At 40.5% G+C, this 72,089-nt stretch overlaps 3 protein-coding genes across 12 annotated transcripts in view; all 3 read right to left on the reverse strand.

Moving 5' to 3' along the window:
• Nucleotides 1-2,335: 2,335 nt before the first annotated feature.
• BMS1 (BMS1 ribosome biogenesis factor) lies at nt 2,336-37,920 on the reverse strand. 2 transcript variants are annotated; one of them, XM_036438030.2, is made up of 23 exons: nt 37,832-37,920; nt 35,909-36,112; nt 35,124-35,314; nt 33,782-33,861; nt 29,607-29,795; nt 28,853-28,995; nt 28,016-28,137; nt 27,563-27,756; nt 26,461-26,600; nt 22,507-23,261; nt 22,034-22,135; nt 21,140-21,294; nt 18,349-18,430; nt 14,128-14,201; nt 12,414-12,590; nt 9,615-9,803; nt 9,348-9,528; nt 9,115-9,173; nt 8,218-8,340; nt 7,110-7,257; nt 6,627-6,802; nt 3,894-4,055; nt 2,336-3,383 (listed from the first exon to the last, which is right to left on the reverse strand). In XM_036438030.2, exons 2-23 carry the CDS (start codon nt 36,082-36,084, stop codon nt 3,153-3,155), a joined length of 3,849 nt encoding a protein of 1,282 aa, XP_036293923.1. In that variant the 5' UTR covers nt 36,085-36,112; nt 37,832-37,920; the 3' UTR covers nt 2,336-3,152. The 2 variants fall into 2 exon arrangements, with proteins under 2 accessions (XP_036293923.1, XP_036293926.1); XM_036438033.2 differs by lacking the exon at nt 9,615-9,803.
• A 7,111-nt stretch (nt 37,921-45,031) lies between these two features.
• On the reverse strand, nt 45,032-60,444 carry ZNF248 (zinc finger protein 248). 8 transcript variants are annotated; one of them, XM_045581671.1, is made up of 7 exons: nt 60,370-60,437; nt 58,985-59,030; nt 58,746-58,846; nt 58,609-58,650; nt 52,089-52,215; nt 51,736-51,831; nt 45,032-47,009 (listed from the first exon to the last, which is right to left on the reverse strand). In XM_045581671.1, exons 4-7 carry the CDS (start codon nt 58,621-58,623, stop codon nt 45,517-45,519), a joined length of 1,731 nt encoding a protein of 576 aa, XP_045437627.1. In that variant the 5' UTR covers nt 58,624-58,650; nt 58,746-58,846; nt 58,985-59,030; nt 60,370-60,437; the 3' UTR covers nt 45,032-45,516. The 8 variants fall into 8 exon arrangements, with proteins under 8 accessions (XP_045437627.1, XP_045437625.1, XP_045437624.1 ...); XM_045581669.1 differs by lacking the exon at nt 58,985-59,030 and having other exon boundaries at nt 60,370-60,444; XM_045581668.1 differs by lacking the exons at nt 58,985-59,030; nt 60,370-60,437 and adding an exon at nt 59,707-59,819.
• A 2,522-nt stretch (nt 60,445-62,966) lies between these two features.
• ZNF25 (zinc finger protein 25) overlaps nt 62,967-72,089 on the reverse strand; it is a 13,246-nt gene continuing 4,123 nt past the window's right edge. The window contains exons 3-6 of one of the 2 annotated variants that reach the window (XM_036438042.2): nt 70,162-70,288; nt 69,770-69,865; nt 67,469-67,529; nt 62,967-66,053 (exon numbers count right to left, since the gene is read on the reverse strand). In XM_036438042.2, coding sequence (XP_036293935.1) covers nt 65,006-66,053; nt 67,469-67,529; nt 69,770-69,865; nt 70,162-70,288 — 1,332 coding nt within the window. In that variant the 3' untranslated portion in view covers nt 62,967-65,005. Of the gene's footprint in view, nt 66,054-67,468; nt 67,530-69,769; nt 69,866-70,161; nt 70,310-72,089 lie in introns of both variants that reach the window. The other variant, XM_045581674.1, reaches the window with a different exon arrangement.

The raw sequence follows: 72,089 nt of genomic DNA on the forward strand, positions 1-72,089 counted from the left end.
CAGTCTTTCTTTAGAAGGCTCTGGAGGAAGACCAGAGCATCTCAGGGGAGGTGGAGTAGCTAGCTGACAGGTGGAGGCAGACCTCAGAGAGCCTCAGTCCTTCCACAGATCTGCCCCCAGCTCTAAGCTGGAGAAAGCTGATGCTTATACACAGATTGGCCCCTCCCACACACATCTGGGCCCAATAAACTCAGCCACAAACAGCATGGTAGCTCCAGTTAGCCCAAAGCCTATTAAACACAATGTGTGACATCAACCTAACCAGAACCCCACTCAAGTGGACACAAAACTAACACAACCAGTGGTGGGATTCAGATCACAACCGAGCTCAACTCAACTAGTTAAACAAGTGGCACATCCAAAAGAGGATTCCAGACCCTGCTGAGAACTACACCTCGGGGCTGCACTTCATGCACATGACCGAGGTTTACCTCAGTCCCTTATAGCAACCAGCATGAAGGGTTAATTTCACCCACAAAAAGACCAACAGCATTCAAGATGCAACTACAACAAAAGGATATACATAACCCACAATATTCCTAGAGCACCAAGCTCATGTTATCTGGAAGATTGTGCAACAAGACACCTACATCATATAGCCATTATAACAAATTTGGAAGTCATAGCAGATCTACCTAATACAGAGACAAAATGGAGAGACAAAGAAATATGCCCCAAATTAAAGAACAAGATAAATGTCCAGAAAAATAATTAAGTGGAATGGAAGTAACCACAATATCAGATGCAGAGTTTAAAACAATGGCTATAAGAATGACCAAGATCCTTAGAGGAAGATGGATAACCAGTGAGAACTTAAAGAACCAGTTCAAAATGAAGAATACAATATCTGAAGTAAAGACTACAATAGAAGGAATCAACAGCAGGCAAAGGATTAAATAAGCGATTTAGAGGACAAGATAACAGTAAAGCATCAAAAAGAGAAAAGAATTTTTAAAAATGAGAAGTCTAAGGGATCTCTTAGACATCAAGCATACAACATCCACATCACGGGTATACCAGAAAAAGAAAGTGAGCAAGGGATCAAAAACGGAAGAAATGAAGACTGCAAACTTTCCCAACCTAGTGAGCGAAGAAGTCAGAAAAGTTTTAAAAAAACACACAACAGTCCCAAACAGGATGATCCTAAAGAGGCACACACCAAGACACATCATAATTAAAATGTCAAAGATTATAAAACCAAGAGATTCTTAAAAGCAGCAAGAGAAAGCAATTAGTTACCTACAAAGGATCTCCCAAAGCCTGTCAGCTGACTTATCAACAGAAGGGTTTGGCATGAAATATTTAGTGGTGAAAACCAAAGACCTACAACGAAGACTACTCTATCCAGTAAAACTAGCATTTAAAATTGAAGGTGACATAAGAGCTCCCTCCACCCAAAAAAAGCTAAAGAGTTCATTGCCAGGATTGCAAGAAATGTTAAAGGGCCGGCTTTAAGAAGAAACAAAGAAAAAATAGGTATAAAGAATAAAATGGTAATAACTACCTTTTAATGATAACCTTAATTATAAATAGATCAAATGCTCCAATCAAGACATAGGGTAGCTGAATGGTAAGAAAAAGTTGGTGTGGCAATGCTTATATCTGACAAAACAGACTTCAAAACAAAGGTCATAACAAGAGACAAAGTAAGGTCACTACATAATAGAAATGGGATTGATCTAATAAACACATGTGCACCCAACATAGGAGCACCTAAATACAGAAAGAAAATTTTGTTGAAAATCAAGGAAAAGATCAATAGTAATATAGTCATGGTAGGAGATTTTAACAGCCTACTGACATCAAAGCACAGAACTTCGAAACAAAAAAATCAACAAGGCAACAGCAACCTTAAATGGCACTCTGAATTGGATGGATTTAATTGATACAGAACATTTCATCCCAAAGCACAATATACATTACTCTCAAGTAACCAGCATGAAGGGTTAATTTCGCCCACAAAAAGACCAACAGCATTCAAGATGCAACTACAACAAAAGGATATACATAACCCACAATATTCCTGGAGCTCGAAGTTCACGTTATCTGGAAGATTGTGCCACGGGGTGCAACAAGACACCTACATCATATAGCCATTATAACAAGTTTGGAAGTCTTAAGTGCTCATGGAATATTCTCAAAGGCAGACCACATGTTAGGATACAAAATAAGTCTTAAATTCAAGAATACTGAAATCATATCAAGCATCTTCATGAACCACATGGTATAAAAATAGAAATCAACTACAAATGATTGAGGTCCTCAGAGTTTTGTATGGGTTGTAGTTATCAATTTTTACTACATAAGAAATTAGAGCTAAGAAAAATTTAATATTTTAAAAGAACAAAAAGTTTATTATATGGCAACATAAACAGCATATTCTTGTAAAAATATTTTTGAAAGCAAAAATTTGTAGGAAAGTAACAGTTATACATTTCTGCAAGTCTCTAAGTCTGGCTTCACAGAAGCTGTTGGATTCTCCCCCCTGTAGTTGGGTTGTTGCACTATTGCACATCCTGCGGCCTGCAGGAAACTCCGCTGTTCTGTACCATTCATCCTCCTCCATAACTTTACTTTAAAGTTAACTTCAAGTTAACTCCTGAAGGTGATAAAGTATCCACAATCATCAGGCATCCATCCCCAATGAAAACCATTAAGCCAAAACTAAATTCTAATAATTTTTTATGTGCAAAAAACTTAAATGTGAATCTACAAAAGCACCAATTATATTGCTTTCTTTTTTTAAAATATATTTTTATTTATTTCAGAGAGGAAGGGTAATGGAGAGATAGAAACATCAATGATGAGAATCACTGATTGGCTGCCTCCTGCATGCCCCTTACTGGGGATTGATCCCACAACCTGGGCATATGCCCTGACCAGAAATTGAACCCTGACCTCCTGATTCACAGGCTGACGCTCAGCCACTGAGCCGCACTATCTGGGCACAAATTATACTGCTTTAAATCTTGGCATAACCTAGATGTTGAGAATAAACAGGTACCCCATCAGCAGATTTCCATTTCTCTTCTCAAAGGCACAGAAGAATCCAGCAAAGGGGTCTTTCCTGGGCTCCAGTGCCCCACCTGTCACTGACAGGCGCTACAGCACGTGAAACCACCTGTCCCTGCAGAATAATGACAGTCTGGAGCTCATTTCAGCTGCTCCTTAGGCCCCTTCAGGCTGGACTTCTGATTTCTTTTTTCTTTCTGACCCTGAATTCGAAAGAGCTTCTTCCTGAGGTCCTTCTGCCGCTTCAGTTTCTCTTCCTCCTCCTTCTGCTTCGCTTTGAAGTGTTCTTTATTGTGCAGATGCCGCTGCTCCTTGGCCTTCTTCATCTTCTGACTGTGCACTGTACTCAGAGCATCCAGCAGCGCAAGGACCTGACAAGGACAAAGCCCAATGAGCATTGTGTGTTCTCACACTTACTGCGTGCCTGCCTTCTGAGGGCCACAGGTGTCAGCACTGACTACAAAACTGGGATCCACTCATGATACAAATGAACGCTAAGCTAGTGAAATTTATTCTGGACTAGGAAATTATAATTTGCATGAAAATATATGTAGGAGTCTATTTACTTAGCAAAATACTTTCATAATGACCTTCACCACAAGTGACTATCTTCATTAGTCACTCTTGGATACTATGTACAACCAATTAACACAGAGTGATTCGTCAGCTGTGTGCCAACTCTTCTCACCAAAATGCATGAGACAGAGCCGGGCTGAACAGAGGAGGGGAAATGGACTCTAGTTTTCCTCTAACTTCCAGTTCTTAGGGCCCTTATTCTTCCTGAGGAAAAGTGAGAACACAGTGGAAATGCCAAGTGTGTAACCGAAAGCAGTATTTTCACATCTAAGTACAACGTGCAGTAAGCCAGTCGTTAACAGTACCTTTCTTTCATGAGGCTCCCGGATGACGGCCGGTCTCCGCCTGTCCTTTGGTATCTTGCCTGCCTTTGCTTGGGTCTTAGGCTTGGTCTTAAAGGGCAGGGCCTTCTGTAAGGCTTTCGGAATGTGTAGTGAATTAAAATGTTTCTTTTGCCTCACAATCGGCTGAAAAACAAAGAAAAAAACAAAGGCTGATATAAATTATGATCTACATGCATTTAAAACTTGCATAAAATCTTCTCGATGGATTGTTGAATTTTTCCACAAGATTGGTAACACCAGAACCTGCTGACAATCAGAAATAAGGATTCAATCATACATCAAACATGGACTGCCTCAAAAGACATGCATAACTCTAGGCAAAACAGAGAAATATACAGAATATTTGCAATTCTTCCAAGAACTGAAATGTGCCTACTTCTACAATATGGACGATGGGAATCTTCACCGAGCAGATAAGAAGATTCAAAGTCTCCTCAAATGGAAAATTCTGGCCTTATCTGGGAAGCACTGAGGTGGTTTTTCTAGCCGAACAAGAATAATCTCGCTGTTCATCTTTACTATGAGCCTCTCTGGGCCTCAGGACATAGTTCTTCCTCAGAGCCAGTGTCCCCACCCGATTCTCACTGAGAGGTTGAACTTTGTTTTGTTTCTAATAGAAGGCCAGCTAGAAAACTGAGATTTAAATAACAAATGAAGGCAGTGTAAACTCTACATTCAAATTTTAAAGTAATCACAATTCTATGCTTAAATTCAGATGATTAAATTTGTTAACTGTCTCAGAACTAGTTAGTAAGTAGAGAGTTTTGCCCTATATCTTTAATATATATATATATATATACACACATACATATATATGTGTGTATATATATATGTATATATATAGGAACATCAATGATGAGAGAGAATCATTGATCGGTCGCCTCCTGTTTGCCCCCCACTGGGGATCGAGCCCACAATCCAGGCATGTGCCCTTGATTGGAATAGAACCTAGAACCCTTCAGTCTGCAGGCTGATCCTCTATCCACTGAGCCAAACCAGATAAGAGACCAGATCTTAAGAGAGAGAAAGAAAAAACATTTCATGTATAGAGAAAGGGCCAGCGCCTGGCTGGCAGGAATGCCCTCAGTTGCCCTACATCTTTACCAAGGTCAACATCAACTATATAAGCAGTATTTCTGCTATGTCCTTAAATTTATTATTAAAAATATCATCTATAATAATATTCAATATTCTGTTTTAAGAAACTAAAATACTTTAGAATGAAAGAAATAAGAGAAATCACCTTCTCAAAAAGAGTAAGCACCACAGACTGGACAAAAGATGCCAGGAGCTGAAGTGCAGCATATTCTAAAAGACATGAATGTCATACGGTTCAAAATCTTATGAGCTATTTTATAGAAAAAGTGATGACCAAGCGTGGCCGGCGTGGCTCAGATAGTTGAGTGTCAGCCTATGAACCAGGAGGTCACGGCATATGCCTGGTTGCAGGCTTGATCCCCAGTTGAGAACCTGCAGGAGGCAGCCAATCAGTGATTCTTTCTCATCAAAATCTTCTCTCTTCTTTTCTTTGAAATCAATAAAAACATATTTTAAAATTTTTTTAAAAAGAAAAAAAGAATAATGCCCGGGAATCTTCTGTCTCAGGCAGAGCGCAGACTGATACCTAGAATTACATCTTATTACAAAACAATTAAATATCCTGCATTAAAACAACTCTTTCAAATGTATTGTTAACCTGCAAAGAAAATAATGAACATTTTGAGACCAAAATTTAAATGAAAATGAGAATCCAGACAGGTATAAGAACTTAAAATAAAAGAAGTACTGACGAAGCCAGACTGGCAAGGATATGGACCAACCAGAACTCTGGCAGCTGTTAGCCGGAGCCTCACTGGGTCTGACTCCAATACTATAGGCATCATACCTGAAGCAGAACACATGCTGCACCATAATCTGGTGGCCCCACCCATGGGGACCTTGGCAACAAAAATGGGTGCTCGTACACACCAAGCAAGTAGTATGTATGTCCTCAGAACAGCAGTTATAACAGCCGAATAGTGGAATTAAAGTCCATCAGTAAATAAACTGACATCGTCATATGACAGAATTCTCCTAGATAATAACGACAAATGAATGTCTGCTATACACAAGAACACAGGTGAATTTCATAATACTTCTGGAAGAAGCCAGGCCAAATATATGCTCTATTTTATAAAACTAAAAACAGGCAGACCTAATGTACATGTAGGGGGTCAGAATCAGACAGTGAGTGCTCTGAGGCGGAGGAAGAGTGACTGGGAGAGGTCACGGAGGGTTTCAGTTGTGCTGGTAATTTATTGCTTCACCCAGGTGATGGCAAGCTGAGTGTGTTAAATCACTGAGTTACACACTTCTGATTTGTGTACTTTTCTGTATATATGTGAATATCTCAATAAAAACTTTCCCCTAAACCCACATTGCTTCAATAAGAATTAGCACATTATTTTTAGAAGTAATAGTGTATATGGTGGAAGAACAGTCCAAAAGAATTGACAATGAAAAGTTTTAAGTCTATTTTCCAAATCACAGAAGCAATTATTACCGCTGTGCAGTTTCTTCTACAATAGTCTATGAACATACAGCACATTCATTCAAACTTAATGTTAGACTCTCTACTTAAAAATTTAAAGCACAGGAAATGTTACATACAAAGCATCTGGACAACCCATCTACAGAGCACATGTATGACGGTACCTTATACAGAGAATCCTTGTTGGGCTTCAGTTTGACACGATGGGCGAGCCGGAGTTGACCAGTTGTCCGCATTCCTGACCAGGTATCTTTCTCACCAACTGGTTTCAACAAAGATGTTACTGGGTTATAGAAGGCTGGAATGGAGACAGGATACCAAGTTCTCATGAAGACAATATCTGGAAAGAGAGGACATTTACTTTAACATTTTCAGAAGGTTCATATCCTTAGGAGAAACAAAGAACAAAACGTTCATCCCAAACTTCCCACGCTGGTTGCACAGAATTTGAAGACAGATTTTTACCACGTCAATTAATCTTGAATATCACAGAACTTTTACCGGTGTGAACCACATGGCTCCAGATGCAGTGTGACTGGGCACGCTGCAAAGATGCTCCAACTAGGAGAGCTGGAGCTGATCCCAGCTAAGACCTGAACTGCAGTGTCTAACCCACACGAGACGGAAATCAATAGAAAGGCATTTACCGCTCATCAGCAACTTGTCCTCAAAGGTGGCCCGGAAAGCGCCTTCGGGAGCTCGGAGCGCTTTCTTGATCTGCCCCCTTATTCCACTGACAGTGCGAATCACAGCACCTTCAAATTTGGCCACTTCTAAGGCAGAATTAAACATTCCCTACAGGTACACATATATAAAAAATACATACACACAAAATCAGATACTTTACTTCTTAGTTCATAACTACATCCTTGGTTATAAAACATAGAACTCATTGAAGGATGATAAAGGTAATAATCAAACTATTCCCCCCCCTGAAGTGGAATTACTAGATTAAAAAGAATACAACTGCTTTATTTTCCCCCAAATAATATTAATTAAGACTCTATTGTGGGCTCATTCATTATCATGCTCATCACTGATAAGGAATAGAAGATATCTTGTTAATCTGAACTAGCCTGGACAGCCTCTGTTGTCTAGCTCATTTCCTATTACTTACTTAGGTGCGCACACTCGGCAAATAAAGAGCTAGATAAGTGCTATATTATAAGAACATTTTATAATCATCTTAGCTCTTTTAGTGGAAGCACCCCCTCAATGAAAATATGAATGTCATTCAAACCACCCTCCAATATTATATCACGTGAGTATCCATCTCTTATACCCTTGTCGACAAATTAAGAATGGCTTTGTCTATTTTTCTACTCATCTGTCTGATAAGTCTATGATTTTAATTTTAACCCAAACCAAAAAGGCAGGAAAGAAAGCCCAATGAAAGATTACACACATTAGCTTTATGACAGTCTCACTGGAAGTAATAGCCTCACTTACTAAATATCTCTATTGTACTTCACCTTAGCATTGCTGAGCATGTTTAAGCAACACAGAAACCAACAGAAAATAGTACACTAAAAATACCAAAGACCAAGTTAATTTAAATTCCTTTTCTGAAAACATTAGACCTACATTTTAGAAGTATTTCACTGATCCTTTAATAATACAAGGAGGAGGCAAAAGTAGATTTAGTTATAATACAAATAAATAATATAATACAAGAATAAACTGTACATTCACAACTGTAAACCTACTTTTGCCCAACCCTATAATATACATTTATAAATATGTAAATATACAGACCTTAATGAATGAAGTATTCTTGAAAATTTTATATGGAAAACCAGTTAACTTTAATTTCTTCACAATTTTTATGGATTTATCCAAATCAAGAACAATTCCTGTGGCAGCTATCCGGAAATCAGGCTAAAAATGAAACCCCCAAAATTAGAATACAGGAATATCAGCAAGAGAACAACTACAATTCTCTGTGATACAGTAAATTAGCAAAGTGCACTTCCCTTACAATGAGCTAAGAAAAAAAGAATTTCTGAACATGCAAAACAGTATTTTAACAAAATCAATCTGAAACTATAATGAACATAAGGCAAACTAATGTTGATGTCTTCAGTATTTTCCTGAATGAGGGTGATTTCTTAGTGACATAGTTTCACAACAAAGACTTGTCTGAGATAAAAAGGAACATGGAAGTTTGGTTATAATGTTTAAGAAATTAAATTTCAGACCTCAGGGTGCATTCCATCTGTTCACTATTCTGTTTTCTTTTCTGATAAATGGGGCCAATAAAACCCACTTTGATCGATCACATGGAGTTAGTGTGAACATATTTTTCTAACCCAACATTACAGGGTGTAGCCTTATGTCTAGCTAGTATCTGACATATCCCCAAAACCTAGTATAGTACTTAGCACATGGTGAATACTGCTTACATATTTTTAGAAAAACACGCCCCAAAAGTGCATAAAAATATAAAATGTCCCCAGTACCATTACAATTCTTCTACCTCCCTCTTCTTTACTCCCACAATCTACTTAAAAAGATGCAGGAAGATTAAAAACAAATGAATTTATTATACACACTAAAAATGAGCAATTTTCCACTTAAAGAATCATGTACACATTCCATATTTAAGATAGATTTCAAAAACTATATATAAAATAAAACATCCGAGATATTTACTGTTGTGCCATCGACAAACTGTACTGCCAAGAATCCAGTTCCTTGTGGAGTAATAGGACCTTGAATAAAACAGTAAAAAATATAGTGAACCACAAAATTTAGAATCTATTTTACATGCATATATATTCTGATCCAAAAGAAAGAGAATTGGGATTTCATAAAATGAAAACTATAATGATAAAGCTTACACGTTTAAATTAACCTAAAGGCCAATTATTCTAATCACATTTTACCCCAAAAGGCTGCTCCACAATGCATGTGCTGAGGGGTGTATTTTAGAAGCCTTTGTCTTCCATTGTGGTCTTCGATATAATACAGTGGGATGGTCTGAAACCTCCTCCACCCCACAGAAAAAATGATTGGGTCTCGGGACTTGAGAATTTTCTTATACCAACGATGTTTCTTCAGACGCATCTGAGGGGAGAAGAGATTTCAGTAAGTATTCAGTGAAAGTATGTCCCAAAAAACCTCACGATCATATCACACCAAAGGGTACCTACCTGTACATATCCAACACTGCCCTCACTATTGCCCAAACCACCCAAAATAATTGGGTAATGGGGGTCAAAGTTAAGCACGAATTCACAGGGGACATTCTCTATCTCAATTCGGACATACATCCCAGGTCGAAAACCCTCATATTGAACTCTGGCTTCATCATCCTGGTCTTCAAATTCTGCTCGGTTAAGCTGTATAAGAGAGGGGGGTACAACGCAGTAAGAAACCCACAATACTATCATCTTCGATAAACGTAATTAATATATAAGAAATGAGCTATTTCAAAAAAACAATCTATAAACAGATTTAGACTTTATCCTAATTAAAAATAGCATATATTCTATCTTCAGTTTGTTCAGGATATGTCCCAATAATTTTCTTCTCTGTTGTTCTAACTTAGAGCAAATGTCAGCAACTCAGAAAGGAGCCGCAATGGTGATCAGCAAACGCCCTCAATGTTCCCAGTACACACTTTCTCTTTTATTCTCCAAATAATTAGTTCACACTTTTTCTCCTTTCTTCAGTCGCCCAATATCCAACCGCTCACCCTCATTCTTAGCTGTTTCCTAATTCACTCAGAAGTTAAGCATTTACAAGAACCTCAACACTCAACCTCTACCAGGGTTTATACCCATGTCTAACCTTTCATTATCGGTCTACACTGTTCAATATGGTAGCCACAGATGGCTTTTCAAATGGAAATTATTGAAATTAAATAAAAAAATTTAAATTCAGTTCCTTGGTCACATTTCAAGTGGCCAGTGTCAATATGTGGCTAGTGGCTACAATACAATACAGCACAGTTCTACTGGGTGGTTATAGATTATACTAGAAGCCCAGTACATGAAATTTGTGCACAGGTGGGTTCCTAGGTCAGTGATCAGGGTGGATTAGGTTCCCTGCCTCCTCTTTCTCTCGCCACCCATGTCCATTGCCACCCAGCCCCAGTTCCCTGTTCCAGCCTGGGGCCTGGCCCCTAACAGGTGATCAGGACCTGTGGGGGTGCAGGGCGGCCTGGGAGGGGGCCTGCTGGCCTGCGGGAGGGGACCAGGAGGTTGGCACGATTGGGTGATATCTATATATAGATAATAATCTGTTCAATTTCACTTATACACTAGGTATCATCTACTCCTGGACTTCATTCCAATATCTTACCTATTATTTCTCTCATCTTAAAATTTCCCTTTGACTCCACAAACTAGAATCCCATTTTTCTGCTTCTTTCAGAAGAAAACTGGCTCAGAAGTTTTCTATAGTTGCAGTCTCCACTTCCTCCACTCCCATTCCCTTAAATTCCCTAAAACCGGACTTTAACCCACACTCGATAAAAATGTTTGCAGTCGCCGAAGCTGGTTTGGCTCAGTGGTAGAGCGTTGGTCCTTCTGCAGTAGCTTCCATCAGGCCTGGTATTCCCCTAGATTTCTTAGGTCTCCTGAGCACGGCTCCATCCCCACTGCTGCTCTTCCTCTGCCAGCCTTACAATGAACACCCAGTGTCAGTACTGGTCCTCTCCTCTTCTCTCTACTCTCACTCCCTCGTCATCCCATCCATCTCATGGCTGTAAGCAGCATCCAGCTCTAAGTCCCTGGCCCCAACCCCTCTCAGCTTGACACTTTCCTTGTCTGAAAGATAACTCAAACCTAACATCTTTCCTTCATCTCCCCAGACAAACCTATACCAACTAAAGCTTTTCTATCTTACTTATGAAAACTCAGTTCTTCCAGTAAGTCATCCTTATTTCCCCCCCACCCCCGAATTTCACATACAGGAAATCATGTTGGTCTACTTTTCAAACAAAGTATACCTGGAATTTGATTTTCTTTCACCTCCACCACCGCACACCTCCCCATCCCCCAGTGTGAGTTACTTTAATCTTAAACTCTTGCCAGGGCAACCCTCTGGTCACACACATGTATCCTCTGCTCAAATGGGCCCCATTTCACTGAGTACAATGGCCCATGAGGTTCTAGGTGAGTTAAACTGTAAATGCCTGAAGCAAAGCCGTCAGAACTAACTTTATATTTCTTAGTCATGGTCTGTATAAGGTCAGAAGACTGGAGACACTATGTTAATGACGAACCTGCAGATCCTTTTGACTAGATGAAGGTCTAGGTTGATCACATTTTCACAAATGATATACTAACTGGCATAAGGCACAGCATTCCAGTTTAGACAGACTCCTGTGCCCACTTGTCAAAGCACTCGCCATCAACTGCGCACACATCTTTGTGTCTTTCGGAGTGAGATCAGCATCCCAGGCAGGAGGGCTAGACTATCTCCCTTTCAGCATCCCACATGCCCTCTTTGTCTCCATGTCTGACCTTAACTCAAAATACTCCTGAACTCTGACCGCGGTGAGTTTCAGGCAACCCTTCCTGAAGACACTGGTGTGTGCATCCACCACACAGGCCAAGAATCACCTGCCCATTCAAATGATTTCGTTATGGTTCTAGGGAGCAGTAATATGAATGCTAAGGCAGAGCTGGCATTTAAATAAACACACTGCCTCAAATAACTACACAGTGAGAGCCCCAAAAGTGGCGGCAAGTGTCTCAGCCATTTCTGTTTCCTCACACTTAATTCTTGGAAAAAAAAATAGGAACTGGTATCTTCTGATTTCTTGCAGAAACAGAGGACTGCATAAATAAACACGAATGCACACACTCATCTTCACCTCAACCTTGGAGTCCAAACGAGAAGGCACAGAGGTAGATCAGGGAGCAGAGAGCTAAAGGAGTTAAGGATTCACAACACTGTATTACAGCCCTGAAATGAGGCTGATAGGGTCTGAGTTTTCTTACCTGTGCTTGTCTATGCATTTCTCCTTTAAGATCATCAAAGTACGTGCTTTCTCCTTCATCATACTCTGCATCAAACATCTCCTTCAATTTTCTCTTCTTATCCAAATGCTTTTTCTTGGCACTTTCCTCTGCAGAGGAGTCAATTTCTTCCTTAATTTCTTCCTCTACATCTTCAGTCTTAAATTTCCAGAGAGAAAATTTTTTAAAAGTTTGTGAAAATATTTTCTTTAGCTTTAAAGCAGACTTAAAAAGTTCTGATTTGCCAAAATCTAGGTTATGATCATCATGAAACAAAACACAGCCTTGAGCTCTAAATAACATGTATTGCTACAAGAGACATTTAGATCTGCATTACAATGAACTGCAATTCCTTAGTCTGTCTGGGAATGCCATATGTGAATAAAATAGCAGCAAGTGTCCCCACCCGGATAGTGTTATAAAAAATCCTAAACAGAGAATTGGTTTTTCTAAATGGCCTTTTTTTGGAGGCTTAGATATGAATATTTTCTTCTTTTTTCCCCTCTTTCTATTGAATTCATTGGAGTGACATTGATTAATGAAATTATGTAAGTTCTAAGTGTACACTTCTATAATACAAATTCTGTATAAATTTCGTATATTGTATTATGTGTTCACCATCCCAAGTCAACTCTCGATCAACATTTATCTCCCTTATACCTTCTTCTACCCACCCCCACCTGCTCAACGCACCCTCCCACCCGACCCCTTCCCTCTGGAAAATACCATACCATTGTCTGTGTCCATGAGGTTTTTTTTTTTTTTTTTAATCCCTTCACCTTTTTCACCCAGCCCCTGAATCTCCCCTTTGACAGCTGTCAGTGTATTCTTTATCTATGAGTCTGTTTCTATTGTTTACTTTGTCCATTAGATTCCATACGTGATTTAAGAACAGGAGAATGATGGCAAAAATAATGGTGGAGAGGAAGACAGTGACCTAAGAACTGAAACTTTCAATGACTGAAGAATCATAACATCAAGAAGAGGTAACAGGTGTCATTCCAAAAATCAATAATAACAAGTAGCCCAGTCTCAGTGTGGCTCAGTGGCTGGGCATCAACCCGTGAACCAGGTCAAGGTTCAATTCCTGGTCAGGGCATACAGCCAGGTTGCAGGCTCGATTCCCAGCAGGGGGCATGCAGGAGGCAGCTGATTTTTTATTCTCTCCCATCACTGGAGTTTCTTTTATGTCGTTGTTAATCCTCACCAGAGGGTATTTTTCCATTGATTTTTAGAGATTGGGAGGGATGAGGGGGGAGACACAGAGAGAGAAACATTGATGTGAGAAAGACACATTGATTGGTTGCCTCCTGAACGCCACCCAATCTGGGCCCAGGATCTGGCCTACAACCAAACTATGTGCCCTTGACCAGAATCAAACCCGGGACCCTTCAGTCCAGGGCCGATGCTCTAACCATTGAGCAAAATCAGGTAAGGCTCACTATTGATATTTCTCTCTCCCTCTCCCTTCTTTTCTCTGAAAATCAATAAAGACATTTCATATACAGAAAAAGAAAGAATAGCAAGTAAACCAATAACCTTTGATCAGCCCCACCCTCCATGTTTTCAGGAAGGAATCCATCCGGTCTCTATTTACACAGACAACAAGATTAGAATGTCTCAAATAGGCCTATTTCAGAATATACTGACCCCAGTTACAGGACCAGTGGCTGACAGCGGCCTGGCAAAGTCATACCTGAGTGTCCAGGCCTGATGCTCCCTTGTGCACGTCCCCTGTTTCCAAGTCTTCAAAGTCACCATACAGCTCCTCTGGGAAAAGAACATCCACATGACTCACCTCTGAGGAGGGTGCACATGACACTCTAGCACTACCAGCCCCAGGTGGACAGTGTGTTCTGCACCCCAAACTTTACTGTTACTATTCCTATCACTACGCAACCCAGAAGAAGGCAGGACCGTTAAACCTTATTACATCCATGTTCAGTTTAAGTAAACAAGCCCAATCTACATTTCTATACTTTCCTTCAATACCCCACACAGCCAAGAGCTATTTTTCCAGGAGAGGTAATTAAACTGTAGCAGAGATGTACACAGGTGGCATGAGTGGCCCTGCAGATGAGACCCTCAAAAATAAAAAATTTCAAGTGAATTGAAAAGCCATGGCTTCGATAACAAGCACAGGTGAGAAAGAATCTCACCAACAGCTCAACACAATGGTGACAAACCGAGGGAAAAATCTTAGATTATACAAGAGTAGTACCTAAAACAGTGCTGAGCCCACACGAAGAGCCCATTCATTCATTCATTCGTTTAATTATGAATATTACCCTTAAAAGAAATAGACAAGTTAAAAGTCCTCTGGGAGGCAACTTCAGAAGGTATTAAAACATCCTACAGCCGAAACCGGTTTGGCTCAATGGATAGAGCGTCGGCTTGGGGACTGAAAGGTCCCGGGTTCGATTCCAGTCAAGGGCATGTACCTTGGTTGCGGGCATATCCCCAGTAGGGGGTGTGCAAGAGGCAGCTGATCGATGACTCTCTCTCATTGATGTTTCTAACTCTCTATCTCTCTCCCTTCCTCTCTGTACAAAATCAATAAAATGTTTAAAATAAAAAAATAAAAAAAATAATTAAAACATCGTACATAATAAAAGGGTAATATGCAAACTGACCCTAAGAGAAGAACACCTGGGAATGATCCACTATGATGCCCACTGACCACCAGTGGGCAGATGCTGAATGCAGGAGCTGCCCCCTGGTGGTCAGTGCGCTCCGCTCAGCCCCAAGCTGAGCTAATGGCTGCAAGCGCAATGGTGGTAGCAGGAGTGTCTCCTGCCTCCTCTGCAGTGCTAAGGGTGTCTGACTGCGGCTTAGACCCGCTCCCTGAGGGAATGGGCCTAAGCTGGCAGGTGGACATCCCCTGAGGGGTCTGGGATTGCGAGAGGGCTCAGGCCGGGCTGAGGACCCCCCCTCCAGTGTACAAATTTCTGTGCACTGGGCCTCTAGTTTTCACATAAGAAAGAGCCAAAGAACCAAAGAGCCAAAGGAAATATAAGAGATGGAAATATTCTATTGTAATAAAAACAAAAAACAGGATATTTAGAAATAAAAAATGTACAAGATCTTTAATAAAGGCTTTACAAAGAGCACAAGGAATAACATTAGCTAACACTTTCAGGTGTTTTACATTCCAGACACGGCTCTAAGTACTTTACAGCTTAACTACATTTTTTTAACTTGACCCAGTGAAGAAGGTATTACTGATATTATCTACTGAACAAATAAAGAGTACATGTTTTTGGAAAGGAAGACTCAATATCATTAAGATGCCAATTCTCCCTTCAACACAATTACAATACAAATAGCCACCAAGAATTTCTAGGCTGGAAAAAAATGAGTATATATGTTTCTTTTTTCTTCTCAGCTATCTATAATAATAAAAATTTAATATGCTAATTAGACCAGACGTCCTTCTGGATGAAGTTATGGCTGCAAGGGAAGCCCGGGTCCTGGGTGCCAGAGGGTAGCCGGGGCCGGCAGCCAGGGGAAGGAAGGCCTACTCTTGCATGAATTTTGTGCCCCAGGCCTGTAGTGTATAAACAACCAACTACAGAAATAATAATGGAGTACAAACAATTGAAAATCTCAGGGAAAAAAACTGGAGAAACAAATAGAAATTATAGAACCGAAAAATACAATTAACAGAAAAGAAAAGAGCCCAGCCAGTGTGGCTCAGTGGTTGAGAGCTTGAACCAAGAGGTCACGGTTCGATTCCCCATCAGAAAGTATGCCTGAGTTGCAGGCTCAATTCCTAATCAATGATTCTCTTATCATTGATGTTTTGCGTGCTCTCTCTCTCTCTCTCTCTCAATCAATAAAAAATAAATATATTTTTAAATATATATATATATATATATATATATATATATATATATATATTATATTTTATTGATTTTGTACAGAGAAGGAGAGAGATAGAGAGTTAGAAACATCGATGAGAGAGAGTCATCGATCAGCTACCTCCTGCACACCCCCTACTGGGGATATGCCCACAACCAAGGCATGTGCCCCTGACCGGAATCAAACCCGAGACCTTTCAGTCCCCAAGCCGACGCTCTATCCATTGAGCCAAACCGGTTTCAGCTTTAAATATATTTTATTGATTTTACACATAGAGAAATTGAGAGGGACAGAGAGTTAGAAACATCGATGAGCGAGAAACATCGACCAGCTGCCTCTTGCACACCCCCCACTGGGGATGTGCCCGCAACCAAGGTACATGCCCTTGACTGGAATCGAACCCGGGACCTTTCAGTCCGCAGGCCGACCCTCTATCCACTGAGCCAAACCAGTCCCGGCCAATAAAAAATATTTTCAAAAACAGAGATCCAAGATGGCTGCCCCCAGGTGAACACCTAGCCGCAGCCGCACACAACAATTTCAATAAATTACAACTAAAGTATAAAACGAACATTGCCCAGAACTACAGGAAGGTTGACTGACTGGAAATTCTACAGTGAGAAGCAAGGAGAAAACCAGAAGGAGGCTCGAAGGAGCTGGAAAAGCCTAAGGAGGCGCCGGCAGCGAGCACTGAAGGACCTGCACAGGGCGGGGCTGACGGAAGCCAAAGCTGCAGGCTCCACCCTGAAAACCCGTCCCATCTGTAACTGCGAAATGCAACAACAAAATAGATCACAAACGAAAGAAATGGAGGACAAAAAGCGTCTGGATATAGAGTTCAAATCTACGCTTATAAGGTTTTTCAAGAATTTCCTAGAAAAGATGGATAAGGCCTATGAGGATATGAAAAGAGATCAACTAGAATTAATAAGGAGTCAACAAGAAATGATAAGGGATCAACAAGAAATAAAGAATACATTGTCTGAAATAAAAAATATTTTACAGAGTCCTAAAAACAGAAGGGAAGATCGCAAGAATCAAGTCAAAGATTTGGAACATATAGAGCCAGAAGACACTCCTCCACAGAAGCTAGAAGGCAAGAGAATCCAGAAAATTGAAGATAATGTAAGAAACCTCTGGGACAACTTCAAGCGAACCAACCTCAGAATTATGGGGGTCCCAGAAGATGAGAGAGAGCAAGATATCGAAAACATACTGAAAGAAATAGTGACAGAAAACTTCCCCCACCTGGTGAAAGAATTAGACTTGCAAGTCCAGGAAGCGCACAGAACTCCAAACAAAAGTAATCCAAAGAGGACCATACCGAGACACATCATTATTAAAATTCCAAGAGCAAAAGACAAAGAGAGAATATTAAAAGAAGCAAGAGCAAAGAAGGTAGTAACCTACAAAGGAGCACCTATACGATTGTCAGCTGACTTCTCAACAGAAACCATGCAGGCCAGAAGGGAATGGCAAGAAATATTCAAGGTGATGAATAGCAAAAACCTACAGCCAAAAATAATCTACCCAGCAAAGCTATCACTCAGAATCGAAGGCCAGATAAAGAGCTTCACCAATAAAAAAAAGCTAAAGGAGTTCATCACCGCCAAACCAGAATTATATGAATTGCTGAAGGGGGTTCTTTCAGAAGAGAAAGTAAACAAAGATAAAAATTATGAACAACAAATACGTAACTATCAACAAGTGAATCTAAAAACCAAGGAAATTTAAAAAATCTGATGAACAATATTAACTGTTGAATATAATAGAATCAGAGGTATGGAAGGGGAGTGAACTGACGATTCTTGGGGAAAAGGGGAGAGGGGGGCGTGGGAAGAGACTGAACATAAACTGTGCACCTATGGATGAGGACAATGGGGAGAGGGAAAAGGGCAGAGGGTGGGGTGGGAACCTGGTGGAGGAGAGCAATGGTGGTGGTGGTGGTGGGGGATAAGGAACATTTGTAATAATATGAACAATAAAAACCAAAAAAAAAAAATCAAAAATAAACAAAAATTTTTAATTAAAAAAAAGGATATATCCCTTTACTTACCATCTTCTGCTAAGATCTTGGCAGCATCTTTATCCTCTTCCCACTTCCCAGTCACAAAGCAATCTCTGATACTGTCCATCACCTTCACAGAAACATCAGCACTTATTAGATAGGGAAAGGCCTATTACCCACTGACCTAATAAACAAACAGACATTTACTAATTCAACAGATTTTCAAAGTTTACTAGTGTTCTTAAGGCAATGCAATTAAACAGCATTTTTAACTTACTATTTGCTACTACAGACTTATTGTGGTTGTTTGGCTTTCAACTAAATCATATTTTTGGTTATGAGTCATGTTTTTCATACACAACCTAATTCTCAAAAGTAGCCTTGAGGCTAGCATGATTACAATGCATGCAAAAGCAAGTCTATTCTTTTACTCATTCCTTCATGCCTACACTCACTCACTAAACATTTACGAACACATCTATTTTATGCCAACAAGTTCTGTAGGCAAGTTGTTCCCAGATGATCCTTATTTCATTAAGCTTAATAATAATTAACTTAGAGGAACAATAGACCAAACAAATTTAAAAAAAAAATTAGAACCTCCATGAAAAACACACAACTGACTAGGAACAGAAGGAAATGTCCTCAAAACAATAAAGGACATCCATGAAAAATTCACCACTAACATCATATTTAATGACGAAAGACTGAGAGCTTTCATCATCAGGAATAAAATCAGGAATAGGAAAGTCTATCTGCTCTCACTTCTATTCAACACTGTACTAGGCGTGCTAGCCACAGCAATTAAGCAATAAACTGACATAAAAGGCATCCAGTTTAGAAAGGAAAACTGTCTCTATTCACAGGTGATATAATCTGGTTTACAAAAAATCCTAAGGAATCCAGTGAAAAACTATCGAACTAATCAATCAAAGTTGTAAAATACTAGATTAATATAGAACAATAAATTACTTTTCTCTATATTAGGAATAAAAAATCCAAAAATGATAAGAAAACAGTTCCTTTTATAATAGCATCAAAAAGAATAAAATGCTGCGTATACATTCAACAAAAGTGCAAAGCTTATAATCTGATAACTACAAAACATTCTTGTAAGATATTTAAAATCCAAATAAATGGAAAGACATCCCATGTTAATGGATCAGAAAACTTAATATTGCTAAGATAGAAACACTTTCTAAAGTATAGATTCAGTGCAATCCCTGTCAGTATCCCAGCTGGTTCTTTATAGAAATGGAAAAGCTGATCTTAAAATACAGAAAACCCAAGAGATCCAGAATAGATCAAACAACTTAAAAAGAAAACAAAGCTGGAAGATTCACTTTTCAGTTTCAAAACTTAACTATGAAAGGACAGTAATCAAAACAGGATTGTGCTGACACAAGGAATGACATAGATCAATGAAATACAATTAAGAGCCCATATATAAGCCCACATATCTATGGTCAAGTGATTTATTTTGCCCAGGGTGCCAAGACAAGGCAATGGGAAAGAAACAGTCTTTTCAACAAATAGTATTAGGACAATTGATTTCCATATGCAAAAGAATAAGTCATATTCATCTCACATCAAGTACAAAAATTAAATAAAACTGAAAATTTAGTTTTTCTGTCCCACTAGACATATAAAGTCCTCAATAGCCACACTGGACAGTTCATATATAACTTATTTCCATCATCACAGAGTTCTATTGCTATTTCTCTGTACCACTTTATAGGAAACACAGAGGACAGAGGAGCCAGATAAACTGCACACAGGGTTACAATGGAATTCATAAAGTCCATAATATGAAAAACTACACACCAAATACTTGGTTTCTTAAACAAATTAAATGGAAGGCGAGGGAAAGATGGGCAGAGAAAAGGAAAGTATATTTAAAGTTTTAAAAAGCACAGTGAGTAGCTAGTCAGGGTCAATGGGGGGAAAAGGGGGATATATGTAATACTTTTTTAAAAAAGGCACAGTGAAAAACAACCCCCAAAAAACCTGGTAAAAGTAAACTATGGTGTTTATGATGCAACTTGGAGGACGAAATGAAGGAGATGATTACCACAGAGTCATGTTCCTTCTGCAAGGAACGGGGACCATGGCTAGGATGGGCACAGTGGTCACAAGAGTCCTTACCTGGTACCCACTCATTAAGTTAACAACTATTTTATGTGGGCTTCAAAAACCTGTATTAAATTTTACCATAAAAAATGGTTATGGTTAATACACTTCATCAAGTACATAAATGCTATTCAGTAAATTACAATAGCCAATGGGGTAATAAATGACTGGAGCACTCTGAGGAGTGACATTTTATGATCAAAAGAAGCCAGCTTGGGAAGAACATTCCAGAAGAGAAAACAGAGGGGAGTAAGCCTAGCAAGTCTGAGAACTGAATGAATTCCAGTGTAATCAGAGAGTGGTGAATAAGAAACAAAATTTACCAACAGCGTAATACATTTATGTGTTTGTAAACAGCAGAAATTGCAATTGCTGAGGGACACTAGTGCATTCAAATTATAAAACAAAATATTTTAAATGTATAAAATTTATGTGCAATGCTTCAAATTCAAATACTATCCATACTAAAAGCTGAGCATTTTCCTTTTCTCCATAACACAGGCACATGGTCTAAAAGTTAGACTCTAATCAAACCCAGAACATTTTACTGTTTAGGATGCATGAAATACACTCCAACATCTGGGAAAATATCCTGTTATCTTATAAAATAACAGGTAGGCAACATTAAAATCACATGATCTTCTTTTAGAACAATTTTCTCATAAATTATTATTCACATTTTCTATGTATTATTCACATTCAGTCTTACCTCCTCTAAATCCCAATCATGGGGCACCTCCAAGTGAAATCGGGAGCAGTCCAAAGAGTCAGCCTTGTACTTACACTCTCGGGCAGGCTGGCTGACACGAAACAACCCTCCAAGCTCCTCCCCGGCCTCATCTTCTTCTTCATTGTCCTCTGTCACTAACGAGACCACCAAGATGGAAAAGGGAGAACAAGTCAGCACGCAAGAGGACTTGGGCCTGAGGCTCCCTTTTTGTGGCAGGAACAGTGGCGCTCCTAAGCACATGAGTCAGAGAGAAGCCAGGGAACTGCTGCTTATCATGCCTGGAAGACTTCTATCTCCCTGCAGGCAGCAGCAGAGAGTCCACTGAGGAGGGAGAGTAACGGGGGTTGGAGCAGGGAAGGGATTTACAGGCCGAACTTTCAGTTATCACAGTTTATCTGGAGGAATGCTGAGTCCCTAGTCACTAAAAGAACTTAAGCAAAAGCTGACTTGGAAGCCAGTCCACAGCCACCTCCTGATTCGATGCTCCTAGCTCACATATACACTTTTGGCCTTGTTCTAATCACGTACTAACTAGGGACCACAATGTAAAGTTCAGCACTTTATGTTTTCTTGGTACTAAATTCTACCAAATAAGAAATTCTCATAGAAGACTTTGTATAGAGACAGAATGACACAATGAAGACTATTCTCATCAAAAGTTTTATGGCAAACCCAGAAAACTATTTCATAGGACCAATTTATGGTACTCATAAACTGAAGATTAAAAACATCTGACAAATGCAAACTATGACAGCAAGAAATACCTTATAGATATCACAAGTACCACTCAAACCTCCAACCAATTTCCTCACTGCCTTTCCAGAAATAGTCTAAGGAACAACGATGCTTCCAGATATGAACCAGAGCTTTTACCTGTCCCATAAATCAGCTTTTGGAGATTTGGCGTTGCTTGTTGCTGCCTCAGGAAGGCCTCAGCTGCCTTCCGGGAAAGGTCTTCCTTCCATTTGAGGGCACCTGGAAGGACCAATGCCAACATCAATTAAGGCTGTTTATCTGTTGTCTCTACTTCAAGCTCACTGCTCATTCACCCTGAAATCCTTTTTTGAAGTATAATATTTGAAGTTAAGAAATATCCAAAACAGCAGACTCCCAAATATAGACATTTTATTTGTAAAACTAGAAGCCCAATGCATGAAATTCATGCAACAGTAGGCCTTCCTTCCCCTGGCTGCCGGCACTGGCTTCCCTCCGGCACCCGGGCTTCCCTCACAGCCCCCGGCTGCATCCAGAGGTCGTCTGGGTTGATTAGCATACTATGCTTCTATTATTATAGAAGACAGTCAGTGCCAAGTTTAAAAGGGCAGTTAAGTTAAATTTAGGCATACCTGAAGTTTCTGTGGAATAATTACTTGCTTCCTTGTACTCTTCCTCCTCTTTGAGTAAGTCTTCTATATCACTGGTCTCATCAATTAAGCTCTCTGACGCCCGTTTCTGACCACTGACCGCTTGAGATGGCTTTGGAAACTTCTTCCTAACAAGCGCTTCGTCTTCTGAGTCCTTTTCCTCTGTGCTGAGAGAGGAGCTTCCTTCAGATTCATCTTCAGAGGCAAATGCCTCTTCAGCTGTGCAATGACCGGAATCTGAAGTAGTGAGGGCTGCTTTTTTCATTGTCTTCTCCAGATTCAAACGGTCACTCAGCCCATTACTGTGTAAAAGACCTGATTTACTGCCTTTTCCTATAGTCTTAGGTTCTAAATTATCCCTCTCTTCTGCATCGGAGCCCTCTTCTTCACTGCTTTCATCAGCTTCCTCTTCTTCTCCTTCATCCCCTGAGCTCCTCTCCAGGTCATCATCACTGTCAGCAAATGCTGGCAAGTCTATCTCACTGTCTTCTTCCATCTCAAGTCTCTGCCGTTTGGCACCTTTGTCAGCCATGTACACTTTACTGGTCACTTCAGCATCTTCTTCCTCTTCTGTTTCATCACTAGAGCTATTTTCCATCCTGTCACCTTCAGGCATTTCTTCATCGTCTTCAGGATCACTATCCCCAGACTCATCTTCCTCATCTCCAAAAATGGCTTTTCGACGTACTCGACCAGTTTTTAAATCCACCTGCTTTTCCTCTTTTGGCATCCACAGCCTGTATTAACAAGTAAAGCAAAATAATTCAACATGTAAAACAACCTGCTAATCTAGAAATGGCAAGTCAATAAATACACAAAGCAGAAAATACTGTCAAGGGACGGTTTTAAGTGACATAGCACAGAAAGGAATGATTTAATAAATACTATATTAGTAAGCAAACTCATACACAGTTCCCTAACACCTTAAAAAAAAAAAAAAAGACAAATTTTAGGGAAAAACTGTTCAAAATGGAAGCGAGTACTTAATAGATCTTTTAGAAGACCAACCACTCCAAGCTTTCACCAGATGAGCTTAGGAAATGGCTAGCTACAGGTCCCAGGCAGGGAAGTACAAAGTGGCCTGGCACACCCTGTGTGTCAACAGCCAGGAAGTGCTCAAAGAGCAAGAGAAATGTGCCCAAATGACACGACACAGACTAAAAGGACAACAGAGGCACAGAAAGAATGATGATGATAACAGGGTAATAAATGAAATTTTAAAAAAAGTCCATTTTTTTTTTAAGGGATAGAAATGAAAGCTCCTTGTTAAAGCATGCCAGCTAACAAATTAAGAATATTGCCATTTTGCCCTGGCCGAGTGGCTTGGTTGATTGGGGCATCATCCCATATACCAAAAGGTTGCAGGTTTGATCCCTGATGGGGAGGCAACTGATAGATTTTTTTGCACATCAATGTCTCTTTGTCTTTCACTCTCTCCCTCTCTCTCTCAATGAAAAAATATCTCAGATGAGGATTTAAAAAAAGAAAAAGAAAAAATATTGCCATTTTGAAATCACCAATGCAATACTTGATAAAGAGTCATCATCAACATGCTAAATCCAGCCCTGGCTGGTAGGCTCACTTGGGTGTCATCCATGCACTGGAAGGTTGCCAGTTCAATTCCCAGTCAAGGCACATGCTGGGGCTGCAGGGTCGGTCCCCAGTGGGGGTTGTGCTAAAGGCAGCCAATCGATGTTTTTTTCCTCTCTCTCATGCTCTCTTTCTCTCTCCCTAAAAATCAATTTTTAAAAATCTTAAAAAACCCTACTAAATTCACAAAATAAAAACTTATAAAGCTATTTAATGTAGCTTATATAAAATTGTGAAAAAAATATTAAAAATTGTACTAAGATAAATTGTATGTTAGATATACCAATAACAGTGATGATTATATAAAAAGACTATAGGAAAAAGAAATGCTCACAATATACACAGACATTTTATACAATCATGACTGTAACTACATTAGAGTGTCCATGTAGACAAGGATGACTAGAATACTTAAAAATGAAAATGGCTAATAACATTGACCGTAACAGGGATCTTTAATACTTGTTTTCTGCATCATGCTAGTTTATGTACAGTATTGCATTTAATAATCATAACTCCTATGAGATGATAAAATTGAGGCTTAGAGATGCTTTTCCCAAATAGAAGAACTATTGCACTTAACTTAGCTAGCTATACCATCTGCTAGCTAAGAGACAGATGACATTTTTTTTTTTCCATTTGTATTTATAATTAGAGGCCTGATGCACAAAATTCATGCAAGGGGCTTGGCCCTCGCAGCTACAGCGCCTTGTCTCAGACCTCACAACCCTGAAACACAGGCTTTGTCCAGAAGGTCATTCGGCTGTCTGGTCTAATTAGCATATTATGCTTTTATTATAGACTAGAGGCCCAGTGCACAAAATTTGTGCATGGGGGACATGGAAAGGGCGGTTGGTTGGTGTCCCTAGGCCCAGTCTGCACCCTCTTTCAATCCGGGACCCTCGGGGGATGTCCAACTGCTGGTTTAGGCTCTATCCCTGTGGTTCTAAACTGGCAATCAGACATCCCTTTCCCAATCCGGGACAGCTGGCTCCTAACTGCTCACCTGCCTGCCTGATCACCCCTAACTGCTTCTGCTCAGCCCCCACCACCACAGCTTGGTCCAGAAGGACATCTGGAATGACATCTAAAAGGTCATTCAGCTATCCAGTCTAATTAGCATATTATGCTTTTATTATTACAGACTAGGGGCCCAGTGCATGAAATTTGTGCACTGGGGAGGGGTCCCTTAGCCCAGCCTGCCCCCTCTCACATACTGGGAGCCCTCAAGGGATGTTCTGCTGATGGCTTAGGCCCGCTCCCAATGGGGAGCGGACCTAAGCCGCTGTCTGATGACTGGACTTATCAGGGAAAGGCGCCAGGCCCATCACCACACTGCTGTAGCCACTGCCAGTTACAGCAGCCACCATGGTATTTTCATCACCACAGACTCCAGTCCCTCCATATAAAAAAATAACTTCCTTTAGGCACTTTCAAGATGTGTCTTTCATGGGATATAATATTCCTTTATTTTTCTTTTTATCCTCACCTGAGGATATATTTCCATTGATTTTTTCCCCTTCCCTCTGATCTCAGACTCGGCCCCTTTTCAAGCCTAAGCCTCCAGGCAAGGCTTTAGGCTTGGGAAGGGGACTCCCCACCCCTCTAATAGCTGGCTGAGAGTGACCCGGGTGCCAAGGAGGCTCCCAGGACCCAGATATATATGCAAATTAACCGCTTTCTTTGTTGGGTTAATTTGCATACTCACTCTGATTGGCTGTGGGTGCAACAGAGTCAATTTACATGTCTCTCTATTATTAGGTAAAGATAAGCTATAAACTAGATAATCTCAATCTTCTTCAGAATGATTTGTATTGGGAGTCACAAATTACTACAATAAAACTAAAACTACGTACAAGGTATACAAATTCCCAACCCAGACTGAAAATAACTTGTATAAGCCACACATTAGTGGAAATCACCCCCAGGAGATACTACAATACAATGTAAGTAACACTTTCAGAGACAAAATGTGTGGATTCTGGACAGCCACGTGCATAAGCTCTCTGACTACTCGCTGCACTATTTTGACCACTGAAAGGAAGCTAAGTGGCTCAGGTCTCCTAAGAAGCAATCTATGAAAAATGTTTTGTGATAGCTGAGGAATATTCTGGGTCCGTTAAAAACAGAATTCTCCATATTGTTTTAAGAAATGCCATGTAAAAAAGAGTCATGTAATGTGACCTAGGGGAAGAGCCCTCAGAAACATATGCACATACAAAGCAAAGCAAAACAAAACGCCCTGGAATGAATCCCACCAAAATGTGTTATGACAGCAGTTATGGGTGATAGAATCTTCTGTAGTAACATTTTTTTAAATTAAAAATAGAAAAATAGCAAACTTACCCTTGATTATCTATATCCTCTGACCCCAGTGGTTTGGAATCAGAAAAAAGTGTCACTCTACTTGAAGCCATCTTGGCATCAATAGTGGAATGGGTGGAAATGAGACTCTGGACCAGTTCATGGGTGGGACTCGCCTCATCCTGCCAAGGCAACCAAGAAAAGGAAAGTGAGGAATGTGAATAAAGACACACTGGTTTCAATTAGTTTCTCAAAATTACCCTAAACACAGCTCCTGAAAACCCTACCTCCTGGCTCAAAAAGAAAAGAAAATTCTTATTGAATTCTGTCTTCATTAAACTTTTTCAAAGTTCACAGAGTACATAACCTATAACCTAAATATTCTGCTAGAAAAATTTTAGGTGCTGAAGCTACAGAATGTACTCACTTTAGCCCAATTAAATCCCATTTCAGAAAGGTAAAAGAAATAAGTCTGGAGTCCGTTAAGAAAAAAATTGCTATCTTGGATGAAAAATTTCACTTCAAAGAATTTACTGCAAAGGAAGATCCCTCCCAGTGAACAAAGCTACATGTACAAGGACTCACTGCATCCCTGTTCAAACTAGAGGACAAGCGGCGAGCCCATCAGCCCTCCGAAGACTGCTTCAGTAAACGAGGGGTCTCCATACAATGAAATACTACACAACTGTCAACAGACAGAAATAGCTCTACAAATACTAACAGGGAACAACAGAATCACATATTCCTAAGTGCCAAATCTTGAAAAAGCATTTATAGTTAGATCCCATATAATATTACTTCTCTTTCTCTCTCATACACACAGATACATTATAGCATTTACAGGCAACATACAATAATCTAAATAAACATTATATGTGTAAAGAGAAAACAAAAGACCAGAGAGTCAGGGCTTGAAAACACACTGATTCTATATAAGGAGGTGGTAGTCAGGCCCCACGCTGCCTCCAGAGCTCATGCTGGGAGGTGTGGGATCCTGTGCACCTGCAGCAGGGAGGTACAGGGGACATGCTTTTACTTTCTGCTTGGCGAGGTTAAATATGCTGCCTATTTACAACAGGCATTATCATAACTAAGAATACAGATTACAAAGCTCCAATTGTATTAAGCCTGTGACTGTCCTCACTGGTTCCTGGAAGCCGTGGCTGCCACCAAGGTCGACGTAGACAGCATCTTTGTCATACAGCACCCCGCCAACTCCAGAGAGAGGCGCGTACACCAACTTCTCCTTTTCATTCAAGCAGCGCTTCTTCTGCTGTTCAGGAAGGGCACAGGGGTCTGGTAGGAAACTGATGTCACTTACAGCGAAATCTCCTACACCTGGAAGAGAGACAGGACATGGCTTCAGCTGACAAATCTGCCATCAGCAAAAATGGCCCCCGTGGGAAGGAAGGCTTCAGCCACGACAAGGGCATCCTCGACACTGGCACTGTGTCTTTCCAGCTAACAACAGAGCAGAGGAGACGAGGCAACTCAGTGTTTGCCAGCCAAAGAGAGCTGAGTTACTCTTAAAAACTCCAGCAAGGTGGCTCTCCCTTGTTTGGCCAATTTGAAGTTTTCCTCAGAAGATAAAGAATACCTGGCATGTGAATTTGGCTTTTATTTTTCAAATGTGCTCCTCTTAAATAACCATAAAGAGACACCTTTCGGTCGCACTTGGCATTTGTTCGGATATCTTCTGGGTTTGTCAAATCTTCCATCCTAGAAAAATAAAACCCAATCACATGGCAGAAATGAATGGCAAAGTTCGTGTACTCCCCTTCATGTGTCATTAATTCACCACCTTCACTAGTTCACTCAACACGTTTAGATAATTATAGAAAACACAGAAATAAGAAAGCACAGCTCACCATCTACCAGAGGAAAAGAAGCAAACACATGATTGCACCTTAGGCTCTATGAAATATACATTCCATAGGACCGCAGAAATGGGAAATGCATGTCCCTGTGCTCAGGGAAGGACAGGCAACATACCCAGAAGGCACCCTTTATGGAAGAGGATTAAGCTTTGATGAGGGTTTTTAATGTGGGTTGGGTTCTGGCAGGTGAAATAAGGATACTCCAGGCTGAGAAAACAATATGAAAAAAAAAAAAAAAAAGGCAGAAAGGAAAGAAAACACAGGATACACCTGAGTGACTGGAGCACAAAGTTAAGGTTGGAAAAGCAGGGTGGAGCCACCTTCTGTAGCCTTAAATGCTTCAAAATCCTCTCATTTTTCTAAACATTTCATACTTTATTCTCAAAGCCACAGCATTTTTATGTTATGATACAAAAAAATAGATATTTTCCCTTAACTACATTTCTCCCTCCACTATTCATAAAGAAACACAAAATAAGCTTTATTACTGTTCTTTTTCTAACCTCCTTAGCTTTGAAATATCTGGGCAAGGAAGAAAAAGTGACATTCATTTTTACCTGTCTGCCAGGATGTAAGGGTGAGATGTCTGCCATGTCAGAGGCCTAAACTTCATAACTGTAATGAAACGGCCCAGATTGTGAATTTCTTGGTTTTGATATTCTCCATGTACCATTCCAGAAAGGTAGAACAGCTTGGCACCCTAAACGTGAAGAAAAATAAATTAAATTTCAACTACATTCTTGTCAATACTGTACTAAAATAAGGGCCTCGAAATAAGCAGCAAGGCTAAGAGAGGGACACTTCTAGCAAACCCCGGTGCCGATGCTCCCAGAAACTCCCCGGTCTCTGAGGAACCACCTTGTAAGGGCTTCATGAGGACAGGCCTGCAAACACATTTACTGTCAAGACTGCTCTGCAGTCAGCAGTGGCACCTGTCTGGAGTACAGTGAGGCTCCTGGGCACCAAGCATCCTGGGACCAACGGCCGCATCAGTGTGAGGGGAGGGAGGAGGGGCAGTGTGTGTGCACTCGTTCTTGGTCCCGTAACTACGAGAACCTTTGGACACTCTATTAAGTAGAAAATCCAAGACACTTAGAGCCAGACCCTGCCTGGTGCTGGGGGACAAAGACAAATGAGGCACACTAAGCATGTAGTCTGTCCAGAATAAAGACTATCCCGAGGAAGTATGCCAGGGACTATCAACAGATATAAAGGAGGCGAGTCCTGTAGAGATGCTTAAGATCTCCCACTCACGCATTCTATTTCTAAAGGATTACAGGGTCAGTATTCAATAATCAATTATCTTCTCACCGGGTAGACTTCTGTCCAGAACCTGTGTTTCAATCGCTTCTTCGCCTTCTTCAGCTGCTTATTATACTTGAAGGAATCTAGATGAGTGAGAACGCCCATAATTTTAGGAAAGCCGTGTACTTGACAGATGTTTAGAAACTCAAATGTTTCCATTTCAAACCCGAAGCTGGCATCTATGAGCATCAGAACCTAGAAACAAAAGACAATTTATCAAGGAAATTACCCAAAACAGACCATCAGAAAACTAAGGCCTGCGGGCCAAATCCAAGCCAGCACCTATTTCACAACCAAAGTTTTACTGGACTACAGCCATGTTAACTCACTTATGTACTGCCTACATCTGCTTTTTTTTTAAATCCTCACCCAAGAATATTCCCTCCAATGATTTCTAGAGAGTGGGAGTGGGATGAGGGGGAGAGATAGAGAGAAAAGCATCAACATGGAGAGACACTGACTGGTTATCTCCCACATGCGCCCTTACTGGGGCTGCGGTACCTGCAATCAAGGAACGAGCCTTTGAGAGGAATCGACCCTGAGACCTGTTGGTCCATGGGCCTATGCTCTAACCACTGAGCACCGGCCAGGACTCTACACCTGCTTCTAAGCTACAACTGCAAAGTTAAGTAGTTGCAACAGAAACTATGACCCACAAAGCCTAACATATTAAAACATCTGGCCTATTGCTGAAAAAAGTGCTAACTCCTGCTCTAGACTAAAATCAAGTGTATAGTTAGGGGTAATTATCATGAGAAAAAAAATACCTTTGACCTGTTCTAAAAAGCAAACATGAGACAATATCCACCCAGATATAAACTTCCACTTCAGGAATTTTGATGTCTGAGAAATAACTCAGAAAAGGCTGCATCTAATTTAGCCCTTACCTGCAAAAGTTCTTACGTCAAGAAATAAACTGTTTGGCAAGGTGATTTTAAGCCAAATAACAGGTCTCTCTAACAAAGAAACAAAATCTTTGATATCAAAAATTGGGAGGAAGTGATATAAATGAAAATATAAAAAAATTAGAGAAAACCAAATATTTTTGATTCAATTTTCTCATATGGAAAACAAGTCTTTTGCTGGGAAGCATGCAGTAGGAAAGCTCTATTATATATATTAATTTGTAACATGCAATTGCTCAGAAACTAAAAAATAGAAGACTACCAGTTTAGAATGGAGTCAAAAGATAATAAAGTTATAAATGGTAATCTATAAGAAAAGCAGATAAGACCAATTTTTTAAATTGTTGACCCTTCAAATAATTTCAGAGTTGACCCCTAGAGACTTCTAGTTTTAAGATATTACATTTCTGACCTCAGATTTTTGTAGATAATTAAAAATAATTTTTAGCCCTGTCAGTGTGGCTCAGTAGTTGAGTGTCAACCATGAACCAGGTCAGTTTAATTCCCGAAGGGGCACATGCACAGTGGCCGTCTCAATCCCCAATAGGGGGCATACAAGAGGCAGTCGATAGATGATTTTGTGTCATCACTGATGTTTCTGGTTTTCTCCCCCTTCCTTCCTCTGAAAATCAATAAACACATATTTAAAAAATATAATTTTTAAATACAGAAAAACTTATCTGATTAAATTATGGAACATTCATAATCCTGAACCACAAACTCAATGAAGGTGGGCTGCTGAGCATTGTGGGAAAGTATAGCTGCTGCTGCAGAGCATAGGCAGGGCTGCAGAGAACTGAGCGGGCTGGCTGTGGTATCCCCACATCCCATTTGACAACATGGAGTGACAAGGAGCAAGCAATTAGTTGTATGATCAGAAAAATTGGTGGCAAACACAATCTTTGTCTTAGTAACAACCTTTGCCAACTGAAGATAAATGAAACCTGTATTACTCCTCCAGTGCACACACATGTGCATGCAAACATAAATCCATGTATTATGTATGCCTGCTGTGACTTAGAAGGCTTTATAACAACCCAGAGAAGAGCAATCAACAAAAACCAGGTTAAATAAATTATGTACACACAATGGAATACTTAGTAAGGTTGAGCTATAATACTTATTTACCTCCAAGAAATGCTAAGTGAAAAAAACACAAAGCACCTGAGTATAATAAACACCATGTGCTTCAAAGGGATTATGTGTATGTATAGACATTATCTGAAAGGATGCGCTGTGAGGGAAACTGAGAGAAGCAAGGAAACAGAAAACAAGCATTGTTTGCACCCTATAGGACAGCTTGAATATTTTACCAAATTGATGTGTTCCTTTTTAAACTAAAAAGTAGCCGAAACTGGTTTGGCTCAGTGGATAGAGCATCAGCCTGCGGACTCAAGGGTCCCAGGTTTGATTCCGGTCAAGGACATGTACCTTGGTTGCGGGCACATCTCCAGTAGGGGGTGTGCAAGAAGCAGTTGATCAATGATTCTCTCATCGATATTTCTAACTCTCTATCCCTCTCTGTAAAAAATCAATAAAATATATTCTTTTAAAAATGTATATGAAAGGCTTATTTCTTAATATGTGTATGCTTTTTAAATTATGGTTTGGGCCCAGCCAGCATGGTTCAGTGGTGTTAAGCATCAACCTGTGAACCACAAGGTCATGGTTCAATTCCTGGTCAAGGATCATGTCTGGGTTATGGGCTCCATCCCCAGTGTGAGATGTGCTGGTCAATTTTTCTCTCTCATCACATATGTTTCTATCTCTCTCTCCCTCTCCCTGCTGCTCTGAAATAATAAAATTAGGACTTGGAATCTATATATATAAAAGATTAAGCAACCATGACATCCAAAATTGGTCGACCAAACAGGCTGTGTGGGTGACCAGGCTGCAAGAGGGTTAGTGAGGGGCAACCAAACAACAGAGCAGCAGGCTGATGGGCTACCAGGCCCACAAGAGGGGCAGTTGGGGGCGACCAGACTTGTGGGGGGGAGGAGAGGGTCATGAGGTGCGACCAGGCCAGCAGAGGGGGGTAGTGAAGGGCAATCAGGCTGGCGGGGGGGTGGAGCTAGGAATGATCATGCAGGCAGGGGGTGCAATAAGGTACGGCCAGGCAGGTAAGGGGGCACTAAGGGGCAATCAGACCATTGGGGGTGGGAGGCAATTATGCCTGCAGGAGGGGCAGTTAGGTGTGATCAGGCAGGCAGGCAAGTGAGCAGTTAGGAGCCAGTGGTCCCAGATTGTGAAAGGGATATTTGGCAGTCGGACATCCCTCGAGGGGTCCCGGATTGGAGAGGGTGCAGGCTGGGCTGAGGGGACACCCCCCCCCCCTTACCCCCATGCATGAGCTTCATGCACTGGGCCTCTAGTATTTTACATAAAAGAGAAACTAATGACTCATTTGCTAAGCTTTCAATCATTTCACTTGTGTAAGATTTAATAAGTTTATACTATTCTGTGCTGATAATAATATTTTTATTAATGGTAGCATTACATGTTGAAAATTTGAATAGTATTTATCTTTCTGATATTAAAATGGGATAGCCATAACATTGTATTAAATTATTTTTCATTTCAGAGGATTTCCTGGGCTAAAAAATAAAATCTTTAGCTCTCTCACCAGCTATCCAGAAAGTTGAATGAAAAAAACCCCCAAACAACAAGGTATCTATCTATTACTGCACATTTTCCAAGCAATATGGCTTAATTTTTTTTGAGGGGGGTGGAGGCTTTATTTTTGCACAGTAACATTTCTGTAAATGCAATGGAGGCTGCACAGTTTCCATATGCTGAATACTGTAGAGATGCTTTATTTTAGACTGACAACTTCTCATGGGCAACCCAGAGATTTGTTTTATCATAATCATTTAGAACGGAGGTTCTGGCATCATCTAAGAGGAGAGTTCCCACCCTCTGACAAATCGTTTAACTTCTGGGAGTCTTGATTCCATCGAAATTGGAGATAATAACTATTTACCTCTAAGGCATTCTAGGGGATTAGATGAGCTATTAATATATTTGTAGAAAGCTGTTAGCACAGTGCCCACTAAGGGTCCAAGAAATGGACCATTACTACTGTTTCATGTACATATTTATGCATCTATATTATGCATAAATTATTATGACCATCATTATCAAGTACATCTATTGCATCCCTCATAACACTCACCACTTCCTTAAAAACCATAAGCCTTTCTTCTCTTCAACATGGGATAAATAACCCACAACCTGCTCTAAGTCCCCGTCAGAAACCCACTGCCCACACTAACTTACCAAATCTGCTACTTTAGCCAGGTCAATCATCATGTTAATGTCACATCCACATTCAATAATGGTGAGTCTGCGCTTTTTACCTTTAAGTGAAAAGATGAAAATTGTACTTTTGAAAAAATATATTAATGCTAATTAACATTTTTAACTGCATCAAGCACCTTATACACTTACAGCAGTATGCCAGAAATTCACTTTATAGGAGAAAATTGATAAGGTATATTTCATCTTGGTTTTCTTGCTATGTTCTCTAATTTTAAAATACCAAGACTGCTCAAATGAATCAAGTGCTCAAACAGGTACAATCCTGACTAGAATGGACAGACAAGTGGATTTCATGATGACCCCGATCCTGCTGTTCAGTAATGGGCCAGCGCTTCTACCTCTATCAAAGCTTCCTGTGTTCCCACTATAGCTAAAAAAATCCTCAAACCTAATACAACAGAATGTACGTGGAACAATCATTCTAAAATAAGTGTAAAGAAATCATCACCATTACAAAATGCCTTAAAGAAGAGAAGCCTCAGTCCAACTATAGCTGACCCTTGAACAATGAGGGGGTTAGGGATGCCAACTCTTGTGCAGTAGAAAATTGCATATAATCTTTGACTCCCCCAAAATCTGAGTTGTCCTTTGGTATCAGCAGGGATTGGTTCCAGGATCCCCGTGGATATCAAAAGCCAAAAGGGCTCAACTGCTTTACATAAAATGACTCATAACAATGCATCGAGTTGGCCTTCGCATATGCAGATTACCAACCACAGATGAAAAACACTCTTTTCAATCCATAGTTGGTTGACTCTGCAGATGTGAAACCTAGGGATACAAAAAGCCAACTATATACTTATAAGACAAAAAATCCAGATAGAAGTGGACCCATGCTTATTGTTGCTATAATGAGAAAGTTCAGATTCTACCACTGTCATTTTGGGAATTAGTTTCATCTTCCCTCAAATTTAGAAAGGTCACCATCTTCCAAAGCAGATAAATCTTACAGGAAAGAGGAAAACTCCGTTACTTCCACAAAAAGGGAAATACTTGCTATCTGTTAACTGAAGGTGCTCACCATGACCACGCCAGCCTGTCCAGGCCAGCCAAGCCTTTCAGAGGAGCATCCTAGCAAACCCATACTGCAGTCAGAATAAGGTATACATCTGTATCATTATTATCTCAAGGAATTTATATTTTTCTGAAATTACAGCCAACTTAGTAAAACTACAAGAGAGGTAACATGAAGTGACAATATTACTTTAGCATTTACTAGAGGGGAAAACAAATTTCAACAAGGACATGCATGCTTCTCAGACGACACCCCCTGCATGTCAGTCTGGGCAGCACCGCCTACCTGACACAATTGTCACAGGGCCTCGGATCTCTGTTAGCTTCTGCCTGGTGAAGTTCCGAATGAGGCACTGGATCAAAGTGCTCTTGCCAACTTTTGGAGGCCCCATCACCACCACCACTATTGGTGGGGGCTCTAGTGGAGTTCGATCAACCACTGGAATATGATGCTTTTTTGTCTTCAAATCCTGAGTCCTATTTGTTTAAAAATAAATAAATTCATTTTCAAAATTTAAAAGGCAGTATTCCTGTATGTAAAGATTTTAAAGAGAGCAGAACAGACAATATATAGATACAATGAACATGTTAAAACTATTGGTGCCAATCCAAATAACCACTTTAGTAAATAGAAAAACAGATTAACAGTAAAAAAATGTTGAAAACTATACAAACCTTAAATCTTATTGCTTTGTTAGTTGATTACATTAGTTTAAAGAGGAAAAAAAAAAAGCAAACATAAAGGCAGTATATCATAATGAATAATGAATAAGAGCAGAGGCTATCGAGTTAAATTTGGCTCTTCAACTGGGAGAATATAATTCACTAATGTTTAGCCCGGGCAGTGGTTAAACCTGACGATCACTGGTTCCATTCCTGGTCAGGGCACATGCCTGGGCTGTGGGCTCCGTCCCCAGTGGCGGGTGTGCAGGAGGCAGCCGATCAATGATTCTCTCTCATCATTGATGTCCCTCTCTCTCCCTCTCCCTTCCTCTCTGAAATCAATAAAAATATATTATTTACAGGAAAAAAAAAATGAAAGAACCACTAGAGGTGCCTAGCTAAACAAACCTGTGAAAGGATCGAGCCATCCGCACGGCCGACTGGACCGCAAAAGCTTTGGGGTTTCTCTTCCGGGCATCTTCCTCATCGCCAAGCTGGAGGTCTTGCAGATGCCGTTTCTTTTTCTTCTCAGCTTTGGGCCCACTGTTTTTCTTCCTGTGTTTCTTCTGGTCCTTGGTCTCCATGGTGGCTTTTTACCAATTCACAAGTAACCTACATTGAATAAGGTGGGGGTGGAGGAAGCATTTTACAATCCAAACTACACCCAGAGAAAAACGGTAAATTTCTTTAAAAAGAGATACTTACATATATGTTCACCCAAGAAGGGGAGGGTCTACTTAATATGCCAAATTTCACTGCTCTGCTATAAATGAGTTACCTCTGCTTAGATTACTATCTATTCATCTTAAGTCTCTGCATTAGCATTGTCCATTTCTGCAACGATGGAAACATTCTATAGCTATACTTTTTAACACGGTAGTCACTAGCCACATGTGCCTAAGGAACTTAAAATGTACCAAGTGAATCTGAGAAATTGACATTTTATTTTAATTAATTCTAAATTTAAATAGTCATATTTGACTAGACCAGTGTTTTTCAACCTTTTTTGGGCAAAGGCACACTTGTTTCATGAAAAAAATCACGAGGCACACCACCATTAGAAAATGTTAAAAAATTTAACTCTGTGCCTATATTGACTATATATAAAGTAATTCTCTTGAATAGGAATCAAATAAACACAAAGAAAGTATTTTATAATTACTTTATTATGAAATATTAAGTAAACAAAATAGTGAAAAATTATAAAATTCTTGTCTTGTCTGCACCTACAGCACACCAGGCAACATGTGCCGCGGAACAGCGGTTGAAAAACGCAGGACTAGACTATTTGGACAGCTCAGCTCTAAATAGCAACTGAACTAATAAAGTGGCTTCCAAACTTAAAATATTTTAAAGGGATTTTATTTTAAAAATTAAAGCATTTTAATAACCCCCAACATGATAGCAGTATTACTTTTAGTTTGATATTGTACAATTTTTAAATTATAATGACCTACATACACTTAAGAAATAGTAATATCTACTAGTGTGAGATGACTGGTTGTGGATGATGCCTGGAAGACCACACATCTGCAGAAACCCTCTGGATTTCTGAGCATCCCAGAAATTCATGGCCCATAAACTGGGATCCACCGGATTAAGTTTTTTTTAAGGAAGTCTGGCTGCATACAAAAAAAGGGGAATGGGGCAATCAAGTCATCCAATGAAGGTACTGGATTGAGATAACTGCCGTTCAATAAATATCCGTGTCTGCAGGAGATGGCCACCGTTAGATGACTAGGGGAGGAATTCCAAACTAATATCTCCAGAGCCATGCAGTCAGGGCCACAGCAGAAGGTGCATTGTGGGAGATCGGTCCGATTCCCCCACACACAGCGGAATAGAAAGTCCACATATACCAGCATAACGTCAAGAATTATTAATCGGGAGTTAGGAGAGCTGGGTTCTAGGAGCACTTTGACACTACACAGCTGTGTGATTTCACGACATGATTTTTCTACTCAGCTGGACTTTGGTTTCGAACTTGCATGTACTTGATGCCTTTATCCTTTGGGGTGGCGGTTAGGTGGAGAGAGAGGAAACACTTTTTGGAATTAACGGGCCTGGCTCAGGCCTGTCACCGGCCAGGATTACGCCGCAGTGAAAAGCCCTCCCGCTCCCCCGGCCCCCTCTCTCCGGGTCCAGGCAACGCGAATTCCTTAGCCACTCCCCCAACCACTTCCCCGGAGGTACGAACGGTGCCTGCCCAGCGCCTCAGGGACTCCCCGGGGGCAGGCTGCCGGAGACCGAACGAGGACCTGCCCGCGCACTCGGCTCGCGAAGCTCCCGGAGGCCCCGCCACCGCCCCCTGCCCCTGTCCACGGCGCTTACCCAGCTCACAGCGCCGCCGCTCACCCCGCGTGGACCGCGCCGGAACCGGAAAGGAGGCCTGCGCACCCACTCCACCCGCCGGCCGGAAACAAGGCGGGGACCGAAGGAAGGGACCTGCGGGGGGAAGACTTTCCGGGGAGAGCCGCAAGGAAGACTTGTGATTGGCTAGCGGAGGCGGCCGATCTCCGGGGGCTGCGGCCCTAAGCTAAAACTAATTACTCTTCTGGGTTTCCGACCAGCGTGCGCTGCGAATGCCCGAGCGACCCCGGAGGCCGTGGCCACAGTGCGGCCTGACACCGTTCCTCGCTGCGGGGCAAAAGCAGGAAGTAACAGTTCTGGTCACCGGAGTCCCCTTGCCATCCCCGGCGGGCCTGGTGGGATATCACGGGGTGGGGGTGGAGGGTGAGGTGAGGAGCCGCTGTGGCTCGACCTCTAGCTCCGCCTTAGGGAAGAGGGCGCCTGGCGGGTCTCGGGCTCCGATTGTGTGCTGTAATTCTCGCTTGCCAGGAGCAGCAGACTCAGGGCAGGGACCCACTGACCCGGCGTGGACTTTCTCGGCCTTCCTCTGATCCTGGGAAAGACTTTCGGTGGAGAATGCAGCTTCTTGCCATTGTCTTCTAGCACAGGTTTGCCCATTTCCACCCCAAGGGCTGCTGTGGATTCATCTGAGCCCATTTCGGGTGAGCTAGATGCCTTTGCCTACAGAGTTTGTATCCCCCTCTGGTCTTGGAGGTTTTCCTTTCAATATCCTACCAATGCCACCCCTACCTCCAGGACTTAGATCTGCCTCATAAAACCAGGCACACTGTAGTAATTGAGACCCCCTATCCTCGATGCCCTTTACAGCGAGCTCAAGTTCTCCCTCAGTATCCCCAGGCATTCGCTCTGCATCACTACACACTGCCGTGCCAGGGAGACTACCCTCCAGGGCACACACTTCCTCATCTGTGAAGAGCTTATGATTTTGTAACTTTAATGCTAACCCTCATACTTGGAGATTTCAGCATACAAGTAGTAATCCTTCTAACATATACTTGGCTCCCTGTGTCCCACTCTTATATTCTAACTTGGCACAGCCTCGGTGCCCTGTGATCACACCCTAGAACATATCAAGTCTAAAGTCTGCAACCCCAGAAGCACCCCCCTCTGATGACCACTTCCTATGTTTCTAAGTTATTCCTTCTAATGCCCCTAAACCAAAACTCCTGCAAACTAGTATCTCCAAGCCACCTCTTACTAGTTCCTCCCTTGATGAGTTCTCCCTCCCTAGTGTGCTGCTAGCTTAAACTCATGGTCAGCCTTTATGAGGAGCTTAACTCCCTCATCTAGTCACCTCATCGTATCTGCTTGGTAAAATGAGAACCCTGGAGAAACCCAATTCTCCATCTACATATGACAGCAGTGCAGCTAAATGTGGCTAGAGGAAAACAGAAGCATCCTGACTGCCCTCACTTCAGTAATTCCAACGTTGTTTGCTCTGTGCCATTCTCCCAAATGAGGATCTCACACCTCTCTTCAGTCCTTCCCATCACCTTCCCCTTCCATCCTACTTTACTAAGAAAATGCAAGTGGAGACTCCCACCGCTGCAGATTTCTACCACCATTTCCACCAATGCCTCCCTCTATTCCCTGCCCGTTACTGTAGATGAGCTACCTGTGTCCAGGGCATCACTCTAGCCAGTCTGTTCTCTCCCCAACACCATCAGTTTTTGCTAGAGTATTCCCCTCATCATACAACATGCAGTTATTTCATCTTTAAATAAACTCCTCTTAACCCCATTTCCTATACCTTTTCGCCGTGTTTCTTTGTAGCAAAACTTCACTAAAGAATTGTCAGTATATTTTCCGGTTTCTCCCATTCTCTCTTAGACTCACTTTGCTCTCCGCACACCATCTACAGTCCCGGGTTTTCCTTCTCAGTGGCCTTTGTTTAGTCTTTCACTCCACTGGGTGCACTGACTCTGAAGCCTCCTAGGAGATGCAAGGTCAGCCACCACCTGTGCCCTGACTGGGGCCGCCCAGCATGGGCTGGACAGTGATCTGCAGATGGCTGCTACTTGTGCTGGGCTTGCAGGTGCCCAGGAGAGTCCAAGATGGGAACCAAGACTGGCTGCCATTAGTTCCAGGCCTGAGGCCTCTTAGCGAGAGGTACGAGGCATGCCAAGGCTAGATGCTGCTTGTTTGCAATTTGTGAACCTTTAAGAGATTTTCAGGAAAGTCCACAGCAGGAGCTAAGATTGGCAGTTTGTATAGAAAAGCTACTGGAAACAACATGGGTGGCCTCAGGGGATCAAGGGGGCAGGGCAAACAGTATGAGCCAGGTTGATGGAGACTCAGATATGGCGCCTCCCTAAGGGCTTTGTAGGGGGAGGGCTTGTCAAGGGAATTAGTGTCTCTGCCAGCACTTTTGTCTGACAGAAAGCTGCCCCTCCAGCTCTTGCCCTAATGCTGGAAAATTCAGTTCCTCCCCATATGTCCCTTGTGCCTTTGGAGCTGCTGCCCCAGTGCTAGAGTTCAGAGGGAGCAAGTCTGAGTCAGTACAAAGGCCCTTTAAGAGGAAGTGCTTGGGACTCTAGCAGCCTCAATTCCTCTCAGCTTCCATCTCCTTCAGTCACCCAACCCACTGGTATTTAAAGCCAGAAATTATAGGGTTTTTCTTGTCCTGCCACTGGAACCCTGGGCTGGGGGGGAGGGGTATTTAGTGTGGCGCTAGGGTTCCTCACTATGTGTTTTTTATTGATTTTTAGAGAGTGAGGAAGTGAGGGGGTAGACACATCACTGAGAGAGAAACATCATTCTGCACACACCCCTTTTAAGAATCAAGGCCACAACCGGGGCATGTGCCCTGACTGAGAATCCAACCAGCCACCTCTTGGTTCCCGAGTCACTGGCGGAACCGCACCAGGTGGGCTATACTTTTTATTTTTTTAGGTTCATTTTTTTAAATGTTGTAAGAGGTCTTGGTTGAGGTTCACTTTTTGTAATTATAAAGAGCTGCTGTAAACATTCACGTCCAGATTTCTGTGTGAATGTAAGTTTTTATTACAGTTATTTCAATATTTCATCTTGGGTGAATTTTGGTTGCTTGTGGTTTTTGAGAAATTGTTCTTTTTCATTCAAGTTTTTAAATGTGTATGCTGAAGTTGTTTGTAGTATTCTCGTTTTTTGTAGTATTTCTTTTTTTATCTACCTAACATCAGAATTCTATCAGAAACTTGGAATATATACAGATCAGTACTGAAGGCTGATCACAGGACAAACCACACAGTGGAAGGGTGGCATAGCAAATTTCAAAGCTGATGATAGTGTATTATCCTTCAATTTGGAGTTTATTGAAGTGTTGAAAGATAAACAGCAAAGCTATAAAGTTACCAGCCAGGTTTTTGGTGATGACAAATATAGCCACCAGTTTAACAATGATACCAACAAAATAAAATCTGTATAAACAAAATTGTTAACAGATATAACAAATATAAAATCAATAATCAGGTTGATATATTCTTTAAAAAAATGTTTTTATTGGTTTTTCAGAAAGAAGAAGGCAGAGGGAGAGGACAGAAACACTGATGATAAAGAATCATTGATTGGCTGCCTCCTGTACAGCACTACTAGGTATTGAGCCCACACCCAGGCATACTCCCTGACCAGGAACTGAACCAGCAACCTGTTGGTACATGGGACGGTGCTCAACCCACTGAGCCAGGCAGGTTGGTATATTCTTTAGAGCGATTGCTCATGGACTTTACAGAGTAACTCTGCCAAACTCCATGGCAAAGAAAGACAAGAATAAATATGAAACCCCAAATTCGTTATAATAAAAATAACAAAATTTTAACAAATTTAAATATATTATTTAATGAATCATGGGCCAAATGTCTCAATGGGCATTTTGGACAGGACTAAATATCAAGGACCTTTTGGCATGGACCAATGTCTCAATGGATGTTTTAGACAGGCTCAAATGTCCTGCAAAGATGTAATAAAAATGCTGTACCAGAAAGAATAAAGGAAAATTAAACTGCAGGAACAACTGGCTTATTTGAAAGAATAGAGAGCTGCTTACCTCACACCACATGTAACAAGAAACACTACAGACAGATATGAATAATGCAATTATACATGTCTGCTTCACACACATTAAAGGAGAAACATAACTACCACAGGACTCAGTTCCAAAAGGAATTTACTGTGACAACAAAGGAAAAACACAACACTCAACTAGGAGAATAAATTTCTAATACTGAGCCTTTACATAGGAATTTACAAGAATTAAGAAACACTGAGCTGCTTGTTCTCCATTGGCTCCACCCGGCTTCTCTGTGCCCTCTGGGGCTTATCTGCAGAAGGCATCTGCTTAGGTTCTCCCTAAGGAGACACCAGCAACTTGGCGTCACAGTTCTGGAGGTGGCCCCTCCATGAGAGCAAGTCTCACTGGGCTCTGGTAACACTTGCTTTCATCCTTTGACCCTTTAGGATTTAGAATAGTGAAGGCTTCCTATGGATGCTAGTCTCTAGGTGATTCAATAGCCCTTGTTTGTGGTCCACTGTAAGTCTGCTATTAAAATCTAGAATTGTCTTTCACCAGAACCATGCTGACACAAGACCTACCCCATATTAATTTGTCAAAAGAAATAATTCTTCCCCAGCCCGACCAGCATGGCTCAGTGGTTGAGCGTCAACTTATGAACCAGGAGGTCTCAGTTTGATTATTGGTCAGGGCGCACGCCCTGGTTGCGGGCTCAATCCTGTGTGAGGTGTGCTGATCAATAATTCTCTCTCACCATAGATCTGTCTCATCTATCTTTCTCTCTCCTTCCTCTCTGAAATCAATAAAAAATATCTTTTTTAAAAAAAAATAATTTGCCCTAACTGGTTTGGCTAAGTGGATAGAACATCAGCCTGTGGACTGAAGGGTCCTGGGTTTGATTCCAATCAAGGCCACATGCTTCGATTGCGGGCTTGATCTCCAGTAGAGGGCATGCAGGAGGCAGCCAATCAATGATTCTCTCATCACCGATGTTTCTTTGTCCCTCTCCTTTCCTCTCTGAAATCAATAAAAAAATATATACTTAAAAAAAGAAATAATTTTCCCCAAAATTCACTGTATAGACTATAAACACTTAGAAAAGAATTCATCTCTATTAGGGGGAATGCCTTCAGCTCTAAGGAATAGCCCTAAGAATAAATGAGAAACCATTATTATCACAGTAATATTAGTCCTCATAGAAGGTCCATATAGAGTTGCATATCTTAAAGCCAGGGTTAACTCATCTCGTGTGCGGTTATCTTTGGGCTATTGCCCTTTAGATCCATAAACTATAATGTGATATACCACACAGACATGAAAAAGTCCATTACAATAACGACAATCTCTTCTCATGCTTCCTCATGTCATGACAATATTTGATTGCTGAGATCTTTCCCAGAAGCACTACATAATATTTTCCAAACATCTCATATCTCACATATCCACCAACAAAATCAGCATATCCATGACTAACTCAGACTGATCTGGATTTACCCTTATATTATCTGGGTGAGGGATAGACAAAGACAAAACAGAGCCCAAAAAGTAAGAAATAGAGTCTCTGTAAGTGCTTATCAACATGTTTCAAGGAATCATAGGAAACAATTGAACAAAGGCAAAAGAGACAGTATATGACACTCTATAATGTGAAAAACATGTAATTCCTAGATTACATACAACTCAGGTTACACATATCAAGCCTAAATAGATATAGCAATGAAATACCAAGACTATGAAAGGTATTTCATTACATACCACTATTTTTTTTATTTGTACAGTACAGTATTACTGTTTATAACAAATATTAATCTTTGTGGAATTTATGTATCACTATTAACAGCATTTACAGTTTTGACTGACCAAGAGGCTGCTTTAAAAAACTCAGAAAAATATTTGGCTTTTTAATGGAAGTAGTTCAGTAATAATGACCAGACTCATTCATAGATGAGGAAAGGTAGGTGATGTGGCTATAAAATAACATATACTGGCCATACTCTAAAGAGACTTGTAGTATTGAGGATAGAAATGATGCAGAGGTGGTTAAAAACCTCATAGAAACATGTTTTATCTTCTTTATTGAAGAGGCAGTTCAGCAATGACAACAGTCATGTATTTATGTCAGGAAATAGGAGAAAAAGTATGTTGTTTTCACTTTAACTCTTCCAAATATATTTTTTTATATCCATAAATGTGCTGGTAAATACTTGACAATAGGTTATCTAAGAAAATAACTAATTTGTAGTTTCCCAATTTCCATTGTGTAAATACTCACACTAAAGCCAAGCTACCAACATGATGGTACTGAATGTATCCTAATAGAAGTGGAAAGAAATGTGCATTTGCACACCATTACTATTTTCTCCATGCAGACTCAATAATATAAGTAACTTAAAGAATAGCAAAATATCTATACTAATAAAAGGGCAACATGCTAATTAGATCTCCCCTCCAGACAAAGCCACGGTGGTGGGGGCCGAGGCAGAGGTAGTTAGGAGGATCAGGCTGGCAGGGGAGAGCAGTTAGGGGTGACCAGACAGAACAGTTAGGGGCAATTAGGCAGGCAGGCAGGTGAGCAGTTAGAGGCCAGAGGTCCTGGATTGTGAGAGGGATGCCCGACTGCAGGTTTAGGCCTAATCCCACTCAGGCCTAAATAGGTAGTCAGACATACCCCAACGAGTCCCAGATTGGAGAAGGTGCAGGTCGGGTTGAGGGACCTGACAACCCTCCCTCCCCACCTCACGTGCACGAATTGCGTGGACCAGGCCTCTAGTTATAAAATAATTAAGAAGTAATGAGTGTTGAGTATTTATTACCTTTGTTTTCAACATAATTTTATGTAATTTAATTTTTAAATGACTGTGTTTAACAACTGGCTCACAAAATTCCTGAAAATTTAAATCAGCAGTATTTCCAAGCCAGTCTAAACTTATTCTAGCACATCACTATTTGTGTGTATAAATATATTAATATTGTATGTACTTATGTAATTATGTCAACCTACAAAGATACTGGTGGTATTTTTGTGGGAAATATTAGTGTAGACCACAATAGTTGTTTAACTAAGTGTTCATATTTTCTCTTCACAATTAATGTTGGGCTCTAATGTATAAATTAAGCATACCTCCAACTTCTATTATGTTAGAATACTTACCTAGGCCTGAACACATTAGGGATTCTTCACATAAATGTTTAATGTTACTGTCATTCAACATTTTTTTAAGCTTCAAATTATACTGTGAATATCAGTAAAAGAGAGTATCACACATTATATTTACAATAAAATTATGGTATCACATTTGGAATATGATACTAGACAACATCAATTCTCTACAAATATTTTTACCACATAACTTAAATGAACAAATTTTTCCTCAGTACAACTTTTCTAACAAAAATTTATTTTTTCTTAAAAGCTTCCAGATATTTAAAACATTAATAAGGTCTTATTTTAATATTAATATGTTAAGCACCCAGTCACTGGTGACTGACACTATACTTTCTGTCCGGAAGACAAAACAGGCTGGATACTTAACATGTTAATTATCTGAAGTGCAATAAGACATAACTTTTGAGTAACTTGTGATGTTCTTTGGGTTTCATTAATCTTATTTTTAAAACTGAATAATAAATTTGAAAGGGTGGACAAAGGTTTCTGCATTCAGGATGTTGAAAGACCTTTCACCCTTGTGTGAATTCTCTGATGTTTAGTGAGTACTGATCTCTGACTAAAGGTTTTCCCACATCCATTACACTCATAAGGTTTCTCCCCTGTGTGAGTTCTGAGATGCTTAGTAAGAGCTGATTTCTCACAGAAGGTTTTCTCACATTCATTACATTGATACGGTTTCTCTCCCGTGTGAGTTCTTTGATGTACAATGAGGTTTGACTTCACACAAAAGGATTTCCCACATTCATTACATATGAAGGGTTTCTCTCCTGTATGTGTTCTCTGATGTACAGTTAGTGCTGACCTGTGGCAAAAGGATTTTCCACATGTGTTACATTCATAAGGCTTCTCTCCTGTGTGTGTTCTGTGATGTTCAGTGAGGTTTGACTTCACACAGAATGTTTTTCCACATTGGTTACATTCATAAGGTTTTTCTCCTGTATGTGTTCGTTGATGGTTGGTCAGGTGTGGTTTCTGACAAAAGGATTTCCCACATTCAGCACATTCATAGGGTTTCTCTCCTGTGTGTGTTCTCTGATGTTGAGTGAGGTTTGACTTCTCCCAAAATGTTTTTCCACATTCAGCACATTCAAAATTTTTTTCTCCTGAGCGAGCTCTCCGAGGTTGTGTGAGATGTGACTTCTTGTTGAAATTATTTCCATTCTCCTTGTGCTCATAAGATAGTGCTCCCACATATACTTTCTGATGTTTAAAGAGGGCTGATTTTGCCCCCATTTTGTGACTTACTTTATATTCATGGGAAATTTTCCCTGTGTAAGTTCTTGGATGAATAATGAAAGTTGAATTGTCACTGAAAATTTGATCATATGCATTATATTCATAAGAATTCTCCCCTGTAAGAGCTCTCTGATGTCCCAATGTTAAATCCATACAGAAGGAATTCCCACAAATACTGCATTCATAAGGGCCCCTTTCTACATGAGTTCTCTGAGATAAACTGAGCTTTAAATTTTGGATGAAAGTTCTTTGACATTCATTATATTCACAGAGTGTCTCTCCAATCTGAGCTATCTTGTTTGAGAAAAAGGCAGCCTCTTCTTGTAATCCTTGTCCATTTTCATTATACTCAGAAGGCTGGTCAAAAATTAACTGAGTAAGATCCTGGCCATGACTAAGGATATTCCTTTCTTGATCATAGTTACAAGATTTCCCTCCAGTAGTTTTCTCATGATTAATATCAAGGAGCAATTTCTCATATAAATTAAACTTAGCTGGTTTTGTACCAGAATAGTTCTGTCTACTAATAATTAAGTCTGAAATATTCTTCAAACTCATTTCACAAGAGGCACATATCTTATATGAAAAATTTCTTAAAGAAACACAGTCTTTACCCAGATTGAAAGTTTTCCTTACTCTATCACCATGTATATTTAATGTTTTGTTGGTGGTGAGAGCAAATTGCCAAAAATGTCCATCTTCATTTTCTTGGCTGCTCTCTATTAGGTCATCAACTTTCCAGTCTTCTAGAAATGAGAAAAATAACCACATCTTATGAATTTCAGTACATTTCTAATGGAATTGGACTTTTACACAAAATGCCCTATTATACGATGAATCCTTTGTTTTAGACCCAGTTTTCTGGTATGAACTAAATCCAACTATATATTTCCTTTACTGGTCTGGTTGGAATGGAAAATATATGCTGCAGTGAAAGCAGGGCAAGATAAGTGGCAATGACATTTAGCACTTTATAAATATATAACCTTCAGAACTAAACAACAAAAAGAAAAGGAAATAAAATTCAAAGCACTAGGGAGTGGCTGATTCAGAAACAAAAAAAAAGGCAAGAGAATGGGGTGAGCCCAAAGGAGACATTAAACATGGAATAAAGGGACAGTTAAGGTGAGTAGAAGGGCTTTCAGAGGATGAACTGTGTTTGGTAGAGAGAGAACAATTTAGTCCTAATCCTCTCGTACACAGATTACAGCGGTAGGATTCCAACTTCACTCTACACATGCAACCAAACTAAAGTTCCAAAAACACCAACTGCCTTAGGTCCAAAAGAATAGTCCTATATCCCAGGATCTAGATTTTCCTTTGATATAATTCACACAAAAATAATAATTTAAAAAAATGTTTTAAGAAGAGCAAGTTAGAGAAGGTGAAATAAACTGAAGACATAGTAAGATTTTCTGACAGTTGTTCATTCAGAAAGCAAGAAACTCAAAACTGGGTGAGTTCAACAAGGGAAGTTTTTTGTGTTTTGTTTTTGTTTCTAAGGAAAACAGACTAAAAAAAAAATTAGAGAAACAATTTGCTTTGGCAGAGGCAGATCATGGTTTATGTCCTTACCTTCTCACAACTTTATTACTGTGGTAAGATCCTCACTAATGCATGTTGCCATTCCTCTCTCTCCACATTTTATGTCAACATCAAAATAAATCCTGAAATCATCTATTTTCTTATGCATTAAAGAACACTGCTTTACCCGACATTCCTACTCTCTTGCTAGCTGTGATTCACAACACAAATGTTCAACAGGAAATACAACACAGATGAGGCGCAGGCCATCTCTGCAAAAGGACCAGGTTCATTTTGTTTTCTCACAGCTGTTAAGGAAACTGGCCAAGCCAGCAAGTCAGATGTTCCTTCACCTCAATCTGCTGGCTTTCTTCTCCCCAAAATAATTTTGTTTCTGAGGCAATGTTGATTTTTAAGTCTGATTTTATTTCTAGGTTAATCTTTTATAGAGTTTTTAGTTTTTAATACCTTGAGCCTCATCTGTGGATTTTACTTAACTGTAATATCCACAATGATCACATTTCTCTATGTGGTTCTGAGACCTTAAGTAGACATTATCTTAATATTTTTGGCTAGGCTGGCCAGCATTACTCAGTGGGTGAGCATCGACCTATGAACTAGAAAGCCATGCTTAGATTCCCGATCAAAGCACATTCCTGGGTTTCGGGCTCAATCCCCAGTAGGAGGTGTGCAGGAGGCAGCCAATCAATGATTTTCTGTCATTGTTGATGTTTCTCTCTCTCTCTCTCTCTCTCTCTCTCTCCCTCCCTCCCTCCCTCCCTCTCTGAAATCAATAAAAATACATTAAAAATTCTTTAGAAAGCAAGGACCTATAACCAAGATTACTCTACACTGCAAAACTATAATTTAGAAGGACAAATAGAAGAGCTTCTAAGACAAGGAAAAGCTAAAGCAGTTCATCACCACCAAATTAGTGTTGAAGAAGAAAAAAAAAAAGGATAAGAAGTATGAATAATAAAATGGTAATAAGTATATATGTATCAACAATTACTTTAAATGCAAATAAGTTAAGTGCTCCAATCAAAAGATATATGGAGACTTAATGGATAAGGAAAACAGACCCTTGCTGTGTACAAGAGACTCATAGACCCTTGCTGCTTACAAGAGACTTACTTCAGATCAAAAGACACACACAGATTTAAAGTAAAGAGATGAAAAAGCTATTTCATGGAAATGGAAACAAATAAAAAGCTGGGGTAGCAATACTTACACCAAACAAAATAGATCTAAAAAATAAAATAAACAAGTAGAACAGAAACAGACTCGCAGATACAGAGAACATTTTGAGAGCTGCCAGATGGGAAGGCTGTTGGGATGGGTGGAAAAGGTGAAGGATTAAAAAGTACAAATTGGAAGTTACAGAATAATCATGGAGATGTAAAGTACAGCATCAGAATATAGTCAGTAATATTGTAATAATTATATATGGTGTCAGATGGATACTAGATTTATCAGGGTGATAACTTAGTAAGTTATATAACATCTAATCACTGAGTTGTACACCAAAAAATAATATAATATTATATGTCAACTGCAACTGAAAAATAATAAATTACTTAAAGTAAAAAAAAAAAAAAAAGAATTTATAAGTGAAATTTAGGATATAATATAGTATGGGTTTTAGTGTAAATTCTGGAGAGCAGAAAGAAATTAGGATAGGTAGAACAGGACCACAGTAGAGCACTTGTGATCTTGGTTCCCAGCATGTCATCATTTTAGCTCAAATAAATTCTTATATATATAAAAAAAGAATAGGACCACACTGTAATAGTCAATGAAATACTTTAATTTTATTTATTAATAAAAAGCTGCTTTGTCAGGCTAGGAAAAGATACACTGGATGCTTTAGGTTAAAAAAAATAAAAGCCATTTATTAGGTAACTCAAGCCCAAAATGAAAATCACAGGCAAAATTCTGGTTTTATGTGGTATCAGTGAAAAGTGAGAAAATGAAGAGATGTAGCTGATGGTTTTGAAAGGAAAACAACAGGAGTCTGAATAGACTAGTAAATTACAGACTTTGTACAGTGACCCATGGTTGCCACTTAAGGTAGTAAAAGGATTGTAGAATGTCCCTTATTTGAATCCTAGAAAACCAGCCTCTCTGGTTTTCATGTCACTTAGATTGATCCTTCTGAATCTCCTCTAATGATGAGATTTAACGGATTTACATGTGATAAAAATGTATTGTCCCAAGACTACTTCTCTCAAAAAGAACCACTCTTTAAAAAAGGAGTCAGCAAACTATGACTACAAGCAATGAATGGTTCTTGAACTAAGAATATTCTTAACATTTTTAGAGGGACAAAGTAGAAGAGTAATAGGGAAGAACAAGGATAAGAAGAAAGAGGAGAATAAATAGGAAGAGAAGGAGTGGAAAGAGGAGGAGCAGCATCGGCAACAACCATGACCGCATGTGGCTACTAACCCTAAAATATGTACCTTCTGGTCTTTTATTAAAAAGTTTGCCAACATCTGTTCTAGAAGATCTCCTCTAACCCCATGCCTTTGACACCACCTGAAATGAATGCCTTTCAAATGGATACTTCTAGTTCTGTATTCCATACTTGTACACTCCAACCTCCAATACACAAACTAGATTTTAACAGCTATCTCAAGCTTCTTGAGTCCAAATTTAAATTTGTAATAACTCCCCTATAATCTCTCCTCCCTAATTTTCTTTATTTCAGTAAATGACACCTTAATTTATCCAGTTTCTTGAGACAAATCAATGGAGTCATTCATGAGTCCTCTCTTTCACACACTATTATCCAATCCAACAACAAATCCTCTTAGTCGCATCTTCAATACATCTGTACAAATCTACCACTTTTGAGCACTTCCAACATAGCCTTAGCTACTACCTTCTCTCCTCTGAAGTACATAATAGCTTCCTAATCGGTGTTTCTTCCTTGCTAATGCCTAAGTACCACCCACCCAGCACAGTTTATTCACTGACTAGAAGTCAGAAAGACTCTTTTAAACAGTAAATCAGATTTGATGATATAATTTGATTTACATTAACTAAAAAAAACAAAGGATTTCTCACATCACTCAAAACAAAATTAATGTATCTACCATGGTCCATGCTACTTCTTACGATATCATCTCCTATCTCTCTCTCTCTCTCACCCACTGGTCTCCAGCCACATTGGCCTCCTTGCCATTCTTCACTCTAAGAATATATCTGTCTGAGAAGTTCAACACCTGATGTTTCCCCTGTCTAAAATATTCACGCTTCCACTTTAATAGTCTTATCTCTATTAACCTCATTAAAAAATTTTTCCTGACTTTCTTACCAAATATTACATCACTCTCCATTCCCCTTTCCACTGCATTAACAGTACTTACCATCACCCAACACTGTGTGTGTATATACATGCACATATATCTACACACACACACACACACATATACACACAACGCACAGGTATGCTTTGTGCCCCTCACTGTAATATACACTACATGACAGCAGGGACATTACTCTTTTAATTACCTAAAAACATAACTGGATTATAGTGACTGCTCACATATATTTGTTAAATGAATAGATAGAAGTACTGCATGAAAACACACCAGCTAACACAAAGACAATAGAGGGAAGGTGAACAATTCTAAAAGATACACTAACAACAACAAAAAATACATCAACTAAGAAAAATTATCTAAGATGAACCCGAATAAGTTTGGCTTATGGGTATAGATAAGTCACCCTTAAAATGTAGAACAAAGGAAAGCACTTATGAGTGAAAGTGACATGTGGAGGAATGTGATTAAGGTAATAAAGGGATGTGGGCCAACTGTCCTTAGAACTTGCAAAGAGGTCTGGGGCTACAAAAAGAAATGTCTGAAAGGTGATTAGCCCTAAACAATGGCTTAAGATCTCACTTCCTGTAGCTTCCATGTGCTTGGGAACTCATGAACTCACCTGGGTGGCACTGGCTTGGGAATCCTTGCTTTAATATCCAGGGCTCTTCTCCTTGTTCTATCTTGATGATCACTTCTGGCTTAGTAATGCAATACCCTGATAAGAGAAAATAATACAGTACTATGGCTCAACAGCCTGATTTTAGGGACTCTGAAAAAATGATGGGGGGAAAGGTACAGCTTAAAGAGCTGTTCAAAGAAGGAGCCCAATCAACCAATCCCTGAGTAGGGAAAAACACATTCTTTATGCTAGCCCAAATCTCTAGCTATAAATCAGAAAATTCTTACAGGAAGTTCATGTTTCATCAACTAAGAAATGCATGCAACTGGTAGTCACATGGAAAATATTCTTACCTATTGAGACAAGGTGGCTGTAAGTTTCCAGCATCATGTCTCTGTATAGTATCTTCTGAGCAGGATCCAGCAGATACCACTCTTCCTGGGTGAAGTCCACGCACACATCTTTGAATGATACTTGTTCCTGTAACGGTATATTCTTTTTCTATATGAAGCCGTCAGAACTATATAATGAGGAAAAAATTTGAAAGAACTAATTTCTTTAGAGCTTACTAAAAATTGTCATATAGGATGCCTTCTTAAGGTAAAATGTGTACAAACTGACTTTCCACTAAGGGCTTGGAACTGTCCTAACTGCTACAAATACTATTGATGAAAGCAAACACAGTTTCTGTTCTTAAATGCTTGTGATCTGATAAGGAACCATGTACATTATCATTTATTAAATTACACATTGTAGGAGCTAGCATTATTCACAAAATAGACTGGGGTTACCAAGGAAAAGTTAGTTCTTTTATATTATTATATTTTAAATGCTTAATAGTTTTATTTTTTTAAATATATTTTTTATTGATTTCAGAGAGAGGAAGGAAGAGGGAGATAGAAACATCAATAATGAGAGCAAATCATTGATTGGCTGCCTCCAGCATGCCCCCTACTGGAGATTGAGTCTGCTACCCAGGCATGTGCCCTGACTGGGAATTGAAGTGTGACCTCCTAGTTCACAGGTTGACGCTCAACCACTGAGCCACAACAGCTGGACACCTTTCATATTATTAAGTTAACCTTCACTGAGGAAGTACCGTATTTTTCGGACCATAAGACACTCTGGACCATAAGACGCACCAGTTTTTAGAGAAGGGAAATGAAGAAAAAAAGATTCTGAAACAAATAGTGTCCTAAAATATTTTATGTGCATTAAAACCCAACATCACAGTCATAAACACATGTAATCAACCCTGTAAAGTAAACAGCAGCATTTAGAACCATTTTAGAGCCGGGCAAGCACACAGAGACCACACAGAGCTGGGCAAGTAAAAAAACTTTTTTTAAAAAGTATATGTGTAGGCTATATTTGGACCATAAGACACAGGGACTTTTCCCCCCCACTTCTGGGGGAAAAAAAGTGCGTCTTATGGTCCGAAAAATACAGTAAAACTTTCAGTTGTTAAAATGAATAGTGGACTGAAATGAATATGGTGCAGGCCCTGACCAAGTTCAACTTATAATTGAATAAAGTGACCAGTCCTGCATTCTACCTGCCCACCAGAGAAAGGATATATCCTCTCTGTTGAAAGAGATAATTTTCTGAAGCCTTTACCATTTTTTAAATAAATATAATGTCGGGCATCCAATAAAAAATTTCATGTTCTGTGAAGATAAGGACCAAGAAAAAAATCTCTATATATAAAGAGCGAGGGTAACATCTAAAATTACCAAAGGGACGACCGAACACCAGGCTGCCCATGCAGCAGGCTAGGGTGGGCAGGGACTGGCAAGGGGGCTGAACTGCTGACATCTCAGAGAGAGAAAGAGAGGCGAAGCTGATGATCAACCCTTGCCTCTCTCTCCGGGCCTTGCCAGCAGCCAAGACTCTCTCTCTGAGAGGTCAGCAGTTCAGCCCTCTCACCAGCAGCCTTGGGTGGCTGCTGATCAGCCCCACCTCTCTGATCAGGCCCGGAGACACTGACTGGCATAGAAACCAACCAACCAGGAACAAATCTGGATGAACTGCAAGGAGCTAATGGCTGCCTAAGAGGCGGAGCTTTTGATGTTGACTGGCATAAAAAAAAACACAAAACAACCAATTAGAACCAAATCTGGGTGAGTTGTGAGGAACCAATGGCTGCCTAGAAGGTGGGGCTTTTGATTCTGACTGGCATAGAAACTGACCAATCAGAACCTAATCTGGGTGAATTGTGAAGGCAGAACCTAAGGTGGGGGCTGAGATGGGGTTTTATGGGCAACAGCTATTTGGTGTAAGGCACATGTGTCAAACACAAGGCCCGCGGGCCAAATCCGTCCCGCCAGGCCTTGCAATGTGGCCCGCACCGCGCTGTCATCACTGCACTCCGCTGCGTTTCCATCACAATGACAGTTTATGACTGTTCAGTAAACCATTCGGCCCGCGATTTAGGCTGGATTTTAGATTTTGGCCCCTTCTCTGATTGAGTTCGACACCCCTAGTGTAAGGTGTTAAGACAGTTGTTCAATTTTTTAATTTGCAGGGGGGGGGATGGAGAAGCCTTGAAGGGCAATAGGGGTTGGTGCCAGGTGCCAGGTGCCACAGCAGGTACAAGCAGTGGTCCAGCGCTGGTAGTATGTGCGAGCACAGTGCAGCTTGCATGAGCAAAGAATTTTCAGTAACCACCAGAGGCTCATCCCAATGACAGTGACTGGTACCTCACCTTTGCCTGTCACCCCCACTCACTTGCTCCACCATCCCACCACAGCCACTGCCCTGTGCCTGAGAGGCAATTGGGGCCGGCAGCTACCTCTCATACCTGCTGCCAGTGATAGCCCCACTCGCTCCCACTGTCAGTGGGCTCAGCACCGTCAGCGCATGGGAGCGGCAGTGGTGGGAGTGGGGCTGCTGGCAGACGGGAGGCCAGGGAGCCATGGTGGGAGGGGTCAGGTGGGGGCATAGAGAATTGGCCGAGACCCGCCCCTGTGCCCACCACAGCCTCGCAGCCACAGTTCCTTTCAACCTGCGTGAATTTGTGTATGGGGCTCCTAGTATAGGATAAAAGCTGAGCGACCAGAATGGTGGAACAACCAGAACAATCAGTGGCTATGAAGCACACTGCGGCAGCCAACCAGCCTGATCCAGCCCCAATTGCCCCCCCTACTCTGGCCGGCCCATCCCCCGACCAGTTTTCTACCCTGATTGGAGGCGGGGCCTCTAGATCTCTAATAACAATGCTTTATTGAGTCTAGACTGGTTATGCAATGTAATTTATGTTGTACATGTACATTGTATCTGATGCCTGGGACTTCATGTGCTAAGCACAAAGTACCTATGTAACTAATCCTTGATAAAAACTTTGAGCACCGAGTGTGTACTGAGCTTTCCTGGCAGATATTTCATGCTTGTTGTCATAGCTCATTGCTAGAGGACTAAGTGTGTCCAGGGAGAACCAACTTATCCCTGGTTTCCTCTGGTTTACCATGTGCCTTTTCCCATGCTGACTGTGCTTCGTATCCTTTCACTTATATTAGTCATAACCATAAGTACAACTCATAATGAGTCATCCCAGTGATTCACTGAACCTGGGAATGCTCTTGTGGCCCTCCAATACATGTATATATTTATACACACGTACTAGACTCTCACACATACATTAAAAGGACATTCTAGAACTGAAACTAAGAACTCATTAGATGGGTCAAAATCATACCACAGAAAGGAGACAATATGAAACATGTACATAGGTAACAAAAGAATATCAAAATACAAACAACAAAAACTGATAAAACTGAAAGGAGAAACAGACAGCTCATAGTTGGAAACTTCAATGTTCCTCTCTCAATTTTGAGAGAGAGCAGGCAGAAAGTCAGTAAGTATATGGATGACACACACTAGTGACCTGTTGCAGGAATATTCTTGCAAGACTTCCGACAAGCTTCCCTCCCACTACCTCTCCCACTGTGGAGGGCAGGGTGGGGTGGGCAGGCAGGATGGGTGCCCCACCCGTCCCACCTGCCCCACCATGCCCATGGCCACAGCCACCACTGTGTTCAAGGTTGCACATGGGCGCTGTCACTACCGCTGCACAGCTCATCCCGCACGCCCTTGCCCACCGCTGCTGCTGCCTCCGAGGCTGTACTCAAGCTGCTGCCACAGCGCCCGCTGCCCATCCTAACCCGCCTCACCTGCTGCTGCTGCCACCTCTGAGGCCCTGTGCATTACCGCTGCATGCCTCGCCCCGCCCTGCCCTTGCTGCCAGTGCTTTCCCTCAGCTGCAGCCTCCTTGATTTCCACTCTCCCTCCCTCTTCCTTCTATGCTGTCTTCAGTCTTCACTCCTCCCTCCCTCTGCATGCAAGTTAACCACCATCTTTGTTGGGTTAATTTGCATACTCACTCTGATTGGCTGGTGGGCATGGCTTGCGGGTGTAGCAGAGTGGTGGTTAATTTGCATATTACTGTATTATTAGGTAGGATACTCTATTATTAGGTATGATAGATGATCTAACAAAAATTTACATCCATGCAAAAACCAACATGTGAATGTTTCTAAAAGTTTAATTCACGATGCCCAAAAACTGGAAGGAAAAATTCTAAAATCACTTATACATGTATTAGTAAGCTGAAACTAAATAATTAATTGAAAGCCAAATGGTGGTAGCCAGATTCTCATTGTTAGTATGGGGGATTACAGACAAGTAAGGGGAGAAGGCTAGATAGAATGTTCTATGTGCCAATGATTACAGCAAGAGACATCAATATGAACTAATACTTACTGTAGATAGATATGGTTATATACTGAAATATTTATAGATATGTATATTAGTTAGTATAGACATATTTCCTTGTTCAGTCATCTGAAAGGGTGTTTACAAGCAATGCCACATCAGCAGCAATAGCCTCCCAATCTCGGTTCCAATAAAAGAAACCAGAGAAATTATCAAAAGACAAATAATATAACAAAAATAGTTTGTCACATATACAATAAACAAGCATTAGTAACTCTAATATATATAATAAGAGCTAACTAGACACTGAAAAAAGGAAGCCAGAAACTTAGGAGCAAAATGGGCAATAGGTATGAACAGATAGTTCACTGAAATATAAATACCAGACAACTTTTAGATACATGAAAAAATATTAAGTCTCACTCATAATTAAGAAAATTGCAGACTAAAACTATATAAAGTATCACTTTTTACTTTTAGCTGCCAAAAGTTGAACCAGATAGTGACTAAAGAATAACTGATGAGAAACAAGCACTCTCATGTATTGTAAAGGGAATGTAAAATGATATTATAATTCCACCAAAATAATCAAATTTATCTATTTGTATTCACCCTTTGATCTGGCAACTCCACTTACGATAATTTATTTGATGGAATAAATCTATACTTACAAGGTCATTCATTAAAACATGGTTTGTAGCAGAAACCGGTTTGGCTCAGTGGTAGAGCATCGATCTGCGGACTGAAAGGTCCCAGGTTTGATTCCGGTCAAGGGCATGTACATTGGTTGCAGGCACATCCCCTGTAGGGGATGTGCAAGAGGCAGCTGGTCGATATTTCTCTCTCATGACGTTTCTAGCTCTCTATCTCTCTCCCTTCCTCTCTGTAAAAAATCAATAAAATATATTAAGAACAAAACAAAAACAACATGGTTTGTAGCAGAAAAAGGTTAGAAGTAGTTAATGCCTGGTTAAATAAACTATGGAACATTCACAATTGAATTACTGTAGTTATAACACAAAAAGAAACAGCAATCCATGTTCTGTTATACAGAGTTCTCTGGGACAGTATGAAAAAAGTGAAAAAAAAAAAATGTCGAAAAGGGAAAATAGTGTATAGACTTGCTATTTGGTGTGTTAACTTTAACAGCAGAATCAGCTTCATTTGGGAGGTTATTAAAATTACAGAATTCAAGACTTCACCCAGCTCTACTAACTCCATAAAAAAATCTGCATTTTAACAAAACGTTCTGCCTTAGTACTGTGCTGTTTCCAACAATGAAACAAAAATGATTATAGGCAATATAATGCATTTATTTCAGTGTTGTCATTAGAAAGACCAGAGAAAATTTTACAATAACTTGGGTAACTGTAAAATTAACCATCTTGCATCTGGTTTTACCAACTGTCCTTTTGGATTTACTACTGTTGTTACATTTCCCTTAATGTAAAATTTTGCCTATTTTTTGAAATATAGCAATCATACTTGGGTAAAAACTACTGTTTGAATTTTAACCCTACTATTCTGACTTCGACCTTCACTTACTTGCTTTGTTCATCACGCGATGGGCTTAGGGAGGATGAGTTCAAGTTCTGGGCAAGGTTACAGGCAGAACTTTCTTTTTCATTAAAGAGCCAGCCCTATGTATAATACACTTAGTGGTTATCTCGATGCTGGCCTCGAAAACAGTTGCTGTTCTATCCAGTTAAAAAAATGCACCTGGCATGGTATTGAGATTGTGGGCATGTCTAGTCTCTGGCCTGCAAGGTCAGACAGCTAGGTTTGTCTTCATCGTTCTTCAAACGGGCTAAAGCAAACTAGAAAGCAACATTTTCTCTAGGAAGAACAGCAGAAAATTCCAAACAACAGTTTGTTGCAGAATGGGGGTTTTCCTTCTCAGAACCTTTAAAAATAACTACCTGCCCCTAAGGCAGTGCAGTCGTGTAGGGTCTGCCTGCGTGTGGTGCTCTTACGGCTGCCCTGGCCAGCTCAATAAATCCTTGTTTGCTTTTTTTAAATAAATTATCAGCCTCTGGTGGTCTTATTTTGAACCCAGGGTTCGACCCCACAACATTTTTACTTTTTCATTTTAAAAATATGAACTCTTATAAAATTTAGAAAACACATTTTAAAACAAGTGGGAATAAAAAAACAAAAACTCACCTGTGATTTCTTCATTTTCTGTTCTTAGTGGAGGAGGCAGTGCTAAGAAAGAAGGAAGAAGGAAGTCAGGAGAACTTGACCTGCTTTGCAGTTCCTGGATTTACCTGCCTACACAGCTCCACACACAAGATACTTACATGTCCACGTGTGGCTCCAATATATGTTGAGCTTAGACATGATACTTTTCACTGAGTGAATGTAATATTTGTTTCTTACTGATTTATTACCAATTTAGGTTCTGTGACACAAAAATTAAAAACATAAGAAGATGAGTTTAACAGAAAACAGTAATCTAAAGAAGGAAACACCATGGATTTGTTAAAACTTATGTTGTAGAGGAAAAGAAACCCTCAAGCCATACTGTTTATCTATTTACCTGCTAACAACATTAATCCTTTGGGGTCAAATAATCCAAGAAACCTCTGAAAAAGGGGATGGGGATGTTTAAAGACCAGGTAAAATTTTTAATGTTCGTTCTAACCTGCTTACAATTTTCAAAAAGATCTTTCAATAAGGAACCAACCTTGACCTAACAGTTGACAAAACGAGCAGTAGCTCAGGGATCTGCAGACCTACCTTTTCATCTTGGCTCCGCCACTAACAAATTGCATGATCTGAGCCAGTCGCCTTCTCAGACTCACTTTTTAAGAAACCTTTCAAATAAGGTCCGACTAGATCATCCGGAACGGACTTGCCTGCATGAGGCCCGGAGAGTGGGAACATCAGCATCTTCTCTAGATGCCCCCATCCATCCATCCTGGGGCACTGCAGGCAGCTCAGCTCCGGGAAGAGCGGACCGGGAGCCAAGAACGAGAGGCTTAGGGGGTATTTAGGGAGGAGTTATGACAGAATTTCCTTAGCTGTGGCCGATGTGCCTTTCAGCCCTACGACAGGGCCACGAACTCTCCCAAGGGTGGCATTTCCTGTAGAGCCTGTGGCCCAGCGTCTGTGCCAGCCACAGCCCAGCCCCGCAGCTCCAGCTCACCCCTCTTCTTACATTTGTCCCAGGTCTTCCCGTCACACAGCCTTCCCGGCTTCAGGAGACCGTGTCAAGATTACCCATAACAAATCACAAGCGAACACATCATAAATACTAACTTGGGATCTGGAGAACGCTGGAGCCAGGACAGGGCCTCGGTCGCCAGCCAGTCCGGCCCTTTCCCGCTTCTGGTTCCCCAAGGAGTTAATTGGGGCAGGAGGCCCCGAGGGCCGACACGCAGCCAGTGTACACAGCTAACAAAACGCAGGTGCTCGGCACAACACGGCAAGTACTCCTGAAACCCGCGTTTTATGGAAGAAAAAGCAGGGTCTCTTGCGGGTTCAAGTACCGCCAACCGCGGGCCAGACGCGCCCGCCCTCTTCCTCGCAGGCCCGGCGCACACGCCTGGCACGCGCACCCGCCGCGCACGCGCACTCCTCCTTTCCAGCCCCGCCCCCCGCGCACCCGCTGCGCATGCGCACTCTCCCTTCCCCTCCGCCCCGCGGGCCCGGCGCTCCCGTCGCGCCCGCCGGCGGCCATACGAGGGCGCGGTGGCGCGGGGGCTGGACGCCGGGGAGGTCGCCAGCCCCGGAGCTCGCACCCCACGACAGCCCCGGCCCAGCTGGACGGAGAAGCCCCCCCGCCCCGCGTCCCTTCAGCCTCGGGTGCCGCAGACGCCAAGGGTTCCGCCGGGGTCGCAGGGCTCCTGCTCATCACCGGAGCCGCCGCACCCCAGAGCAGCGCGGGACCCCTCGGCCCTCGCTCCCCCCTCTGGGGCTCACCCGCAGCTCCCTCGCCGCGTGGACCCGCAGCCAGGGATGGTCCTCCCCCGGAGGGCCGGCGGCCGGGAGGAGGCGGGGATGCACATGCGCAGAGGGCGGCTCCGCGGCGGGCGGAGAGCGGGGCTCGGCCCCTGACAGCTGGGGCAGCGGGGGCTGGAGAAGAGGCCCTGCCCGGGGAGGCGATGCTCGCTCCTAGATGGAAACCTAAGCTGGTTGCGGGGCCCACCTAGCAGGGTTTCTATGGATACGCATCGCAGGTATCTACGCGGTAAAAGCACTTAGGATGGTGCCTGGCACGTAAATTGTTAAGAACATTTCTCAGGATCCCCTCCCCAGTAAGCTCCACGCCCGCTCCGCTGTGTCTCATCTCCAGATGCCCCCTGTGGGAAAAGTCCAGCCTTGTCTTCATCAAGTCCAGAACGAAGACCAGTGTTCAGAGATGCTGCCATATTAACCCTTAGGAGTACTTTGTAACCTGCGTGGTCTGACGTGGGCCCCCAGTGGCTGCTAGGCTCACATAGCTGCTATGAACAGCGATTTTCAACTGGTGTGCTGCAAGAATTTTTAAAACATACAACAATACCTGACTCTTTAGTTATTGACATTTAAATAAATATAAATATCAATAATTGTTTTAGGTTAGGTTCTCCAAGAGAGCAAACTTTTAGGGATTCTGTATCCCCAAACTGCCATGTGCTTGCAGGGGCCACGCCCATTCTCGCTAGTGCCCTCTCTTTCCAGGTGTGACTGACAGCGTCTTCCCTGGTCTCTTCAACTTTACTGGGCATGCATCTGTCTCCTCTTTGTGGATTCCTGAGGAGTGTGAAACTGCAGCTTCCTGGCTAAATTGCCCAAATAACATACATTGTGATAAAGCCAATTTATTAAAAAATTAAAGCACGCAAGTTTTTTTTTAAAAAAATTATTATTTATTTATTTATTTATTTATTTATTTATTTATTTATTTTAGCACGCAAGTCTATTAAAGAGGCAAGGCAAGCAAATCTATCATTGGCATAATACGCTGCTGCTGTGCTCTCTGCTAATACATTTTTATTGATTTAAGAGAGGAAGAGAGAGGTAGAGAGAGAGGGAAAAACATCAATGATGAGAATGATTGATTGGCTGCCTCCTGCACACCCCCTTTTGGGGATCAAGCCTCCAACTCAGGTGCCCTGACAGAGAATTGAATCATGACTTCCTGCTTCATGGGTCTATGCTCAACCACTGAGCAACACTGGCTGGGCCAGGCTTTATTCTTTTTGTTGTTGTTGTTAATATCCAAGGATATTTTTCCATTGATTTTTTAGAGAGAGTGTTAGGGAGATGGAGAAACAGAGAGAATCATTGATGTGAAAGAGATTGGTTGCCTCACATACCAGTCCCAACTGGGAGTGAGGGGTAGAGTTGGAGGGGGTGGGCATGGAGCTTGCAACCGAGATGTGTGACCTTGACAGGAATTGAACCCTTGACCCTTCAGTCCTCAGGCCAATGCTCTATTCAGTGAGCCAAACCAATTAGGGTGAGCTAGGCTTTATTTTTAATAGATTTTCTAGTTATTGGATTGTCCTTGGAAAGTACTACTTAAATTTTATTTGTTGTTAATCCTCACTTGAGGCTATTTTCTATTGATTTTTAGAGAGAGTGGAAGGGAGGGGAAAAGACAGAGAGAGAGAAACATCACTATGAAAGAGACACATCGATTGGTTGCCTCCCACAGGAGGCCTAACCAGAGCTGTGTATCGAGCATGCCCCACACTGGGGATCGAGCCCGCAATCCTGGCATGTGCCCTTGACCAGAACTGAGCCCGGAACCCTTCAGTCCACAGGCCAATGTTCTATCCACTGAGCCAAACTGGCTAGGGCGGTACATATAATATAATTTTTATTTAGTTGTTGATTGAGAAGCCTGAGAAAGTTAGAAATGCATTTGACCTCACAGCAGGTAGAAATAAAGAGCAATTCTAAAGGCATTAAGGTTCCTCTTAAAACTCTTATCAAGATGGAATGCTCGTCAGAGCTGAGTACAATATTGGTGACTATTTTACCATGGAATGTCTTATTCTTAAGATACAAGCAATCACTAAATATTATCACCCTAGGTGATCATTAGTGTAAAACATACAAATCAGAATGAAGCATGCTTAAAAGTTGAACCTCATTGAAAGTCATCACTAAAAAGGGGAAGGTGGCAGGATTTAGATTGGAGCAGCATTTAAAGTTATATGAAGTATGGACAATAAATTAGTTTTATTAGTAATGTAGTACTAGTAAATTACTAGTAATGTACAGTAACTAGTGGAATTGGGTATTGTGACTTTTTTGTGTTACTGGGTTACATTAGTTAAGTATGACATAAAGATGGCATTTTATCATGAGATAGTGAAAACCTATAAAATGATACAGGGAAAACTTGCTATTGACTTGGAACATTAATAATGTGGACAGGGATCCATTAACAATTCAATTCAATTTTATTTAGACACTGTTTATTTTGTATATTTACTGCTACATTCCATCAGAAAATTTCTTGATGTTTTGAAAAATCATCAAGTAAAATACATTTATTTGAAAAAATTCGAATGTTTAGTCTTTTCGCATGTAAATACTAGTATGCTACACAAAATAGACAGCACAAAACTACCCCAACACAAATTGCTGTATGCACCATTTCTGAAACACATCCCAAATAGAAAAGTGCCTTTACATTGGCTGTAGTGCTTTTAGCTCTAAGGAACAGGAAACAGTAACTTTGTAAAGTGCCAGGTAGGAATTGTCTTAGGCTCGATGGGCCATGAGGTCTATGCTGGGACAACTCAGCTCTGCTCTTGGAATATGAAAGAAGCCACAGGTCAAGCAGAAATGAACGGTTTTTGTATCGGTGTTCTAATAAAACTTCATTAGAGGGACACTGGAATTTGAACATCTCATAACTTTCACATCACAAAACATTCTTTTTTTCAGCTATTTAGAAATGTAAAGCCATTCTTAATTTGCCAGCTGCAAAAATGGGCGTGGGCCAGCTCTAAGTCACTTCTGGGAAAATGTACAAACAAACCAAATGGCTCTACAGCAATCAAGTTTGGGATGAATGTTGGCAGCCAATCCTTTTCTTCAGCATAATTCAAAAAAGACAAATGACAATGATGATAATATCTAACATATAGCTATGTTTCCATCTCAGAAGCTAGTCTAAGTGCATTAAAATAACCCATTTATCCCCAAAGCAATCATAACATAGTATCATTTCTCCTATAAAAGTAAACTGAGGCATCGAGAGGTTGTGTGGCCTGCCCCATGCTGGAATTTGAGCCTTTGCCATGTTGCATCTGCCAGAAATAAACAGGCAAGACAGCACATTTAAGACCCCTACAAAATACAAAACAGATAGCGCTGCACCCTGCTAAAACATCAACAGTAAGGTAGATAACAATTTCTTACATAGACTTATTTGTGGTTACTGTATAGAGGTTTATCAGCTGTTTAAAAAAATAAACTCGGGCTTTTCTTATAAATGTGTCCCTAATGTAAAATGTAGCTCACAGTTGAAAATTTTACAAAAAACATTTTTAACTTCTTTCTGAAGATTAGTTAGTAACAACATACACATTCATTTAAAAATGACAGAAAACAGGAGAACAAGAGGCATTATAATTAAAAAATATACTTAAATACACATTGACAGGAGTCACTGCTGAAACTTAACCACATTCATCACATTTGTAGGGCTTCTCCCCTGTGTGTTTCCTTTGATGTTTAGTAATATCTTTGTGTACATAAAAGCTACTGAACTAAAGTGACATATTTCCCTATGTACAATTTTGGGTTCCACAGGCCCATCAAACACCCACAGGCCGTGTTTTGTAGCGCACTCACACACATAAGTCCCACATACTTCAGGACTCTAGCTGTGTTTAATGATGTTGCCTGATTATTCAATTTATTTGTACTTTTCAAAACCTTAATATATTGAGACAGTTGTAGTTTTCTAAACACACACACACACAAACACACACACACACACACACACACCTTATAGTCAAATCTCTGTGACATGACTTCTGGTACCACTATTTCCCTCCCTATAGTTTCTCTTTGAATTTTCTTGTAAAGCTTTCATATATTTAGAGGTTCTATCCCAGTATCAATAATTCGACATTTGCTGAAACATCACTTTTGATAGAAGTTTCTGTCTCTGTTTCCATCTTTGCAGTCAGCCTCTCTGAGTTTAACTGGGGTAAAAAGACTTCTGAATGATCAGGAATCTGACAGGAGTCTCTCATGTGAGCTTTTGGATGTCTGGTGATGGCTGCCCTAACAGAAAATTTCCTGACATTCATTTTACTTACAGGACTTCTCTTCTGTGTGATTCATATGTTGTACAATAAAGTCTGGCTTCTCAAAGGTTCCCTCATGTTTTGCAGTGTTTCTGTCATCTATGTTGTCTGACATTTAGTCAAGTCTGACATATGGTAAAATTTTCACTTGTAGAATTTCTCTCTGTATTTCCTGTCTGTGAAGGATTGTGGCTAAAGTTCCCCATATTGATGGTATACCTAAAGTTTTTGTCTTGTGTAAATTATCTCATTATTCTTAACGGTACACTCTGCCAGAAGTTCCCAATTTATACTATTTATTAGCTCTTTCTCGGTCTGTGTATCTTTTGATGTGCAGTGAGTTCTGACTTCTGGATAAAAGATTTCTTACACTCTTGACATTCATATGGTTTCTCCCCTGTGTGTTTTCTCTGGTGTATGATAAAATGTGACTTCTGAGAGAATAGTTTCCCACATTCCTTACATTCATAAGGTTTCTCTCCAGTGTGAGTTCTTTGATGTAACCGCAGGACTGAATTCACAGAGAAAGATTTACCACATTCATCACATTTGTAGGGCTTCTCCCCTGTGTGTTTCCTTTGATGTTTAGTAAGGTCAGATTTATAGTAAAAGTGTTTTCCACATTTATTACACTCAAAGGGTTTCTCTCCTGTGTGAGTTCGCTGATGCACTGTGAGGGCTGACTTCTGGTAGAAGCATTTCCCACATTCAGTACATTTATAGGGTTTCTCCCCAGTATGAGTTCTCTGATGAGTTTTGAGATGTGTGTTTCTAGAAAATAATTTCCCACATTCCTTACATTTATAAGGTTTTTCCCCTGTGTGTGATCTTTGATGTACTGTAAGGTGTGATTTCTGGGAAAAGTGTTTTCCGCATTCCTTACATTGAAATGGTTTCTCCCCTGTGTGTGTTTTTTGATGTACCATTAGGTATGCCTTAACATAGAAGAACTTCCCACATTCAGTACATTCATAGGGTTTCTCTCCTGTGTGTGTTTTCTTATGTTCTGTGAGGTGTGGCTTCTGATAGAAGGACTTCCCACACTGATCACATTCATAGGGTTTCTCCCCTGCATGAGTTCTCAAATGTCTACTGAGAGATGACAGGTGGTAGAAAGTTTTCTTACATTCTTGACATTCATAAGCTTTCTCTCTGGTGTTAGTCTTCTCATGTCTTGTGAGGTCTTCATTCCTAGGGACGGATTGCCCATCTTCATTGGGTTTGTCCTTTGAGTGAGTATTCTGATGTACTGTAAGGATAGACTGCTGGTAGAAGGACTTCCCACATTCATTGCATTTATAGGTTTTCTCTTTGGTATGCGTCTTTTGATTTGTGGGTTCTCCAGTCCTAGAGAAAAAATTTCAAATTCATTAATGTGTAAGTCTTTTTTATTTGTCTGCTGTCTATTTTATAGCTGTGTGGTAGGCAGTTAGATAGCCATGAACAGAGTGAGGACAATGGGCCAGGGACAGAAGGTCACCAGGGCAGAAAGCCTCAGGTTTCCAGCAATGAGAAAAACTGGGAAAAGTACCACCTCATCCACAGTGTAACCTTTCCTTTCCTAGCATATCACTCCCTACTCATGTGATTTAAACCTCTTGACCTTTCATTTCTGGTTGTATAGTCCAGATGTTCTCCAGACCTTTCATATCGCTTGTCATGTGATTAGACCTTCCCCTGACCTTTCCTCTCTTAGCATGTTGCTAGTCTTGGGATAGACCCCTTAGAGGAGGAACAAGGGGCCTCATGCAACTCCTATGTGGGCCCTTGCATGATCACTCCCTTAAGCATCAATCCCTGGGGATAACATCTAGCCTCAGTTATATTTTAGCCTGAAGTCCAGAAAAGTAGCAAAACCAGACAAATGATGCCATGGCTGACCTCAGGACCTGCAATGACTAATGACCCGCTGCCTTTGTGCCAACCAATCAGTAGAGACCAGGACCCTCAAATGACACACCTGGAAAGCTTATGAATATTCTATTGGGATCCTCCCGTGAGACCTTCAGATAAACACCCTCAAGATGGATGACCCAGGGTGGCTCCCCCTCTTGGAAGCACACCCAAGCCTTTCCCCTCACCCTCTTCTTCCCATCAGATAAAAGGTACTTTTACCTTTCTCTCTCCTAAGTGCCAAGGGCCCTTGTTTTGCTCCTATAACATGTTTAATTTGTTTCCTGAGCCCATTTATTCCTCATCTGACTTCTGCTTCTGTGACTTTCTAGATACACTTCCTCTTACAGTTTGAGTCTTGGATCTGAATTCTTTCTTAGCCAGAACACAAGTACCGAGGTTGTTAAACTAGGGTCTGGTCTGACTTCACCAGTCTAACACCTGATGCCATTCTCACCACCAAAATAAGAACCAATTTCCACAAAATTCCCCATATTAATTAGATTCATAGGGTTTCTACACTATAAATGCTCTCTGACATACACTGTGGTTTACTGTTTGATAGAAGAACCTTCACTTGCATTATATTCATAGGATCTCTCTACTTAACTCTACCTTGTATAATAAAACCTCCCTGATTGTGTAACTCTGAAGAATCAGAAGACTGCTTCAATAATTGTGCTCCCTGATCTTGAATAAGGTCTCCATTATGAAAAAGGGCTTTCTCATTTGCATTAAGTTCTTTGCAATTTGCTCCAATGTTAGTTTTCTCACATGTAGTATTAACTAGGACAGTCCCAATTCCAGTACCCTCATCTAGACCCTTTCCTATAAAACTTGTAATTTTAAAACTGAATTCTTGAACTTGCCTTGACTTTTCAGCTTTGCTTTCCTGGTGTCTTTCTTCTGACTCATGAATCTTCCATAGGTCTATAAAGGAATTTAACATTTAATACCATGTAAATCTTAAACAATAGCATGGTTATAGGGTTGGGTTGATTCTTAGGCTTCAAGTCAATCTCTGTAAATGAAGGAACTCTCAAATGTCAATTTCCTCTATGTCATTGGTTTAAAAAATAATAAACACTAAAAACTGCGATATCAGAAAGGAGAAGGAATGTGGTTATAAACCCAAGCACCACTGACACTTTACAAATAATGACCTTAAAAACTTGGAGGATGCCATAGCCGATTTGGCTCAGTGAATAGAGTGTCAGCCTGCAGACCAAAGGGTCCCCAGCTTGATTCTGTTCAAGGGCATGTATCTCAGTTGCAGGCTCCTCCCAGCCTAGTCAGGGCTCATGCAGGAGGCAACCAATCTATGTTATTTCTCTCACATCAACAATCTTTCGCTCCTCTTCCACTCTCTCTAAAAATCAATGGAAAAATATCCTCGAGTGAGGATTAAAAACAAACAAACAAAAAAACAAAACAACAACAAACAAACAAAAAAACATTGGAGGAGAAAATTAAGACCAAAAAAAAAAAAAAAAAAAAAAAAGAACAGGGAGAGAGAATAAAAATACTTAAAGTATTACTTAGCAGGAATGTGAGATTCATAGAGAATTCTGTGAGCTCATGAAGGACAAGTAACAGTAAGTAAGGGTGCTAAAAATCAATACACAATCATGTTCACTGGAAACATTGGGGCAAAGATTAAATTGGATGAAGGAGCTAAATACATAGGTTATTTTATCTGTTCACACCTAGTATATTGTGTTAGGATTCCTAGTACAATAGTTAGCAGACTATAAACTTCTACTTTCTTTCCTCTTTACCTGTACACAACAATCTAGTTGTCAACACTAAAGTGACTTGTTCAGAACATCAATTTCCTCGTGTTCAGAGGAACAGTCCTATAGCTTAGACTTAATTTTCACTAGGACAGAGGACTAAGAAAAGTATATGTCCAAAAGGAAAGATTTTTTTTAAAAGCAGAGCATATATCACCCATATAGCAGGAACAATTCCCAGTTATAACACCAGCTGTGCTCACCCTGACCACTAAATACTGCATCTCCAAAGCAATATTACCTATGACTCAATAACGGTTTTATTCTACTTTCATATCTTAGCTCTCACATCTCTGCTCCAATTTACTGCATTGTCTTTAGATTAATGGTTCAACATCATTCTAGAACACTTACTGATCTTCAGCATTCATGTTTAAATGCTTAACAGAAAGACAAAGATTATGAGCAGAGGCTTGTGGTTGGGAGTGCATGGCATTTGTAGGGGAAATATAAAAGTTATTTGACAGGGACTTTGCAAGGTTAACTTGGATATACATGAAATAAGATTCTATTTATGAAAGATACTTCATAGAGTAACTGAAGTAATGATTAGCATGTGTTTGGGGAGTCATGAGGAGAAACAAGATGTAGTAGGCCAGAAAGAGCTAGACTAGTTCCTGACAGAATATTAACTTAGCTGTATCTGGTAATCGTGAGCCAGTATAAGTTTACCATGATAGACTAGCAGCAATGTATGTTTGCAGCATTACACAACTACTATGAGCATTTAAATTAAAAATTAGCTTTCAACACTGATAAGGCATTTAGATCAGTGGATCTATCCTATAGGATGGTAAAATATGATACCAAAATACAAATAAAATAAAGGTGCTGGAGACATCAATTTTAGGAGTTCTCAGCCTAAAAAACAAAGCATTGGTCTAGAAAAGTGAAGCCCTGGTAGAAGTTACTACACAGGGCAGAGGACAGAGTGTGTCTCATGTTAACTGAAACAGAATCTTTCAAAAAATATCTAGTGAACAACTAACATACATGGGAAGGCATTTGTTGTTAATAAAAGGAGGGAAATGGCATTTGAAAAAATGTATAAGCCAGAGTCATAAACTCTTTAGGATTGATTATAGCTGCATACTTCGATGGCAGAGAGTAATCGAATTCTAGAAAAAAAAGTTTAAGTCAAGGTTAGTATATAGGAAAGATAGGTAAACATAAAAATGTTGAACTCAGGGGTGAATTTCAGTGAAGAGAATGAAAATTGGAGGTGTGATTTGTGTTGCTTACATATGCTGATCAAGCATCCTCATTCATTTTTAGATCTCTAAGGCACTTAAAAAAATGATTCCTGAAAAATAATTCAAAAGGCAAAGGCACCAACAACCTCAATACCAATCACCAGGGCTCTGACTGCTCACTCACCAGTGTAGTTCTGAAGCGGAAACTCTACTTCTAATATCCATGGCTCCTTTCCTTGCTTCAACTTCAAAACTGCATTTGACTTATTCACAAAATAACCTATGAGTGAAAGAGATAGAGAAAACAGAACTTGCTTGGAATTTAGGGTCTCTGAAGAACCAAAAGTAGTTTTCGGAGCAGAACAATGAAGGTCCTCCTAAGCTTGGTAAGGTTAGATTTTTTTCAATTGAGAGGGTGGAGACACAAATATTATTTCTGGTACCCAAAATGGACTCATCAACTTTGACCCCTGAAAAATATTAGTATTATTCAAACCTACAGATACCTTACATGTTCCACAGCTGGGAAAGAAAATGCAAATTACTAGGAGTCACAGAGGGGGGACTTTTTCTCACCCACTGCGACGAGGTGACGGTAGTTCTCCCGCATCACTTCCTTGTACAGGGCCTTCTGTCCTTCGTCCAGTAATTTCCACTCCTCCTTGGTGAATTCCACAATGACATCCTTGAATGTTACTGATCCCTGTAACAACATATTTCAGCTCTATTTTGAAGTGATCAGAATAAAGCAATATTGAAAAGACATGTAAACTAGCTTTTAATGTGCTAACTATAGAATTTACCCTGGCAAGTTAAGATACACTGCTACTCTGTACCCTGCTTTACACATAGACAAAGTATTTGTTCACTATATAGTTACTGAGATATCATTGGAAGCGTGGATCTCTGCTGGAGATACAACGATGAATGAAAACAACTATTTCTGTTATCCTGACAGGGAGGCAAAGATGTAAATTCTTTTTTTTTTTTTTAATCCTCACCTGAGGATACTTTTCGATTGATATTCAGAGAGAGTGGAAGAGAGGGAAAGACTGAGGGAAACAATGATATGAGAGAGAGACATTGATTGGTTACTTCCAGCATGAGCCCCAACCAGGGCCAGGGCCAGGGCCAGGGCCAGGGCCAGGGCCAGGGCCAGGGAAGAGCTTCCAACCAAGATACATGCCCTTGACCAAAATTGAACCCAGGACCCTACAGTTCGCAGGCCGACACTCTATCCCCTGAGCCAACTGGCGAGGGCAAAATGTAAATTCTAATATACAATATGCACAGCAGGTAGATGTATACAAGATGTAAGATCGTCACAAATAGGAAAAGTTGTTTTGTATTTTGTATTATCAAGTTAGATCTTATTAGGTGGTCCAACTGACTATGCAAACTTCAGGAATTAAGAAATCAGAACTGGCAAAGGCATATATGCATTAAAAATGGCAAATTTAGGAAACTACAAGTAAGAAAGTATAATGAGAACATAGTGTAGGACCAAAATTAGTTATGTGACAGTCAAATCAGGTTACAAAACATGGAGTAATTCTGAATTTGTCTTTTGAGACATTAAAATAGATTTTGCATACCCAATTAATGTCTTATACATCACATATTTACATCTATTCATTTGTTTACTAAAGTTGACAAGTTTTCTTTTTCATATTTATAGGAAAGAAAAGTATTGCCCTACCAGATTTGGCTCAGTGGATAGAGCCTCAGCCTGTGGACTGAAGGGTCCCAGGTTTGATTCCAGTTAAGGGCACATTCCCAGATTGTGAGCTCAATCCCCAGGAGGGGTCGTGCAAGAGGCAGCTGATTAATGATTCTCTCTCATCATTGATGTTCCTAACTCTCTCTCCCTTTCCCTTCCCATCTGAAATCAATAAAAATATATCTAAAAAATAAAAAAATTAAAGCATGTGCAATTAAAATAATATGAATCAATGTTCTGCTATTTCACACTATGTGGACTGTCTCATACTTCTTTGGGATGTTCACTCTTTTGCTTTGTAGATGCAAATACGGATAATGGGAAACCACTGAAAAGATAGATGTAACCACTAGAGTTATGAGAGATTAGTAGTTTAGAATAAAACTAAAATAGAAGAGGCAAATGGCACATCAGAAAGATGGAGTGTTAGAAAATTTAGAGACACATGTAAACAACAAACATTTACATTCAAGTAGCAGTACTTGGGGGAAGAAGCATAATGCATCTTTGTGACTAATTGGAAATTAATAACTACGGGGAGACAGGGGGAGGGTAACTCATATACTAGTAGTGTCTATATGGTTTGGAAATGGCTAAAGCCATAATGCTAATTATTTTCATTCTTGAGTTTTTAATGATAGAACTATTTGAGGCTGTACAAATTCCTCTGATATTATTTATATTCCATAGAATCTTAAATGTAATATTTAAAAAATATTTTAATTGATTTCAGGGAGGAAAGGAGAGAGAAACATCAATGATGAGAAAGAATCATTGATTAGCT

The sequence above is a fragment of the Pipistrellus kuhlii genome, unplaced genomic scaffold (genome assembly GCF_014108245.1).
Source record: "Pipistrellus kuhlii isolate mPipKuh1 unplaced genomic scaffold, mPipKuh1.p scaffold_m20_p_15, whole genome shotgun sequence".
NCBI classification, from domain to species: domain Eukaryota; kingdom Metazoa; phylum Chordata; class Mammalia; order Chiroptera; family Vespertilionidae; genus Pipistrellus; species Pipistrellus kuhlii.

Coding starts and splice junctions, on each gene's coding strand:
- BMS1 (XM_036438030.2), bottom strand. CDS start 36,084: ATGGAGACCAAGGACCAGAAGAAACACAGGAAGAAAAACAGTGGGCCC. Junction 28,138..28,852: donor CCTTACATCCTGGCAGACAG/GTAAAAATGAAT, acceptor TTATTTTTCTAG/GATGGAAGATTTGACAAACC. Junction 26,601..27,562: donor GCCACGGCTTCCAGGAACCA/GTGAGGACAGTC, acceptor TTGCCTTGGCAG/GATGAGGCGAGTCCCACCCA.
- ZNF248 (XM_045581669.1), bottom strand. Junction 51,832..52,088: donor CAGCCACCTTGTCTCAATAG/GTAAGAATATTT, acceptor TTCTCTTATCAG/GGTATTGCATTACTAAGCCA. Junction 47,010..51,735: donor CCCAAGCCAGTGCCACCCAG/GTGAGTTCATGA, acceptor TCTCATTTCTAG/AAGACTGGAAAGTTGATGAC.